This window comes from Malania oleifera, chromosome 3 (assembly GCF_029873635.1).
Source record: "Malania oleifera isolate guangnan ecotype guangnan chromosome 3, ASM2987363v1, whole genome shotgun sequence".
In the NCBI taxonomy this organism is placed as follows: domain Eukaryota; kingdom Viridiplantae; phylum Streptophyta; class Magnoliopsida; order Santalales; family Ximeniaceae; genus Malania; species Malania oleifera.
The window spans coordinates 70157791-70229879 of record NC_080419.1 but is presented as its reverse complement, the minus strand read 5'-3'; positions in this window follow the sequence as shown (position 1 = coordinate 70229879).

The window sequence follows — 72089 nt, the reverse complement described above, 5'->3', positions numbered from 1 at the left end:
TATGATACAAAATTTTATTTGATAAATAATCCATGGAAGAGTTGACAAAACTATTTTAAACCCATTTTTATGGATCAGATTCATGAAAATGGAATCATATTCAATATGCACAATAAAACAATTCAGATATGGAATGTTATATTTATATTTGCACCATAAACGGATCATAAATTAATGCAAAAAAAAAAAATTAATCATATATTTCAGTGTGACATCATATATATATTTTTCCTCATTTATTTTTTACTTTTTATTTTTTTGGTCCATTCTCCCTACGTAGGGAGGCTGGCCGAAGGGTGGACTTCATTAAATTTTATTTATTTATCTTTAAAACTTTTCCTCTTCTCAAACAAATTTTAAAACCTTCAATATAAATAGATGCACTAGAATTAATTTTTATTTTTATTTTTTGTTTTGGACTTTTCACTCTCCCTTCCATGCATGTAATTATTCCTTCTCAATACTTTTATATTATAAAATTAATCTAAATCAATTCTTACTTTATCTTTTGTTTATAGAATTATAGAGTAAAATTAACTTTTAATTATATATATATATATAATGTCGTGATGTTCTCGGATGCGAACTTGGAACAAAAAGGTGTATTTAAAAAAAAAAATGATATTTTCGTGAAAAACATGGTGGAATGGAGTTATCACTAACCTTTTGGTGTGTGATTAGAACATTTGATTACTATTCCGTTAAGGGTAGAATTAATATGCGTTATTAGAGTTGGGTTCGGGAGTTCAGTTGCGTGAGGGGAAGGTATTAGCACCCTCCTATGCGCCCTTTCTACTAATGATACCTAATTAATCGAAAATTATCCCACATATTAAATTTAATAAGCTTTTAAAAATTACTCCCTTCTAAAAATCAAAGAAAACGCACAAAATAAATACAGTATAAGTATTCCCTCTTAATTGGGGCATACCGTACTCTGAAGAGCTCATGCCCTTTGTTTCAATCATCGGGATGAGAAAATCGAGAAAATACTTTACAAAAATATACTCTTAATATTTTAAAATTTAATATGATTTTTCTAAGTATGAAAATATTATGTTGGGAGGTTTAGGACTTCATTCAGGATGAAAAGAGTGCCAAAAATGTTCTTCAACCTCAAAATATTTTTTTTTATTTTTCTCTGATTCGTTCGATTTTTTTTGTAATTTTTCTATATTTTCCTGAATTTTGAATAATTAAATAACAAAAATGGAATTAAGGCATAAGACAATGAAACTTGAGTTTGAAAATATTTCTCTAATTTTATAATTATTCTAAGTGTGAAAATAATTTTTTTTGGTTGCAAAAATGTTTTTTGTGATTTTTTTTTTTATATTTTTCTTGATCTTTATGATTTTTAACATTTTTATGAATTTGAAATCATGCCCAAACTATGGGAACAAGTAGGAAAAAAAGTCAAAAATATTTTTATTTTCCTAAGGAGTTTTCTGTATTTTTATAATTTTGCTGAATTTTCAATGATGTTTTGGTGAATTATTGAGTATTTAAACAATAAAATAAACGAAACAAAGAAGAACCAATGAAAACCGGTTAGGGGGGGGGGGGACCAGTCAAATGTTGACCGGTCTAGGAAAAATCAGTTTAAGGCCAAGTCAGGGCCATATGTCAGCATCTGAGTGGATGAGATGGTCTACATGGCACCATCTTGGCAGTTGAAATGAAGGAGATCCAACGGCTAAGGTGCACGCATGCGTTCCTCTACAGGCGTGGGAAATTGGTGACCCACGTGTCACCTAGCGGGTGGAGGTGCGGAGCTCGAAGAGTCACTTGTCCTTGGGGCAATCTTGGCCGTTGCTGGTGGATGAGATCTAATGATAGAGATTTGATTGACAAGGACTGCTGACATGGAATGATCCAAGACGTTCAACAAAGGCACGGAATGGCCGGCTAGGATTTGGACGAGCATGATCTTGATCGTACGGTGATGAATGACCCCACGTGTCAGCATCCTACGGTTCAGAGATCAAACATACAAACCCCCCCCCCTTTTTTACTTTGTTCATTATTCACATCTCTTTCTCGAGACACCTTCTCTCTCTCTCTCTCCCCCCTTTCTCGCCCTTTTGTTCTTCTTAGTAAACAAAACGAACAGAAGCCCCTAGGGATTCTATTCCTTCTTCGATACACTCTCTAACCCCCTCTCAATCTCTCTTCCTTTTATGTTCTTCTTCACAAACCAGACTTAGAAACCCTAGGGTTCCTGAGATATTCCTCTCTGCAACTCTCCTCACTCGAAGCTCTCACTCAATCTTTCCTATCTCTTCTCTTTCTCTCTCGTTCTCTCCTCTGGCTCTCTCCTCTTCTTCGAAACCCTAACCTACGACTCTGAAACTTAGTCTCTCTTTAAGGATGTCCGAACCTTCTCTCAACCTTTGTTCCCGTACAAGCCACTCGAAAACCCTAGAGTTTCTTATCCTTGGTTCTATGCTCTTCCTCGAACACTCACAAAAGCTCTCCTTTCTTTTTAGGGGTTCTCTGAAGCTTCTGGTCCTCTCATGGTTTGAGCACGTGAGATCAAGAAGAACAAGTTCGAACTTGGACCTGAACTGGTCTAATGAAAGCTAAGTACCTTCGAACCTTCTTGTTTTCCTTTTTTTTTTTTTGTTGTATTGTTATTTTATTTGGTGATTGATGTGCATGTTCTGAATACTAATCGATTCTGAGGATGCCAGTTTTGTGGTTGTCTGTGAAACTAAGCGATGAAGTGTTCGGGGCTTCTGGCTAGGGTTCCTGGGCTCCGTTTTCGAGTAGGAGGTGGAAGGCAACGATGAGTTCACTCATCTTTTACTAGGTGAGTGAGCATCGGGTTGACTCGCATGAGTGAACCCCAGGGGGTGTGTAACGACCTGCTTAATAAACTGGGTTTTTATTTCTTTTATTTTTTTTATATACTATAATAATCTACATTCTTTGATACCATACTGGGGGTAAACCCAAACATTAACCTAAGCAGCGAGAAGCATGAATCAAATAAACATATCCGTTCATAATTATATACAATAACATACAATACCAGAGTACTACCATGTTTCCCAAAATATACACATATATGTGTTCCCCAAAATACCCTCAACTATGCTAGGATATACAAAAATCCTCCATAATACTCACTTCACTGACAGGGCACTATTGAAGCCCCTCTATTTGCGAGCCTAGTCTGCTCGCCTACCTAGATCACCTGAAAAATGATTCAATATTGGGATGAGCCAATGCTTAGTAAGACGAAATATGCTATTACTAGTGTGTGACAAATGAGTTACAATATTTTGAAAATCTATTTCTATATAATCATGTATAACTGAATACGTAAGTACAATACAAGTAATGAAATACACCACCCTATCCATGTTGTTTAACATAACAGTATTGTAGGTTACAATTCAAAATACTTTTATTATACATAAGTATGTTTCTTGTTTCTGTAAATCTATACATACGTAATAGTAACTGAAAACTTTCCCTATGGATAATTATGTGTCATGATTTAACCCCTCATGACAGGGTTGTGCGGCCCGTATGCTAGATTTACCCTGGCTGGCCAACTAGGAATAAATCACTATACTCCATCGATCTAATCTGCCCACCTCAACCCATATCTGATGGGGAGAGTGTCCACGTCAAGGGCCTAGGTGATCAACTTATTACCACGGATTATCTAAATAGGTGGTCGCACTCATAACATAAATATTTGTAGCAACGGTACCGTGCTCTGTAACTGCGTAGTCCAACAGGGTCTGATACTATATAATATATCTTTATATACATTATCTGATTTACCATGATTCTGAAATAACCGTAACAACCATGATACTGCATAAACTGTACTGTAATTCATATGTCATAATCTTGAGAACTATATAATCATATCATTGAAACTGCATAATCATAATACTAGAATTCGTATAATCATGGTACTAAAATTCATAAAATCATGATACTGAAATTCATAAAATCACGATACTGAAATTCATAAAACATATCTCTGTACTATATTCATATTCTCAAGCCACACTATACTTTAATACATAATATTCATAATTTAATAAACTGTATAATATTTTTAAAATTATCTAGCATAGCATATTTCCCTTACCTGGTTACTGAAAAGCCCCTATGGTATACTAGCCTAACACCCATAGGGCCTCCTATATAGCACCCTGAAAACAACGTTTTCCAGAACAAAATATCAGTATTTCTTCGCTTACATCATTTCTAATAACTTTCATAAGACAAAAAATGGGCTAAAAGGCCTTACCCTGAATTTGGGATGAAATCCAACTTCGTTTCACCAACGATCTGCTCCTGCAAACTTGTAGAGAACTTTGCCAGGAGCGTCATGGTGGCTTCGGATCGTCGATTCAGTGACTGGCGGGGCTGAAATCGAAGAGAGAAGTGAGAGAGTCCATAGGAGAGAGAGAGAGAGAGAGAGAGAGAGAGAGAGAGAGAGAGAGAGAGAGAGAGAGAGAGAGAGAGAGAGAGGAGACTGAAATTTGAATAAAAAAATCTAATTTTGCTCTATTTATAGGCCCAGATTCGTCGATGAGACACGTCACCTTGTCAATGAATCTTTCAGTAAATTCGTCGACGAATCCCTGTATTCGTCGACGAAATTCAAAGTAGCCCAATTCCATCTCTCAGTATTTTCTAGTCGATGAAACCCTGTATTCGTCGACGAATTTCCTTATGCACTCGTTGACGAACCCCTGTATTCGTCTACGTGTCCTGAAAATTCCTTAAAATTATTATTATCTCCAAAATTCGATTCCACATTCGTCGATGAAGTCTACTACCTCATTCTGTTCCTGTATCCATTTTCCTCCCTCTTTATCATTAGAATACTATTATTTTTTAGGTCACTACAGGGGGAGCTAACTCAGGTGACCTCGAGTGGGTTGAGTCACATGTGTGGCTTGGCACATGGGGGCTTGGGTTGCATTGTTTAAAATGGGCTTTGTTGGGTCTTTTAATAATGGGCTTTGAGTTAAGTTTAGAAATGGGTTGGCTCGAGTTAATTTTAAAACAAAGTGGGATGGTTTAATTTTGAAGATGGGTTGGGCTTAGTTTAAAAAAGAACTGGGCCAAGGGCATTTTTAAGAGGAAATGGGCTTGGTTTGATTTCAAAAATAGGCTTAAGGATTAAAAAGGACAAACGGGTCTTGGGCTAGTTTTAGTTAAAAATGCAGTTGGGCTTGGGGTTCAAGTTTAAAATAGGTTGGGCTTATGGGGTTTGAAAATAAAATTGGGTTGAGGCTGTGTTTAGAACAAGTAGGCTTTAGGGTTTTCTAGAAGGGATATGGGTTGGTTTAAAAAACTTTTGGGCTTGGTTTTGTTTAAAAAGACATAGGCCTCATTTCTAGTAGTCTTGGGGTTAAATGATTTTGAACCCAAATTTAAGCTCGGGTCAAGGGATTTAGGGCCTGGTTATTTGGTTCATAAGGAATCGAATCCGGGTTCGAGCTCGGGTCTAGTTTCGAGTCTGGAACCTTAAGTGGATCAAATAATTTAATACCCGAATTCGGGTTTGGGTAACAGACCCGATCGTGATGTCAATCCCAAGCTCAAGTTCACATGTGAACCTAAGGCTCATATGGGAGTACTTGCATCCACGTTAGCACAAAGAAGGTAGCCCAATTCACATTGTTGACTTAGAAAAGGGGGGAAGGGAATTACCTTGAGCCTTTCACTCCTCTAGTGTTCTTCTCCCTTCTCTGTGTGTCTGGTTTGGGTGTCTAGTACTCTTAATCAGCTCCCCACTTCTCTGCTTTCTTCTTTCTTAGCTCCTATGCTTTCTACAATTCAGCAGAGTTTCTTCTAATTGTTCTCAACTTGCAGAACCTCTCTTCTCTAATTCTTTTCTTTCCCTCTCAATTTTTGCAAGGTTTTATTACACTATTTTATTATTTCTCTCTTGCAGAGTTTATGATGCTCTAATTGTGTGTCCTCTGTAGTGTGAGCTCCTCCCTATTTATAGGGGGCTAGGGGTGATTTGGTGTCAATTGCATAATAGAATTCCCCTCTCTTGCTCCCTGCACTGGCAGGGAATATTGCTTTTTAACTGCTCTCAATTCCCTACACATCTAAACTTTAGTTTTTTCATTTTATTTTATACTTTTTCAAATTTCAATTAACTGATTCTATTACTCTTTCTGCACAGATGAATTGGAAGATCCAGGTGGTAGCCTCGGATTAGGGGGGCTTGGAATCCTACCTGTAGTTTATTGTATATGTTTTTGTATTTATTATTTTCTGCATGTAATTTGTATGTATTGGTCCGGTTGAGTGTCTAGAGGGGGGGGGGTGAATAAATGTTTTTCACAGACATGCATATATTCTACAAAGATAAAAATCTTGCCAAGAACAAGTGCATAAAATCACAATATAAAAGTGCAGTAAATGGTAATGAATGAGTAGTATAAAAGAGAGATGAGAGAAGAGAAACTTAACATGATGATATTAACGTGGTTCGGCACCCAGCCTACATCCACGCCTTGAGACCAACTCAAGGATTCCCAAAATCCACTATATGATCCTCCTTCAGGCAGAGAAGCCAATACACACAACTGCTCACAAAGGGCTTCAACAAGGTACTCACTTAGAGATACCCTAGAATGGCTCACGAAGGGCCTTTCTTTACAAGTAGTTGATGAGAAGTGAATACAATATTAAATGCTCCCTTTGAGCTGAGTATCTCAACAATATCCTCACACTATGTCCACTTTTCAATGGAGTAAAAACAAGAGCAAAAGCAGCAAGAAGAGGGAAAGTGAGTATTAGAGAAACCCTAGAATGAAAGCACAAATAAATGATCTTGATGAGTAAATGAGCTTTCTTGGTTCTAAGTAAAAGCAATAACCCTTATTTAAACATCAAATAGGCGAGCTAGGTACTGGAGAACCGTTGGACATTTATTAATGCAAGACAAGGGTCAAATTGGCCGTTCTGGTACATTTAATAAGCCTTGCAGCCTGACATTCATCGACGAGTTTCGTACTTCATCGACGAGCTCTTCAGTAAATTCGTCGACGAAGCCCTGTGTTCGTCGATGAGTTGCTAGTTCTGAATTTAGACAGGTCTCAGTTTCTTTTTGTCAACGAGAACCCTGTGTTCGTCGACGAGGTCTTTAATATATTCGTCGACGAAACCCTGTGTTTGTCGACAAGCTCCTGGTTCTGAATTCAGGTGCCTCTCGGTTTCTTTTCGTCAACGAGAACCCTGTGTTCATGGATGAGGTCTATGTTATACTCGTCGACGAATCCCTGTGTTCGTCAATGAGTCCCTTCTTACTTCTTTAGAAAAAATCCTTTTTAAGTTCTAAGAAATGTCCTCGTCTTTGTAAGGGTTTTTTAGATATATTAAGTAGCTTTACTTGTGTGTGTGTGATATGCCCATTTCTTACTCTTTATATAAGTCACTCCATATACAAGGGATTTTACAAAATAATCTCTCTCTCTCTCGCACTCAATCTTTAGAACACTTGCATATGATGTAGAGTCCATGAACACTTTGAGTGGCTGAACTTTTAGTCATGTCACGAGTTGCTTCTGGCTTATTTGAAACTTATTGCTTTGGTGCCATTCTGTGCAGCTGATCATGACTAGAGGAAAAGGTTAGAGTAGCCTTAAAGAACTGCTAACAGGTTTTTGTCATCAAAACATGGTTGGAATGAAAGACCCTTATCCACTTGGTCTAACATTCTCCCCCATTTTGATGATGGAAATCCATTAGTGTTCTTTTTAAGGGATAAATGCTCCCCCTTACTAAATGCATTTAAATAAATTCTCCCACTTAATGTTTGCATTATATGAATGAAGATTTTCTTTAAATTTTTGGCAACATGCCGTCTATAAGTAAGATATTTCCCAAGTAATCTTGCATAAGATCAAGATATAACAGTCCAGTATATCAATCAAAAGCATGTTGGTACAAAGATAGTGCATTTATGTTCAACAATTTCACTACTTGCTAAGTACAATAATCTGGGTGAAATATGAAGTTACTACATTACTTGCAGTGGCTACAAAGTACTACACCAACTAGAGATACATCCAACTACTAAGTACTACACCAACTAGAGATATATCCGAATAACTAGAGATACATCCGAAAAGAAAGCTTATATAAGCCTATATCTCTCCCCCTTTGCCATAATCAAAATTGGGGGAAAGCAAAAATAGAGCACTACTCGCGTGGGCGACCTAGACGGTTGAAGAGGGTAGCAAAGGAAGCGTTAATGGTGTCAAAGTGAGCGCGGTTGGCGTTTTCTTGTCGAGCAAGGGACACATCTAGGGAATCAAAATGATTACAGTGATGTATTTCAGACTGTGTCATGGCATGCTGAAGCCCGTCCAGGCGCTCTAGGATATGGCCATATGAAGTATCCTCATCCTCGCCTTCCTTTTCTTCGGCCACCATGGCGGCCTCAACCTTATTGATCGGAATGTGTCCCTGCTCATGGGCTTTGACCCACGTGTTGGTTGCATCGTATTTTTCAAAGTGCATGCAACGAAGGGTCACCTCGGTGTATATATCTTCCGGTGTAGGACAAATGCAAGGCATGCCGGCGTGAATGAGCTCAAAGTGATCAAAAAAGGTCGTGAGGAGACGACCATAAGGAAGGCAACCCCACTGCCTTTTGAGGCTTTCCTCCATATTCTGAACAATGATGGGAGGGAGGTAAATACCACACCTAACCCAGAGGCAGTACATGCTAAAAATATTTCCTAAGGTGACCCAATCCCATCCACTAGTGCGAGGGCACAGATTGTATGTTATCATATGGTGGCGGACCCGAAACTCAACTTTGAGGTCCTTGGATTTGGGGCGAGCAATAGCGGGAATGCAAGGACTACCAGTAATAAACTTAAGTGTGGCGTGCGAGTCGAACCAGTCAAAACATATAGGCCAAGAAGACTTGGGGAGGCCTCGGAGTGGATAATGGGTGCAACCAAGCACGACGAAGAATGTGTCCTTGGAGAGTCGAATGGCAGTCCCGCGAACAGCGGAGTAGGCGGCAATGCCATGATGCGAGGGAACAAAATTGGCATAGAACTCATGAACTAAGTCCTCATAGACAAGCTCATCAAGGTCGAAGAGAGCATCCCACTCGATGGCTTTGATTTTGGAGAGAAGAGTGGGAAAATGAAGCTGAAGAAATTCGGAGGGCACAATTTTCCCGTAGATAATGTGCCGCTTGAGAATGTTATTTTGATAGCGATAAGCGGCCTCTGGAGAGGCGAAATGGGGGTCCAAGTCTGCGGGGGTAGTCAGAGGTGGACAGTGAGAGGGCGATGAGAGGAGCCTTCACTGACCTCGGTTTGAAGGTTACGGCACTTAGGTCTTGGAGCCATTAAAGGAGTGAAGGGGAAAGAGAGAGCTGGAAGAGATGGTGTGCGCAGTGATGAGTGGAGAGCCGAGGAGAGGGGAGGTTGTGGAGAACGTGTGTAGTGGTGAGAGAAGGGGTTGCTTGGAGAGAGGTAGAAGATCGAGGGGTTGTTTGGGACAAGATGGAGTGAGAGAAGGAAGGGAGAAAGAGATAGAGCGGCAAGAGGAAGAAGAGGAACTGAAAGAGGATGGCTATGGTGTGCAAAAAGAGAGGGTTGTTCGAGCGGGAAGATTAAGTGTCCTGACAGATTTCGTCGACGAGGCCCTGTGTTCATCGACGAAATTAAGGCAAATTCGATGATGAGACCCCTGTGTTCGTCGATGAATACTATAGACTTCTTGGTGACGAATACCCTGTGTTCATCGACGAGAACAGGAAGAAGGAGAAAATTTTAGTTAAGCGTAGGATGAGCTAAATAATGGGGTAAGAACTAACATAAGGATCCTATGATATATCTGAAGGAGTACACATGCCTAGGGCATGTCGAATTTTATGAAATCTCCCTTCATTAAGTGGCTTTGTTAGAATGTTGGCGAGTTGATTTTCAGTAGGAACATAAACCAACTCAACGTCTCCCTTTTGAACATGATATCAAATGAAGTGGTGCCTAATTTCAATATGCTTAGTTCTAGAATGGAGGCACGGATTTTTTGAAATGTTAATGGTACTAGTATTGTCACAATGGATTGGAGTACCCTTAACTAAGATTCGGAAGTCCTCAAGCTATTGCTTCATGTATAAGGCTTGAGCACAGTAGCTGCCAGCTGCAATATACTCAGTCTCGGTAGTTGAGAGAGCTACGGAGGTTTGTTTTTTGCAAAACTAGGACATAAGAGAGTGTCCTAGAAATGACATGTTCCACTAGTGCTTTTTCTATCGGTTTTGCAACCACCATAGTCAGCATCAGAGTAGCATGTGAGGTTGAAGGGAGCATTCTTAGGATAGAAGTTCCTAAGTCATAGGCGACTGCCAAGTATCTAAAGATTCTTTTAACTGCATGAAGATGGGATTCTTTGGGACAAGATTGGAATCTAGCGTATAAACAAACACTGAACATTATATTGGGCCTGCTAGAAGTGAGGTACAACAAACTACTGATCATTCCACGGTAGAGTTTTTGGTCAACATTTTTCCCTTTTTCATCAGCAGCAAGCTTTGTTGTGATGCTCATAGGAGTTACTTTAGACTTACCCATTTCAAGACTGAATTTCTTTAGCATGTCCTTAACGAAATTTGGCTTGATTTATAAAGATTCCATGTTTCATTTTTTTAATTTGTAATCCTAGCTCACCCATCATACTCATCTCAAATGTTTCCTGCATAGTTTGAGCAAAATCTTGACACAAGGTTTCATGGGTGGCATCGAAAATGATATCGTCTACATAAATTTGTATGACAAGCATATCATTCTCCTTATGTTTTAAGAAAAAAGTTGTGTCAAATTTTCCTCTTGTGATTCCATTGTCTAGGAGAAATTTACTTAAATGCTCATACCATGCTCTTGGTGCTTGCTTGAGTCTGTAAATGGCTTTTGAGAGTTTGTATACGCAATCGGGATGAGTGTGGATCTCAAATCCTGGAGGTTGCTTGACATAAAATTCTTCATTTATGTATCCATTTAAAAATTTGCTTTTTACATCCATTTGAAATAACTTAAAGTTTTTGTAGCAAACAAGGGCAAGTAGCATTCTAATAGCTTCTAGTCTTGCCACCGAGGCATAAGTTTCATCATAGTCAATACCCTCTTGTTGGTTATACCCTTGGGCTACCAATCTAGCTTTGTTTCTAACAATGTTCCCATCTTTATCTTTCTTATTCCAAAACACCCATTTTGTGCCAATTATTGTAGTATTTTTGGGTTTAGGAACTAAGTGCCATACTTTGTTTCTTTCAAATTGATCTAGTTCTTCTTGCATGAAATTTATCCAATTTTCATCATTTTCAGCTTCCTCAAAGTTTTTTGGTTCTAAATGAGATACGAAAGCGATATGATTACATCCACTTCTTAGGTGAGATTTGGTGCTAACTCCTTGGGATGGACTACCTATGATAAGATTAGTTGGGTGATTTTTTACAAACTTCCAAGCTTTAGGTAGTTCATGATTCTCTTCTTTTTCTGGTTGAATAGGCTTTTGAGGAGATGATTCTAGATGATCAATGTTTGTATCTTAACAGTTTGTATCTTGATCATTATTTAACTTAAGTTGTTCTAATCTCTTTCAATTCTCAAGGTGGTGACTTGATTATCTTCATCTATCTCAATAGGTGTTTTGGATGCATGAGGGTTTATTTCATCAAACACAACATGGGTTGATTCTTGAATAGTTTGAATTCTTTTGTTAAATACCCTATCTGCTTTGCTATTCATGGCATATCCTATAAAAATTCCCTCATCAGATTTTGAATCAAATTTCGCCAAATGATCCCTATCATTTAATATGAAACATTTACATCCAAAAACCCTAAAGTGTGAAATGTTAGGTTTCCTACCCTTCCATATCTCATATGGGGTTTTTCCTAACTTGGATCTAATGATGACGCAGTTACTAACATAGCAAGTTGTGCTAACGGCTTCTGCCCAGAAGTATTTTGGCAAGTTATGTTTGTTGAGCATTGTCCTAGCCATTTCTTGGAGTGTTCGATTTTTTCTTTCAACTACTCCGTTTTGTTGTGGAATTTTTGGTGCGGAGAAGTTGTGTGAATAGCCGTTTTCGTTGCAAAAGTCTTCTAGTTCTTTGTTCCTAAATTCTCTCCCTCTATCACTCCTTATGTGTACAATTGACATTCCCTTTTCATTTTGGATTTTTCCACAAAAATGAATGAATGCATTACAAGTGTCACTTTTGTTTGCAAGAAAAATTACCCATGAAAACCTTGAGAAGTCATCAACTATAACAAATGCATACAACTTTCGACTAATACTAGCTATGTCATTAGGGCCAAATAAATCAAGATGAATTAACTCTAGGGGTCTTGAGGTAGGTATCATTTTCCTGGTTTTGAAAGAGGTTTTAGCTTGTTTTCCATATTGACATGCATCACAAATTTTGTCTTTTAAATAATTGTCTTTTGGTAGGCCATTTACTAGTTCTTTAGAGGAAAGTTTATGAAGCAAATCCATGCTTGCATGACCTAGCCTCCTATGCCATAACCAACAATTTTCATTAGTAATTGCTAAACATTTAACGTCACAAGTTTTGATGTCATCAAACTCAATTGTATATATGTTGGATTCACGTTTTCCTACGAGGATGGCTTTTCCATTTAAATCATTTACTAAACATTTAGTGGATTGAAAAATAATGTTTAATCCTTTATCACACAATTGACTAACACTTAACAAGTTGTGCTTAAGAGAATCTACAAGAGCAACATTTTCAATAGCCAAGGATGAATTACCTATTTTACCTTTACCGATGATTCTTCCTTTGGCATTGTCTCCAAATGTGACTAGTCCTTCCCTTTTGTAGGTGAGAGAGAGAAATTTTCTTGCATCTCTCGTCATGTGCCTTGAACATCCACTATCGAGAAACCATTTGTTTCTTATGGAGTTGGTCTTCAAGCATACCTGCACACCACATTAAGTGACTTGTTTTGGTACCCACATTTTCTTGGGTCCCATGGGGTTAGTGTTCTTAATCACCCATTTGAAATTCATGTTTTTTACTCTATTTCCCCTTAAGGGACAAGTAAATCGTACATGACCTATTTTTTCACAACATAGGCAACTTTATTAGCATGTGAGGGGTTTGGTTTAGGTGCAGGGTTTTTCTTTGATGTAGAGCTCCTTTTAGCATAAAGATTTGCAAATCCTATTGATTCTGAAGATGATAGGTTGTATCCTAATCCTTCTTTGAAAATTCCAAACCTTTGAGCTCCAAGTAACTTATCAAAATTTTCTTTACCATTTGTAAATTTATAAATAGTATTGTTTTGATCTTCCACCTTCTTTTTCAATGTAGAGTTCTCTTGAAGAATTTTGACTATTTTTATTTTCAAGCTTCCAATTTCCTTTTGAGAAGACTCTTTGCAATTTATGTATTCCTTAGTGAGCTGTTCATTTTCAAGACTAAGAGATGCATTTTCTTCTTTTAAAGTGTCAAATGAGCAAATTTGTTTTTGTTTGTATCTTGAGTGATTTTCTTCTAAGAGTTTGAGTTTCTTTTTAGATGCTTTTAATTCAATAGAGAGTTTTCTACAATTTTCTTCTAGTTCATTATAAGAAGGGAGATATTCATCATCAGAGTTTACCTCACTTGGTTCGTCTGCCATAAGGTAGAAATGAGCAGCTTCTTCCTCGATTTCTTCGTCGGTTGAAGTCCCATCCAGTTCATCCCATTCAGTTGCGTTCATTGCTTTGAACTTCTTTTTGTCTCCCTGTTGATTGTTGCCTTTGTTTTTGAAGAGAGGACAATTGACCATGCGGTGCTTGATCTTTTTGCAATTGTAGCATCTTATGCTCGATTCTTCTTTCTCCTTTTGTTTGCCATTTCGTTTGTTCATCAGAAAATTTCTAAATCTTCTTGTAAGCAGGGCAACTTCATCATCATCATCATCATCATCATCATCATCATCATCATTTTCTTCCTCTTCTATGAGCTCTTTTTGCTTTCTGGATTTTAGAGCAATTCTTGTAGCCTTTTTGGGTACTTCAGCTTCTGCGGCAGCATTTTTCTTCTTGATCTCATGGTAGACCTGATCAATTCATCAAGGGTGACCTTTGAGAGATCCTTTGCTTCTTCAATTGCTATGGGCTTGGCGTGCCAAGATGCCGGTAATGAGCGAAGGACTTTCTGTACATTATCTTTTGTAGAGTACTCTCTACCGAGAGCTTTTAGTGCATTTGTGATGTGCGTGAATCAAGTAAACATGGCAGTAATTGTCTCACCTTCTTCCATTTTAAACATCTCATATTCTTTTACCAACATATAAATTTTTGACCTTTTTACTAGGGTTGTACCTTCGTATGTTACTTGAAGCTTTTCCCACATTTCCTTAGCTGCGTTGCATCCACATATTCGGTTGTACTCCATCATTTACAGCGCAATAGAGGAAGTTCTTGGTCTTGAAGTTCAGTTGTGCTAGCTTTGTGTCCGCCTCAGAAAGTTTTCCAATAGGTATGTCATCACCTTCTTCGTTCTTGAAGGCGTAGTCTCCTTCAGTGATAATGCTCCACATTCGGTAGTCATAGGCCTGGATGAAGATTGACATTCGATCTTTCCATGTTGGGTAGTTAGTTCAACAAAATTTGGGGGGACGTCCACGAATTGACCTTGGGCAAACATATCAGCCATTTTGATCTTTTCTCTTGGGAGTTACTCCGAAGTACAGTGACTGGTGCTCTGATACCACTTGTTGGTTCGGTTGAGCGTCTAGAGGGAGGGGGGGGGGAGGGTGAATAGACGTTTTTTGCAAATATGCAAATTTTCTACAAACAAAAAAATCTTGCCAAGAACAAGTGCATAAAATCACAATATAAAAGTGCAGTAAATGGTAATGAATGAGCAGTATAAAAGAGAGATGAGAGAAAAGAAACTTAACACGAGAATATTAACGTGGTTCGGCACCCAACCTACGTCCACACCTTGAGACCAACTCAAGGATTCCCAAAATCCACTATACGATCCTCCTTCAGGCGAAGAAGCCAGTACACACAATTGCTCACAAAGAGCTTCAACAAGGTACTCACTTAGAGATACCCTACAATGGCTCACGAAGGGCCTTTCTTTACAAGTAGTTGATGAGAAGTGAATACAATATTAAATGCTCCCTTTGAGCTGAGTATCACAACAATATCCTCACACTATGTCCTCTTTTCAATGAAGTAAAAACAAGAGCAAAAGCAGCAAGAAGAGGGCAAGTGAGTATTAGAGAAACCCTAGAATGAAAGCACAAATAATGATCTTGATGAGTAAATGAGCTTTCTTGGTTTGAAGTAAATGCAATAACCCTTATTTAAACATCAAATGGGCGAGCTGGGCGCTGGAGAACCATTGGACATTTATTGATGCAAGACAAGGGTCAAACGAGTCGTTCTGCTGCATTTAATAAGCCCTATAGCCTGACATTCATCGACGAGTTCCGTACTTCGTCGACAAGCTCTTCAGTAAATTCATCGACGAAGCCCTGTGTTCGTCGACGAGTTACTAGTTTTGAATTCAGACAAGTCTTGGTTTCTTTTTGTCGACGAGAACCTTGTGTTCGTCGATGAGGTCTTTAATATATTCGTCGACGAAACCCTGTGTTCGTTGACAAGCTACGGTTCTGAAATTAGTTGCCTCTCAGTTTCTTTTCGTCAACGAGAACCCTATGTTCATCGACAAGGTCTATGTTATACTCATCGACGAAGCCCTATGTTCGTCGATGAGTCCCTTCTTACTTCTTTAGAAAAAATCCGTTTTAAGTTCTAAGAAAGGTCCTTGTCTTTTTAAGGGTTTTTTAGATATCTTAAGTAGCTTTACTTGTGTGTGTGTGTGATATGCCCATTTCTTACTCTTTATATAAGTCACTCCATATACAACGGATTTTACAAAATTATCTCTCTCTCTTTCGCACTCAGCCTTTAGAACACTTGCATATGATGTAGAGTCCATGAACGTTTTGAGTAGCTGAACTTTTGGTCATGTCACGAATTGCTTCTGGCTTATTTGAAACTTCTTGCTTTGGTGCCATTCTGTGCAGCTGATCATGACTAGAGAAAAAGGTTAGTAGCCTTAAAGAACTGCTAATGGGTTGTTGTCATCAAAACATGGTTAGAATGAAAGACCCTTATCCACTTTGTCTAACAGTATGTCCCCTCCTATATATTTCCATGTATTTTATTTCCATGTATGTAATCTTTTCACTCGGACACGTGTTCCTTTTAAAATGCAACCTGATGTACTCTTACATTCTAACTAAAATTCCCCCACGTGTTCCTTTTAAAATGCGACCTCATGCACTTTTAAATTCTAACTAAAATTCCCCCATGTCAAAATTAGATAGTTTTGCCCCTAAGAAAAACCTAGTAATTAAAAAATGACCTTAAGATTAAACACAGTACTTGGTTTTGAAATTAAAGGGTCCACTCAATTTAAAATCTAATTAAAAATTTGAAAGACCCAACTTCACAAATTAAAAAGTTAAAGCTTGATTTTTAAACAAAACAGGACTTAATTTTGAAATTCACCGTAAGAACCAAGTTTTGAAAACACCACTTAATAGGGAAATTAATTTGAAATTGTGGGATCTCACCTAAAATTAAAATAGATTAATTTAGACACTAAAAGAACCTATACTAGGAAAACTAGGTCAACATGATTTTTAAGAAACTTAAACAAAAAATGAAAGAAATAGAAGGACCTAATTTTTGAAACTCAAGTGAACAATTTAAGATTAAACCCTATCCTAGGAATTGACTTTGAAATTAGAAGGGCTCAAATTTAACACAGATTATTTTACAACCTTTGGACTAAGAGAAGAGATGAAGTTTTGCAACTAGAGAAATTTTTATAAAAACAACTATAATAAAGGGACTCAAAATTTTTCCTAAAATAACGGGACTTAACAAGACTATTTTGAAATGACTAGAACTCTAAACGGGGCTCAAACTTTAGGAAGGTCTCAATTGAAAACAAATCGGGGCTTAGTGCTTGGACTTAAGGTTAGTTTCATTATGCTGGGTCGTCTCAAAAGGCCTGGTAAAAATTAGGGTGTGTGTGTGTGTATTAACAATTATAAAATTAGTTTGAATGACTTTTATAATTATGAATTTAATTCAAATTCAAATTATTAAAAATAGCCATGTGTATGCATTATATGCATACTTTTTAAAAAAAATTATATTTATTTTGAAAAAAGTAATTGTAAAAAAAAATAATTAGGAGTTGAAAGGTATTTAAATTTATTTATAATAGTCATGGTGAATTATAAGGGCATTTTTTATGACAATTATGAGTAATTATAAGGGTATTTTAGGTGGAGAATTTTGATCTAGATCATGTCCTACTTTTAAGGGGTTGGTTTTTTTTTTTTTAAACATTAATTTCTTCATTTATTAATTTTTTAAAAATAAAAAAATTTATTTAAGGGTAAATTTGGATTTAGAAAAAAAATATATCAAAATGGGAATACCCTTTTGTAGTATTAGAGAAACTATAAAATTATGTACACTATCTTACACACACACACACACACACACACACACACACACACACATATATATATATATATTTATATATATATATATATGTTGACTTTTTGAATCTGATCTCTGTTTTGATGCTGACAAAAGACAAGTTATTTATGTGTACATTTTGCATGTGAATGAGTTTATATCCGACACACACATAAGACAAAGGGAAATGGAAGCTATAACGGAACTTAAAAGCTCACATCATCTGACAAATTCCAAGAAGACAGTCGAGCAAAGAAGAAGAAGACATTTAATGTTTAAATTGTAATGCATTTTTTGTTTTTGGTCTGTAATAATGCATTCATGCATGATGTGAATGTCACCTCAATAAAGACCTTAGACTGACCTTAGGTCCCCAAATATATCATGAAAAATCCCCAAAGCTAAAATGCCTTACTTATACGAACATGGATAAGTTTATAAGGTCAAAAATTAGGGCATAGCTTAATTTTTTCAAGAGCCTCAGTCGACCGAACCTCATAGCTAGGCCAATTACAAAACCTTGACTGACCAACCAAAAATGAACACACCATCCTCAATCAACCGACCATTAGGGTTTGCTTTTTCAGCATACTCAGGTTACCGGTAAAAATGAACTGATTAAGCCTTAGTCGACTGAACCTACGAAGGTTTGGGAATCACCTTTGGCTCGGCCAGTCGACCTTTATCTTAGTCGACCAAGCCTCATATATTTTTGAAAGACATAGAGGGCTCAACCGACCAACGCTTTGCTTGGTCAACCGAACCTCACTAATTGGCATGAATTTTATTCACGATCAGCCGATCGAACCTTTGGTCAGTTGACCGAACCTCTTGGGTTGCCAATATTTTTAATCCCTAAACACGTTTAATTTTACAATTAAATATTTTCAAAATACTGGTCATGTCCCTAACGGTCATAATTTTTGAGACTCTATATATACCCCATTCCAAAGCTAGGATTAGTATCTTGATTAGCACATATTCTCTCTTAAATTTCTTTTGTGCTAAAACTTTTATTCTCCCACATTTTTACAAACTTATTTTTTATTCTCTTTCTCACATATTATTGATTATACATTTCTTAGAAAGAGAGCATTATGTTCTTTATCTTCATTTGCAAAGTTATTGCAATTTGAGGATTAATTGAATACTTCATCTTGTGGGCATTTTTACATTGATCCTTAAGCTAACAACTCTCTCTCTTTCTTGCATTATTGAATATTGAAGTTTTTTAGAGTTAGCTTGAGTTCTTCCCATTATATTTTTATTCATAAATATCTCTTGGAAAAAAAATCTCCATTTGCTTGTGAATTTTTGCATCCTTATTGCAAGATTTAAAGGCTTGCTTTGTGCTTTTGATACAAATCATTTTTGCAAGCTTAAACCCTAATATCTGTTGTAGTTAATATTTGATAAATATAAATATTCTTGAGATATTTGCTTAGGATTTTAAATATTCTTTGATAATAAACTTAGTGCATATTTTATCTTGCATCAAAGATCTTACTCTCTCATGCATATATATATATATATATATATATATATATATATATATATACACACACATATTTTTAAGAGTTGACATATTGTCTACCAAAATCTTAATTGAGCTTAAACTCCTATCCTTTGTGAGTTTATTTATGCTTATTGGTGTACATCATTAGCTTGTTGTAAAAGCACTCTCTTTGTACACAAAATCTTTATCATTATTATATTCCGGACGTGTGGTCGGAAGAGGATTGCACTGGGCTGTAACGTGCACTAGATTGGGAACGTGAGTACCATAGTAAATGGGGATGACTCGTACTGAGCATGGAAACCCGAGTATCATAATAAATAGGGATAACTCATACCAAGTATGGGGAACCAAGTACCAAGCAAATGGGGATGACTCGTGCCAGGCATGGGAACCCGAGTACCATAATAAATGAGAACAACTCGTACCGAGCATAGAGACTCGAGTACCATAGCAAATGGGGATGACTCATATTAGGCATGGTGTAACGACCCCAAAAATAATATGTGTGTAAGTGTATTAAAAATAAATAAATAATAATATTATTATTATATTAAATTAATTAATTAAATAAATGAAAAAAAGAAGAATAAAATGAATAGTATTATAACGTTAATAAAAAATTATTGGAATAAAGATATATACATATATATATATATATATATATATAAAATTAACATCCAGGAATTTCCAATTTCCAATTCAACATTCCAACCCCCCCCCCCATGGCTCTCTGAGATTCAATTTCTCACACTTTCTCTCTGTCCCAACTCGCTCTTTCTCTGTCTCTCTCTCTCTCTCCTCAAGTTCTTTCTCTCTCTTCAAATTCTTCGACAAATTGTGCGTCGATTGAAGAATAGAAAATATCCTTGGGTTCTAATTTCAGCCATCAACGTTTTAACCATAGTGGATTTGTTGTTGGTACGTCGTAGGTACCACTCCTGGGATAAGGTAAGGGAATAAATTATGTCAACTATTTTTAAATATTAACCAATTAAATTAAAGAATATAATTATATGGATATTATGTTGATTTTAATCTAAGTGTATGTTGGTTTTAAATTTAAATATATGATTATATTATGAGATATATGATTTTGTTGAGTGTTATTAAAGTATGATTTTATTATTTAAATGTGTGGCATGAGATTATTTTAGGTTATTGTATATGTTGGAAGTCCCAACCCGAAGTATATAGTCTAAAGGGGAGGGGGGGGGTGAATAGACTCTTTTCGCAGAATGCGTATTTTTTTACAAAATAAAAACTCTTGGTAAGATACAAGAAATTATATCGCAATATAAATATAAATCATGCACAAGATATAAAATAAAGAGTGTAAGGGAGAGAAAGAACAACACCGGTATTTTTACGTGGTTCGGCACCAAGCCAAGGATTCCACAATCCACTAAAGATACTCCTTCACCGGCGGAGAAGCCTTACAACTCGAGAACAAATCCCTACACTTGGGAACAAATCCCTACCACGCTCACCAAGAGCCTTCGCTTCGGTTCAAAAAGAACCTTACAACAATGGTTCACAAAGAACCTTACAAGAGATTGGAAATACAATTTAATGCTCCTTAAATAAGCCAATATGAAACACAACCAAATATTCACTCTATTCTCTTAAGGAATGAATCTTATAAGATAAGTGAGTAAAAGAGGATTGAGCACCTGTGAAGAATAACTAAAATGCAAAATGCAAAGTGCTTAAGTTTTGGATAAAATGATATTTTTCACAAATGTGATCAACAATGCTCAAAACCATGTTAATACAAGTCTAATAGCTTGTATTTGTAGCCCAAGAGCCAAAGGAGCCATTAAATAGCCGTTGGGGGGAAGAAAAACTATTTTATTTTGTAAACTAGCCATTTTCCGCCCGTTAGAGCGGTTCTGCCCGTTGAATTCGTCAACTAGGCCCTGCACTCGTCGACTAACCATACACTGCGTCTCGTCGACGAATCCCCTATGTTCATCGACGAGGTCCCTGAATTAGAAAAAGTGACAACATGAAATTGTGGAATTTTGTCTTAGCTTTCCTGGGACACCAAGATCGTCCCATTTGGACTTTTCTAGCAAAAGTTATGCCCAAAATACCAAAGGGTGTTCATGACTCAAGGTTGCACTACGATAGTGACGATTGCTTTGTTTTTCCTTGTCAAAAAGCGTTTTAATGACTTAAAACACTCTTGGAAAAAAGTATATGAAATATATTGAGTCTAATGAAGATTAAAAAACTTGTCCAAGTGAGTTTTCCCATAAATATAAGATATCTTGTTTTATGAAAACATATTTGAAAACTTGTTTTGATATCTTATATGCTTAGTATGTCATTTATTGAAAATATGCTTGACTTTTAGGATGTTAGGACGTAGAGCTAGTTTTGTAAAATCGGGACCAAGTTTTGAAAATGTTTATAACTCATATACTACTTAACACTTGTCCCATTTTGAAAACTTAATTAAGTATAGGATTATTTTGACAACCTCTTTGTTTTTACTTTGAAAACTATGAATTGTGAGTTTGTTACTTTTGTGCAGATCCTATATGCCCATGTGTCCCAGTATGCTTATGCAATGACTCAAATCTTACTCAGAAATCATGCAAGACACACACCACAAGAGTTGTAATACACACTCACTCACACAACCCTTATTACAATTAATTTATACATAATAAAAACTCCAGGATGTGCTTTGGTGCTTCTGAGTCAGTGTCCTTCCAATCTTTTCTATTTGACGTCTACTAGGTCCGATCTTTGCTTCTGATTTGGTACCTCTATGTATTTGACACTTTGTACCTATACTAGATAAGATCTGCAAGGATGGAAAATACTAGAAACAATAAATAGGTTAATATCATCAAAACATACAAACCAAAATAGTGTAGCTGACAGGGCTAACAGTATAAATTAAACCTGTTGAGATCACGAGGGTTGTTGATAGTAATGTGGGTAGACCTTTATGAATAGGTACCATGGTATTGTGCAATTGTATATCTGAGAGATATGTTTGGTGATATCAAGGCAAAGGGGGACACAATCTTGATTATAAGACCCTAATCCTCGTGACTTAGTCAAGGGCTTGTTGGTGGGGGACGGCGAGACGTAACACCTCACAATGGGTGCCTGTGTATGCACCAAATTTGGTCACCGAAAGATAGAATTGCTTATACATAAACATGATCCAGAGAATGAGGAGATAGAAATATTGGTTTATGGAACTGTTTAGTTGTTTTTTATGTAAACATAAATGTTACAGTATTAAATGTTATATATATATATATATATGACATACTAAAACTCATTGCCCACACACTGATAATAATTTATTTCATTCTTACTAAGAGGTGTCTCCCCCCATTATGATCAATTATTTTTTAGATACCATGTGGAGTATAACAGTGATCAGAATAACGCAGTGAAGCGTTTGTGGGATAGAAGGTTTTATTTAAAATAGATCTTTATTAAATTATGTATTGATATATTTAGAATTTTAGAGGTGTTAATTGTGATATTGGAAATGATATTGTTATATTGGGTTAACTAGTACTTTGGTAATTATTATGGAGGTCTTTCGCTATTTGAAAATATTATTACAAGTGGTATTAGAGAATTTTTAAGGGAAATTTTTTCAGTTCGTCACACATAGGGACCTGAGTACCATAGCAAATAGGGATAACTCGTACCAGGAATAAGAACCCAAGTACCATAGCAAATGGGGATGACTCGTGTCGGACATAGAGACTCGAGTACCATAGCAAATGAGGATAACTCGTACTGGGCATGGGAACCCGAGTACCATAGGATATGGGGATGACTTATATCGTGCATAGGAAATTGAGTACCATAGTAAATAGGGATAACTCATACGGAGCATAGGAACCCGAGTACCATAGCAAATGAGGATGACTCATACCGGGCATGGGGAGTCGAGTACCATAGTAAATGAGGGTAACTCATATCAGGTATGGGGACTCGAGTACCATAGCAAATGGGGATGACTTGTACCGGACATGGGGACCTGAGTACCATAGCAAATAGGGATAACTTATACCGAGCATGGGAACACGAGTATCATAGCAAATGGGGATGACTCGTATTGGGCATGGGGACCTGAGCACCATTGTAAATAGGGATAACTCGTACTGAGCATGGGAACCTGAGTATTGTAGCAACTGGGGATGACTCATACCAAGCATGGGGACCCGAGTACCATAGCAAATGAGGATAACTCGTACTGGGCATGGGAACCCAAGTACAATAGTAAATAAGGATAACTCATACCGGGCATGGGGACCTGAGTACCATAGTAAATGGGGATAACTCATATTAGGAATGGGGATCCGAGTACCATAGTAAATGAGGATAACTTGTATCGGGCATGGGGACCCGAGTACCATAGCAAATGAGGATAACTCGTACCGGGCATGAGAACTCGAGTACCATAGTAAATAAGGATAACTTGTACCGGGCATGGGGACTTGAGTACCATAGTAAATGGGGATAACTCATACCAGGCATGGGGACCTGAGTACCATAGCAAATGAGGATAACTCGTACTAGGCATGGGAACCCGAGTATCACAGTAAGTGGGGATAACTTGTATCGAGCATGGGGACCCGAGTGCCATAGCAAATAAGGATAACTTATGCCGGCCACGGTGACCCGACTACCATAGAAAATGAGAATAACTCATATCGATCATGGGAGCCCAAGCACCATAGTAAATAGGGATAACTCATACTGGCATGGGGACTCGACTACTGCAGCAAATAGGGAAAACTCGTACCAGGCATGGGGACCCGAGTACCATAGCAAATGAGGATAACTTGTACTGAGCATGGGGACCCCAATACCCTAGCAAATGAGGATAACTCGTACGGGGCATGGGGACCCCTAGTACCATAGTAAATGGAGATAACTCATATCAGGCATGGGAACCCAAGTACCGTAGCAAATGGGGCTGACTCGTACCGGGCATGGGGACCTGAGTACTATAGGAAATGGGAATGACTTTAAAGAAGTTCATCTGAGTGGAAAACATATTTTTGGGTTTTAAAGACTTGTGCCCCAGCCTCAAAGTGGTCATTCTGTACCTGGAGTCAACTGCCCCAATTTCAAAGTATATCATTGTGCCTAGGGTGAGCTGCCCTAGTTTTCAGGTATATCATTGTGTGCTTGGAGTCAGCTGCCCCAGTTTCCAAGTATATCATTGTATTCCTGAGGTTAGCTATCCTAGTTTCCAAGTATATCATTGTGTGCTTAGGGTCAGCTGCCCCAGTTTCAAATATTAGCAAGACACGAATGACTCAGTCAAGGATGCAAAAAGAATTATTCAAAAGCCTTTTCAATAAGACAAGTATGAATAAATGGTGGTCTATCCCTATATGTATGCATGTTGCTACTTGTGATGCTAGAATGCCAGGATATATCCATGTTACATGAGATGATGTGTATGCAGTGTGTATTTTCTTTTATATGCATGAAATGCATGTTGATGCATGAACTTTCTTCTTCTAACATGTCCATAATCGACAATTCCAACTTTGACCTTGTCCACTTTTCAAATTCCAATCCAATATGAGGGTCCCTAAATTGGATCTTTAGAAATTCAACCTATCATTTGCCCCAATTACATTTATTTGTCATTGATCTTGGCCAAGCTTTCAACTTTTACTCTGATGTGTAGGCATCGAAACTGGCTATAATGATGCTCAACATGGAATTTTCCCTAGTTAAATGCATCTGTAACTGCTCCTAGCCATGTTTTCGAATTCTACTCTAATGTGAAGACACCGAGACTAGTTACAATGAAGCTCATCACGGATTTTGTCCTAGTTAAATGCATTTGTAACTGCTTTTAGCCATGTTTTCGAATTCAACTTGAATAAGCTGATATTGGAATTGGGTCCCCAAAAAGTAAATCAGTGAGCCTTGCGGGATACTTCTTTGACTATCCAATCATATTTTGGAGCTTTTAACAGATGAAAGGGGTTTTGAGAATGAATGATCATGCATTTTGGACATCAATTTGCAAAATCAAAAGGTCATATGCACAAAATAGATGTTTTACCATGTTCATGCTATTTTAAAAGGAAAATTTTATACCAGTATTCGAAAGTCATGTGACATTGATGTTAGTCTATTGGGCTGAATAGATGACTCTCTCCCTTTGTCAATTGCCCCAATTTTGTCAAAGGAAACATTTCCCCTTCTGTATTTTGCTGGGAAACCAATGTTGCTTTCTTGTTCTGGTTGTTGCTCATAGTTTAGTGAAGCTCTAACTTTGTTTTGATCTCAAGATGTGCTTTGGGACTCGGGATGAATTGTTGGCTTAGGATTTAGGTTTCAACAAGAACAAGGAAACTAAAGCTCAAAATCCCTTTCCCTGAATGATATCTTTTGCCCTAATTTGTGGTGAAGCATTTGCAAAAAAATTGACCGAATTGTCATTTGGACAAGTTGCCTATGTACCTTTTCAGGATCAGGTTATTACGTAGTTCAAACTCAATCATTGGGTCTGAGAATTCATTTGAGACAACAATGTATTCTAATCAGGTCAAGGCTTTCATTTGGACTGTAATGTTGGCTATAGGATAAAGGTCAATGAAGAAATATGTATAGTAAGGCTCAAATTTTGTTGATGTTATCAAAGGTAATCATTGGTCAAGGATCACATGTGATGTATGTCCCCTATTTTATTACTTTTTTTTTCTCTCTCTTTCGCATCTTCCTTTTACTGCACCTTTCATCATCTTTTTATGGAGGAATCTTTAGCTTTATTTTGGTTTGAACTCCATTTGGGACCAAATCCTTTTAAAATTCCCTTAGTGTGGGGTGTGATCCTTTGACAGGTTAAATCAAGAATTGAATATTTCGAACTCAACAGGGTTAGCAATTATCTTTTTGATCTTCTTTCTGGGTAGCAGAAAAATGGCCTGCCATCATTTTGGATAGTCAATTGTTGTTCTCATATAACTTGTCAGATGCCTGAAATCCTAAACCTAGCTTAATTTTGGAAAATGACTTTTCAGAAGAAAAAGGTTTGAAATTTAGGCTCAAATGGTGTAACAAATGATAAATCTGTGCTTGGTTCTTTTGTGGGAAAACTGGTCGACCAACGATGACCATCTGTCATTTAATCAAAACAAAAGCAATGAGCAACAACAACACCATGTCTAAACAAAATGTTTCTTTGATGCATGAATCCATAGGATAAGGACAATTGTTTCATCTTCTTTAACCTCCATTTCCTGACTTACATTAACATCTAGTTCATGTTCATGAATACTGGTATTGTCATTTTCCTTATTCTGACATGAAACACGAGCAAACAAAATTTTGCAATTGAACTCATAATGCAAATGATATACTAAAATGCATAACTTCATTTCATTGATGGGAATGAAATTCTCTAAAACAGAAATGTCACAGAATTACAAAGAGAAAATGAAAAAAAAAAAAGAAATAAAAAAGACCAAAGCACCATATGAGGTTGATTGGATAGTCAATATTCTATCAATTTTTGTAGTAAAAAGGTAAACCCCTCCATTCAGGCCATTTGTGGAACTTCCTTGATCTATGGTTGATATGCTCTCCTTGCCTGACTTCAGCTCCTTTCGATATGCTAATCATTTCCTCCCCCATGATTGGGTAGAAGATTATTCTAAATTCCTGGCTATTTGTCATTAAAGGAAAACTAACCCACATCCCTCAGTGTTTGTACCTTATATTTGAATGCCCAGCAACGCTCAATGGTAAGTCCAAGGGCATTGGCATGATACGCACACTGGGCATCTTGGTTGTACCAATATAGGAAAGGGGGTAGGACAGGAGTTCCTGGAATGGTTGAAGCCATGTTTTTTTTTTTTGTCAATTGAGAGAATAAGTCTAAATAAGTCATTAGAATAGGGTATATTTTTTTTTTATATTCCTTTGGACACCCCTTTCTTGTGTTCGATTAATCGGCTAGGCGGGCATAGGCCCAAGAGGAACGAACTAAGGCCTTGTGTCTGTATGTGCAATCTGATTAATGGTGGGTCCAAAAGTAAAATTTTTTGTAGGCCACTGGTTTCTGCCTCCTTAATGATAACGCCCCTGAATCATCAGAGCTTCCTCATCTTTCTTCCTACCCGTCCATTTCTTGTTTGATCTCGAATTTGAATCAGCACCTTTGGCTTTGCCAGTCTTGATGGCTGCCTCAATCCTCTCTCTGGTGGACACAACATCCATGAAATCATGGGGGGTTGCTCCTAGAAGGTACACAAACTAGGGTTCTTTTAATGTATTCACAAATAGGGAGATAACCTCCCTATCCTCCACCAGAGGGCTTACTTGAATTGCCATATCCCTCCATTTTTATGCGTACTCCTAGAATGTTTTAGTGGACTTATTCTCCATCGTCTATTAAAGTCATACGATATGGCACCATTTCACTCACATGGTGGTAGGCTGCCATCATCTGACAATATATCTGTAGATGGGTTCGTGGGCATCAGATCCCATCAAACTTCTCGAAGTTCAGGATCTTGAATTTTAGTGGTAGTACTATCTTTGGAACCAAGCAGAGGTCCTCCAGATCAATAGAACCGAACACATTGATCCCTTCAATGGCTCTCAAGCGCCCTTTGAGTACATCACTATGATGCTCGGTTTTAGATTTTCTTTCCCCCATATTTGTAGCCACCATCAGAGGTACTTTAACCGTTGGAAAACCTGGGAATGGTGCAACTGAAATGAATTTGGCCATATTTGGTGGTGGACACTCTGTGGCAACTGGGGGCGGCCCGAACGTTTGCCTATAAACCGGGGTAAACCCTGGAGCATGGACGGGATTTATGTCTAACTTGTCATCTTGTATTTGTGCAGCCTTCCCTTTACTGGTTAGTAACTCCAATATCCTACTCTTTTTATCATTCAATTGTTCTTGTCCCTATTCAATGCCCAGGACCCTGCTTTCTAGTTGCTCTACCATGATCCTTGCTTTTCTTCTAGTGTTGTAAGGGTGGGTAGAGGTGGGATCAATGTTGGAATTCGAATTTTATTTTTTCCTGGTTTTACAGGAAATTGGGATGTGATTACTTGGCCCATCGAAGATGAAATCTCATGCATGGATTATGTGTGAATTTATGCCCAGATGCATGTAATGAAACCTGAATAATCATTTGACCAGAGTTTCGAGAAAAACCCTATGCGTTAATAGTCTCGGAAATGATCCAATTTCCCCTTGGTAGGATACTTTGGGAAGATAAAATTTGACTTTTTTGCAAATGAATTGGGCTTTTTCGAAACATTGGCCAAGTGATATGGATGCCTAAGTGAATGCAGAACATACAACACAACATGAAGCATTTGCACAACAAATGGATTATCATGCGGAGAACGATGTGGCTTCTGTCCCAACCCCAGTGGATACGTCTGTATATGTACGGGGTTCTTCGAGGCTTTACCCTAGGTAAGGGGTTTTGGATAATTATGTGTGGTTAAACTTTAATCCCTATAGACAAAAGGTCCCCAAATTGAACTTCAATCCTCCCCCATAGGGGTCTGGCAAAAAGCTCACATTGAGCGAAGTGGTTCGAAGGTCCCATCAAGCTATGCCATGAAGGGACTGACACTATTACACTCCTATCTAATCCTAGTAGGGAAAGCCTAGGTATAGAGCATGCACAAGTGTGTGAAGTCATCAGTTCAACCTAATCCCTCTACCCCACATTCATTCACGTGTTTATTCACACAATGTTCCCAATTAACCATAGTATTTACAATTGATCTCATGCTTACCAAAGTATTAATCATATGCTTATTCAAATAACCATGGAAACAATCAATGTAATCAAATATTAACACTATGTTCAAAATATGGTGGAGTAATAAAAAAGGCTTATTATATTTGAAATTAGAATAATTGTCAATTAATTATTGGCTCAATTCTCAAAGTACCCAGTGGAGTCACCAAACTGTCACGATGTTCCCAGACGCGAACATGGGACAAAAAGGTGTATTTTTAAAATATGATATTTTCATGGAAAACATGGTGTAATGGACTACCACTAACCTTTTGGTGTGCGATTAAAACAATTGATTACTACCCCGTTAAGGGTAGAATTGGTCTGCATTACCAGAGTCGGGTTCAGGAGTTCGGTTACGCAAGGGGAAGGTATTAGCACCTCCTACACGCCTATTCTACGAACGGTACCTAATTAATCTAAAATTAATCCACAAATTAAATTTAATAAGCCTTTGAAAATTACTCCCTTTTAAAAATCAAAGAAAATGCACAAAATAAATACAGTACAAGTATTCCCTAAGAACCGGGACATATTGTACTCAGAAGAGTTCATGCCCTTTGTTTGAATCATCAGGATGGGAAAATTGAGAAAATACTTTACAAAAAACACTGCCAACATTTTAAAATTTAATATGATTTTTCTAAATATGAAAATATTATGTTGGGAGGTTTGGGACTTCATTCGGGATGAAATGAGTGCCAAAAATGTTCTTCAACCTCAAAAATATTTTTTTAGATTTTTCTCTAATTTTTCAGAATTTTTTGTAATTTTTCCATAGTTTCTCGAATTTTGAGTAATTAAATAACAAAAATGGAATTAAGGATAAAACAATGAAACTTGAGTTTGAAAATATTTTTTCTGATTTTATGATTATCCTAAGTGTGAAAACAATTGTTTTTTGGTTGCAAAAATGTTTTTTTTTTTTTTTGTGAATTTTTTGTATTATTCTTGATCTTTATGATTTTTAACATTTTTCCGAATTTGAAATCATGCTCAAAATATGGGAACAAGTAGGAAAACAAGTCAAAAATATTTTTATTTTCCTAAGGAGTTTTTTTTTTTTTGTAATTTTTATGAATTTTTTTAATGATTTTTATTGAGCTTTTGGTGAATTATTGAGTATTTAAACAATAAAATAAAGAAAATAAAGAAGAACCGATGAAAACTGGTTTGCTGGGGGAGGGGGGGAATCGGTCAAACATTGATCAGTCTGGGAAAAATCGATTTAAGGCCTGGTCAGGGCCATATGTCTGCAATTGAGTGGATGAGTCAATGAAGACCAAGATGGGCTACGTGGCACCATCTTGGCTGCTGACATGAAGGAGATCTGACAACTAAAGTGCACGCACGCGTTTTTATGCAAGTGTGGGGAACAGGTGACCCACATGTCACCTGGCGGGTGGAGGTGTAGAGCTTAAAGAGTCACCTCTCCCCAGGGCAATCTTGGTCATTGCTCGGGGGATGACATTTAATGATGGAGATTCGATTGATGTGGACTGCTAACATGGAATTATCTAAGACATTCAATAAACACAAAGAATGAGCGGCCAGGATTTGACCGAGCATGATCTTGATCGTGCGGTGCACATGTCGGTATCCTACGGTTCAGAGATCAGATATACAAAAACCACTTTTTTTTTACATGGTTCATTTTTCACATCTCTCTCTCAAGACACCCTCTCTCTCTCTCTCTCTCTCTCTCTCCCCTTTCTTGCCCCTCTGTTCTTTGTAGCGAACAAAACAAACTAAAACCCTAGGGTTTCTGTTCCTGCTTCGGTCCACTCTCTAACCTCCTCTAAATCTCTCTTCCTCTTCTGTTCTTCTTCGCAAACTAGACTCAGAAACCCTAGGGTTCCTGAGATATTCCTCTATGCAACTCTCCTCACTCGAAGCTCTCACTCAATCTCTCTTGCGACTCCACTTTCTCTCTTGTTCTATCCTCTGGCTCTCTCCTCTTCTTTGAAACCCTAACCTGCTACTCCGAAACCTAGTCTCTCTCTATAATGCTGTCCGAACCTCCTCTCAACCTTACTTCCCTTACTAGCCACAAGAAAACCCTGGATTTTCTTACCCTTGGTTCTGTGCTCTTCCTCAAACACTCTCAGAAGCTCTCTTTTCTCTTTAGGGGTTCTCTGAAGCTTCTAGTCCTCTCATGGTCTGAGAATATGAGATCAAGAAGAATAGTTCAAACTTGGACTTGAATTTGTTTAATGAAAGCTAAGTACCTTCGAACCTTCATGTTTTTTTTTTTTGGGTATATTTTTATTTTATTAGGTGACTGATGTGCATGATCTAAATACAAATCGATTCTAAGGATGTCAGTTTAATGGTTGTCTATGAAACTAAGCGATGACTTTTGGCTAGGGTTCCTAGGCTCGGGGTTTCTGGTAGGAGGTGGAAGGTGAAGATGTGTCCACTCGTCTTTGACCAGGTGAGTGAGCAATGGGTTGACTCGCGTGAGTCAACCCCAAGGGGGTGAGCTCACTCGGCTGACCCCAAGGGGGCTAGGTCACATATGTGGCTTGGCACGTCGGGGCCTAGGTTGAGTTGTTTAAAATGGGCTTTGGTTGGGTCTTTTAAGAATGGGTTTTGAGTTATGTTTAGAAATGGGCTGGCCCGAGTTAATTTTTAAAACAAAGTGGGCCGGTTTAATTTTGAAGATGTGTTGGGCTTAGTTTAAAAAAGAACTGAGCCAGGGGCATTTTTAAAAGGAAATTGGCTTGGTTTTGATTTCAAAAATGGGCTTGAGACTTAAAAGGAAAAATGGGTCTTGGGCTATTTTTAGTTAAAAATTTAGTTGGGCTTGGGGTTCAAGTTTAAAATAAGCTGGGCTTATAGGTTTTGAAAATAAAATTGGGTTGAGGTTATGTTTAGAACAAGTATGCTTTGGGGTTTTCTAGAAGGGGTTTGGGTTGGTTTAAAAAACCTTTGGGCTTGGTTTTGTTTAAAGAGACATAGGCCTAGTTTCTAATGGGCTTGGGGTTAAATGATTTTGAACCCAAATTTAAGGTCGGGTCAAGGGAGTTAGGGTCTAGTTACTTGGTTCACAAGGAATCGAAACTGGGTTCGAGCTTGAGTCTGGTTTCGAGTCTGGAATCTTAAGTGGATCAAAGAATTTAAAACCTAAATTTGGGTTTGGGTAATAGACCTGGTCGTGATGTCAATCCCAAGCTCAGGATCACATGTGAACCTGAGGCTCAGATGGGAGTACCTGCATCCACGTTAGCACAAGAATTCACATTGCTGACTTAGAAAAGGGGGGAAGGGAATTACCTAGAGCCTCTCACTCCTCTGATCTTATTCTCCTTTCTCTGTGTGTCTAGTCTGGGTGTCTGGTCTAGTGGCTGGTACTCTTAATCAGCTCCCTAGTTCTCTGGTCTCTTCTTTCTTAGTTCTTCTATTCTCTGCAATTCAGCAGAGTTTCTTCTAATGGTTCTCAACTTGCAGAACCTCTCTTCTTTAATTCTTTTCTTTCCTTCTCGATTTCTACAGGGTTTTCTTACACTCTCTTGTTCTTTTCTCTCCTGCAGAATTTCTGATATTCTAATTGTGTATCCTTTACAGTGTGAGCTCCTCTTTATTTATAGGGAGCTCGGGGTGATTTGGCACCAATTGCATAGTAGAATTCCCCTCTCTTGTTCCCTTTGCTAGCAGGGAATATTGCTTTTTAACTGCCTTTAATTCCTTGCACATGTGAACTTTAGTTTTTTCATTTTATTTTATACTTTTTCGAATTCTAGTTAACTCATTTTGTTTCTCTTTGTGTGCAAATGAACTGGAAGATCCAGGTGGTAGCCTCTAATTGGAGCGCTTGGAATCCTACTTGTATTTTATTGTATATGTTTTTGTATTTATTATTTTTTGTATATAATCTGTATATACACCCGGGTTGCTCCCCCTGCAAGCATTCTTTGTACCCTCTTATATATTTCCATGTATTTTATTTCCATGTATGTAATCTTTTCACTCGGGCAAGTGTTCCTTTTAAAATGTGACCTCATGCACTTTTACATTCTAATTGAAATTCCCTTTGTCAAAATTAGACAGTTTTGCCCCTAAAAAAAACCTGGTAATTAAAAAAATGACCTTAAGATTAAACACATTACTTGGTTTTGAAATTAAAGAACCCACTCAATTTAAAATCTAATTAAAAATTTGAAAGACCCAATTTCACCAATTAAAATTTTAAAGCTCCATTTTAAAACAAAACAAGACTTAATTTTGAAATTCATCATAAGAACCAAGTTTTGAAAATACCACTTAATAAGGAAATTAATTTGAAATTGTTGGATCTCACCTAAAATTAAAAGAAATGAATTTTGCAACTAAAAGAACCTATACTAGAAAAACTAGGTCAACATGATTTTTAAGAAACTCAAAAAAAAATAAAAATAAAATAAAAGGACTTGATTTTTAAAACTCAACTAAACAATTTAAGATTAAACCCTATCCGAGGAATTGACTTTGAAATTAGAAGGGCTCAATTTAACACAGATCATTTTACAACCATTGGACTAAGAGAAGAGATGAAGTTTTGCAACTAGAGAAATTTTTATAAAAACAACTATAATAAAGGGACTCAAAACTTTTCCTAAAATAATGGGACTTAACAAGACTATTTTAAAATGACTAGGACTCTAAACGAGGCTCAAACTTTAGGAAGGTCTCGATTGAAAAAAAACTGGGGCTTAGTGCTTGGACTTAAGGTCAGTTTCATTATGTCGGGTCTTCTCAAAAGACTTGGTAAAAATCAAGGTGTCTACAATATATATAAACACACACACATGTGTGTGTGTATTAAGAATTATAAAATCAGTTTGAATTACTTTTAAAATTATGAATTTAATTCTAATTCAAATTATTAAAACTAGCCATGTGTATGCATTATATGCATACTTTTCTATTAAATTTTATATTTATTTTGAAAAAATTAATTGTAAAAAAAAAAAAAGGAGTTGAAAGGTATTTGAATTTATTTAAAAGAGTAGTTATGGTGAATTATAAGGGCATTTTTTATGACAGTTATGAGTAATTATAAGTGTATTTTAGGTGGAGATTTTTTATATGGATCGTTCCCTACTTTTAAGGGGTTGTTTTTTTTTTTTTTTAAAAAAAACATTAATATCTTCATTTATTAATTTTTTAAAAATAAAAAAAATTTATTTAAGGGTAAATTTGGAGTTAGAAAAATAAATATCAAAAGGGGAATACCCTTTTGTAGTATTAGAGAAACTATAAAATTATGTACACCGTCTTACTTATGTATGTTGACTTTTTGAGTCCGTTCTCTGTTTTGATGCTGAAAAAAGACGAATTACTTATGTGGGCATTTAGCATGTGAAGTGGTTTATATTTGACACACACATAAGACAAAGGGAAATGGAAGCTATAATGGAACCTAAAAGCTTACAGCATCTGGCATATTCCAAGAAGGCAGTAAAGCAAAGAAGAAGAAGACATTTAATGTTTAAATTATAATGCTTTTTTTTTTTTTGGTCTGTAATAATGCATTCGTGCATGATGGAAATGTCAGCTCAATGAAGACCTTAGACTGACCTTAGGTCCCCAAATATATAATGAAAAATCCCCTAAGCTAAAATGTCTTACTTATACAAACAAGGATAAACTTATAAGGTCAAAAATTAGGGCATAGCTTAATTTTTTCAAGAGTCTCAGTTGACTAACCTATTAGCATTATAAACGCCTTAGTCGATAGACCTTCATAGCTAGGTTGATTACAAAACCTTGGCCGACCGACCAATAATGAACACACCGTCCTCAATCGATCGACCATTAGTGTTTGCTTTTTAAACGTACTCAGTTGACTGGTTAAAATGAACAATTTAAGCCTTAGTCGACCAAACCTACGAAGGTTTGGGAATTGCCTTCGGCTTAGCCGACCGGCCCTTATCTCACTCGACCAAACCTCATATATTTTTGGAAGACATAGAGGGCTCAATCGAACAACCTTTTGCTCGGTCAACCGAACCTCACTAGTTGGCATGGATTTTATGCATGATCAGCCGACCGACCCTTCGATCAGTCGACTGACCCTCTCGGGTTGCGAATATTTTTGAGCCCTAAACACATTTAATTTTACAAGTAAACATTTTCAAAATACTAGTCGTGTCCCTAACGGTCATAATTTTTGGGACTCTATATATAACTCATTCCAAATCTAGGATTAGTGTCTTGATTAGCACACATTCTCTCTTAAATTTATTTTGTGCTAAAACTTTTATCCTCTCACATTTTTACAAGCTTATTGTTTATTCTATTTCTGACATATGATTGATTATACATTTCTTAGAAGGAGAGCATTGTGTTCTTTATCTTCATTTGAAAAGTTATTGCAATTTGAGGATTGATTGAATACTTCATCTAGTGGGCTTTTTTACATTCATCCTTAAGCTAACAACTCTCTCTCTCTTTCTTGCATTATTGAATATTGATTTTTTTTAGAGTTAGCTTGAGTTCTTACCATTATATTTTTATTCATAAATATCTCTTGGGAAAAATTCTCTATTTGCTTGTGAATCTTTGCATCCTTATTGCAAGATCTAAAGGCTTGCTTTTTTGCTTTTGATAAAAAAAGTGTTTACAAAATTAAACCCTAATATCTGATGTACTTAATATTTGATAAATATAAATATTTTTGAGATATTTTGTTGACTTTTTGAGTTCGATGCCGTTTTGATAATGACAAAATACAATTATCTCATCAGTGCATTGAGCCTTTTAGCATGATCATTATTTTGCACGCACGGATGATACGAATGCTATGGAAGCCATGAGGAACTTGAAGTGCATTAAACCTTGCACATTCCATGAAATTAAAAGAGCAAAAGAATGAAGATACTTCAAATTTTTAGCTGTAATGTGTGTTAAGTCTCACTTGTATTTACACTTTCATAAGATATAATTGGGAGCTTAAAATGATCAATAGACTGACCCTAGGACTCATGCACTTCATGAAAAATCTACATACATTTATCCTAGGATTGGATTTGCATTTTAGAAGACTTATAGGGCTGAAAAACAGAGGAATCATCAACTAGTCCCCTGGCCTCGTCGACGAATGCTTGAAGGCCACTCGACGACGAATGTGTGTCCTCATCGACGAGTAAAAATCGTGACACTACTTTTCTCAGTCAGTGCCTCATTGACGAATCCCCTGGTATCGTCGACAAATGATTGAAGGACACTCAGCAACAAATGTATCCACTTGTCGACGAGTCTGGGCAGACTAAAGCTCCAATGCGCAATGGACAGATTTTTATTAATAAAAATATTTTTTTAATGATCCAACAGTCAAAATTTGCCTATGTGCGACCATGCTTATAAATATCAAACCTAGAAACCCTAAATTGTACTTTTGCACACTCTCAGACCTCTTGCCTACACTATATTAGATTTAGATACTTTTGGGCATTCTCTACCTGATTTTAAAGATCAAAGCGCTTTTACTCACATATTTTGCAAGCATCTTTATTGTTGAGGTTTGGTAAAACAAGTTTTAATTTTTGAGCATTCAATCATCATATGCAAAATATTTCTTCTATCATATTCTTTTATTTAAAATCCTTATTGGGAGCAAGAATACTAGTTTTTCTTATATCCGTTACTTGAAAAATCTTTTTGGGAAAACGTTTTTATTAAAGCTTGAATCTTTGAAAGCATTCACTTTTATATATTATTCAACGATTTCATCTTATTTTATTAGTGTAAAAACTACTTGAAAGCAAACCCTAAAATCTCCAAAATACATAATTTTGAGAAATCTTTTCTGGAGAAATACTGAATAGGGTTTAGATCCTTGGAGCAAACTTATTGTTCACATATTTTTGTAAAGATCATAAATTTGATTTAGATCTTTGGAGCACACTTATTAAATAAATATTTTTATAAAGATCATATATTTGGTTTAGATCTTTTGAGCCCACTTATTATATACATATTTTTATAAAGATCATATATTTGACTTAGATCTTTGAAGCATAGTTATCATACATATTTTTCATGCAAAGATCATTTAGTTGTTATTATAAAAGATTTTATTGAACATATCACATACATTCCATTGAGCTTTAAGTTATATCGTATGAATATGTTTTAGAAATTTTATTGTACATTGAGAATCATCTAAGTGTTCAGGAATTTTATCAATAAATTGTATTGAGGGTTCGGGTTGTGAACCGGGGAGGAGGAAGTTGTGCCTCTGGTAAGTAGCGGAGTAGGAGAAAGTTGTACCTCTTGTAAGCAGCAGAGTAGGAGGAAGCTGTGCCTCTTGTAAGCAGTAGAATGTAATGGAAAGCTCTGTCCTATTTTAAGGAGCAGAATAGTAGAATCCTTGGGAATTTTGCCCAAGGCAAGGACATAGGTTGAGTTTGGCTGAACCTCGTTAAAAATTGGTGTCTATGCTCTCTCTCTCTCTCTCTCTCTCTCTCTCTCTCTCTCTCTCTCTATCTATCTATCTATCTATCTCTATTTATATTTCTGCACTTATATTCATATTATATCTGCTGTGCATGTTTTAAATATTGGTATACATAAATATCTAAAATACGTGAGAATATTTGGATAATACTGATTTAATTGAGATATATACTGATTAAACCAATTAAGTTGTATAATACTAAAATCGGTGTATATCCAAATTTGTGATTGTATCGTTGGGTTTTCAATTAAGGATTGAAATACTAAAATACTTTTAAATACCCATTTCACCCCCCCCCCCTCTTGGGATTACACCTAAATTAACATTTGGTATCAGAGAGAGGTTACATAGACTTAACCACTTTTGTAAAAGATCACAATGGCTTATGTTTGTGTATGCCCATTTGGTGAGGGATGATCTTATTTTAGTCCTCCAATATTTTGCAGTAAAAATTTTTCGATTTGGAAACTAAAAATGAGTGTTTGTATAAAATCAATAGATTGGAAGGCCTAGTAGGCAATGGTTAAATGAATTAGTATGCCAATAACTAAAAATGATATGCATGCAAATTCAAATGCCATGGATATGCTATATCGTGCTATAGATTCTAATATTTTTCATGAAATTATGGCATGTACATGTGCGAGAGATATTTGGGAAGAACTTGATAAAAAGTATGGAGAAACCCAAGAGAAAGAAACCTCCATTTCAGAAATTTCAAGATCAAATGATCAAGAGGTGGCAAATTGTAAACAAACTGAAGGTATATGTATCTCAACCTATTTCAATTAATGATTCATTTATTGATTCATGTGATGATTTTTGTGATAAATCTTATGAAAAATAATGTAATGAATCATGCATTATATTGTGTAATGAATCATGTGTTAAATCTTCTATTGATAATTCTGATAATAATTCATGGAGTGTCTCTTGTGATAATATTGCTATCATGCATGCAATAATTCAAATGATGGATATTATGACAATTCTTGTAATGAATCATGTGTGAAATCATCTGTTGATAATTATGTTAATAATGTGTGCAATGATTCATGTGATGTTTACTGTAATAAATTTTATGTTGAATCATGTGTTGAATTGTATAATGAAAGCATGTCTTCGTATGGAGATCTAGAAAAAAAACTTAGTTAAAATGCATAAGCTTCTAGCTGGGATATCTAAGAAGAAAATGTGTTTGAAAAATGAAAATGAAAGGATAGCTAAACAATTAGAGGAATTAAAAGATTATCATACTATTCTAGAAAAGAAGAAAATCATGAAGATTTTGAATATAACTTGTTTAGATAGAAAAATAGATGAACATCCTGAAACAATTTCTAGGGTTACAAGTAAAAATAGTTCAAATAAACCCTTAGAAGTTAAAATAAATTATATTTCCAAAAAGGGTTCGGATCTATCTCAAAAATGCCAAAGTCGTGCCTCATTAAGCAAGAAGAGAAGAAATAAGCATACTTTCTCACAAACTTGCTTATTTTGTAAAATGAAAGGGCATACCCGACATAAGTGTCCATTTAGAGGTGTTCGAGATAAAGACAAGAAAATGACATGGTTAATCAAGAAATGTTCCAATTGGAATTACGTGATCTTTTTGTTGGAATTGGTGTATTTCCAAGAGGGGGGGGGGGGTGTGAATTGGGTATTTTAAAATTTTCTTCCTAGGTCAACTAACCAGTAGCAGTATGACTCAACGTAGGGTCGTCTTAAGCATTCCCCAATAAAATAGATAAACTACTAAGAAAATATTTAACCTAATAAACCAATCTCAGTATTATCAATCATTCAATGCATATATGTAAAATGATTAAAGCAATAAATAATAACATGTAGGTGCAGAAAATAAATTTCGAAAAAATAAAAAGCTACACAAGATATGTTATCGGGGTTCGGCCAATACTGCCTACATCCCCGCCTTAAGCCGCAACTCAAGGATTCCACTAGTTTCTCACTTCACGGGTGGAGCGACAGTGTTTAAAACAGCTTACTAGGATGGTGTGCCTAGTTCTCCTAACCAAGTCTGAACCAGTTCTATTGTAACGCCTCGAACCCTTAAACCTGGGTCCGGCGCGTTTTACCTGATAAAATTCCTGATAATCCATAATTCATAATATACGTAGCGGAAAACATAACCATAATCTCTATATAACATAATACCAGAGTTTACTAATTCTAACCACCAACTATAATAAATTAATCATCCACCAGTATTCAAATATATCCATGTCTCCAAAACATTATCCACAAATACCAGTATGTTTCACAACCATCCATATCTTATAAAACTTAAAACATAAATCATAAAACATAAAATATACAAATCAAAATTAACATAAAAATATACTATTTTCTCTTTCTATTTACCAACAATGCTATAAAATCTCGAGCTCTCTAAGCTTGATCTCGAGGAAATCCTGAAAAAGATAATTTCATATTCGGGTGAGACACATCTCAGTAAGGGAAGAAACAATATATTAAACTCAGCGTGTGGCCATCATGAGATTATATATATCATTTTATAATATTTACAAATCATTAACATAATACTAAAAGTCATTTTTTGATCCTAAACAAACACATGCAAATGTTTAACCCACGAGATTACCTAAGAATAGGGGTGATTACCCGCCCAAACAAGTAGCACCCCTCTGCTTTGATATATTTAGCAACCTGAAGGTCACGGTTTAAGCATACCAGGGCACTCACCTTATTCAGTAAGCCCTTAAGTGTTAAATTAATCCCGTACTCACGCATTCAACAATAGTTTACTGGCAAATGCCCTAAGGATAGGGAATTCTACCCACCCATACAAGTAGATTCCCTCTGCCTTAGTGCATTATGTAGCTACTGCCACATCTGAAGCTATTAGTGCACTCACCTTACTCAGCAAGCCCTCATGCAAAGAGTATGCCTCACTCAATCGTAACATGTTCTACGTACATACATACATACTTCTAATATCATAATACATCATTCTTTCTATCATTATTCAATCACACACATTTGTTCATATTCATGGCTTAACATTGCATTGCATTTCACTTTAAGTGACTCTTTCCTATTTTACATTGTTCACATTTCATATTTCATTTCATTGCATTGTCATTCCTTGTCATTTCATTTCACAATATTTTCATTTCATTCCTTTGTACTACAGCCGCTCTTTAGCCATCATTTGTTAGTCCACATAGAAATGCACTAGAATCTAAAATAACTCTTTTTAGCTGTCATCAATTAGTCCATATAGAAATGAGTTAGATCTGCTAACCCGACTTTCAGCTGTCGTTCCTTTATATGGTTGCATTTAACATACACAGACAACATTGTCTATATCATATTTTATTCTCATTGCTTTACTTACTTAGTCTGCATCTCATACATTTAATATATAATTTGCATAGATTCTCATGCCACACAATTTAGCAATAAAATTCATACACTGCCTGTAAAATAAGCCAACTAACATTTAATATTTATATACTGAAAATACCTTTCATTTCTTACGTAATTATCCTGAAAATATTTCTCACTTTCATCAGTTCATTTTCACATATACATATCTAATAAACAACCCTAAACTCGAAAAAAATATAATTTAAACAATTGACATTTTACCCATATTGAAACATATACACGTACATATAACACAATTTATTTTTCCATTAAATTCATAAAAATTCTGATTTAATATATATTTTTCCCCTTACCTGGTTTCTTGAACTACGCCAACAGGGACTCCGAAAAATACCTGCGGTGCTCACCTGGACCCTGAATCAAAAATTCCTAACTTCAATAAATTATTCCTGAGTAAAATTTTAATTTAAATATTTCCTAGGGTTATAATTCCTAAATAAATACATATACCCTTAAATTTAGCAAAATTGCTAAATTTCTCAAATCCCACTCTCGCTTTGGAGTAGGGCCTAGAAAACCCTAATTGAAAAATTACCTACGCCAAAATGACAACAACGACAATTAGGACCCGATGGTGGTGCCTGATCGTCGATTTAACAGCAAATTTAACCAAAAATTAAGAAATTGGAAAAAAAAAATACCTTTCCCCAGGAGCAGTGCATAAGTCGTTCCTATGAAAAATCTGCTCCAGTAGAAATGTTGGTGGTGGAGTTAGGAACCCAATGACACCTTCCGTTTCCCGATCGGTTGAATATTCATCGAAAAATGAGGGGAGCGAGAGAGGCGGAGATGGAGGAGTGGACGGCGCAGGAAACAGAGACGCAGAGAGGCTGAAGAAGAAGGTGATGCTTCAGGTAACTTTTTAACTTTCTTTATTTTATTTTTTATTTTTTATTTTTTATTTTTTACTTAAATTAACGTAATACGATTATATATAAATATATATATATATATATATATATATATCTTTATTCCAATTTTTTTTAACTATTCTTTTATTTATTTATTTAATTTAATAATATTTAATTAATTCATTAATTATTTAATAATTACTCTTTTTTTTCATACTATTTCTTTTTATTTGTTTATTTAATACATCAATTTAATATTGTTTAACCAATTAATTAATTAGTTATTACACGTATACTCTCCTAACCAGGTCTGAGCAAGTTTAGGACTATTCATAATGCTTGTCTCCCTGTTTCAACCACACGTCAGGAATACAACAATATTCAAATACAATATTTTTCGTACAACCAAAGTGTTTCTAAAAACCAGATGTGTACAACAATAAGCACAATGCCCTCACGTATGATATGAAATGAAGCTCGATGTGAGTATGGACATTTCTCAAAATGATTTTGTTATCTTTGAAAATAATGTATATGATAAGCACTTCAAAGAGTCAATCCTAATATAATTTTTCTCCCCAAAAAAAAATCTCAAATAATAATAGGAGAACTTAGGATATTAGCTTCCAAATATTTTTTGCCCAACAATAAACTAATATGATCTTTGATAAAATTAAAGTATGAAATATATGCTTTTCGAAGATCTTAAAAACCCCCAAATAATATCTCCCAGATATATTGTTGAAAAAATAAAGTGCTAGAGATTTACGATTTTAAGCTCAAAAATATTTTTGCAATAAAGATAAGTGAGCTTTTGGAATCTTGCAATAGATGTGCAAGAATCTCAAGCTAAGACAAGTTTTCTCCAAGAAAATTTATCAATAAAACTAATGGAGAGAAAACTTAAAATCAACTTTCAAGGAATTTTGAAATGAAATATATGAGAGAGTAGATGTTGTTAATGTGAAAAAATCAATGCCCAGAGTGAATGCCCTCTTAATAAAAATTGAATGGAATGTGTATAAGAAAGTATAAAAAATTTAAGACTAAAAAGTATTTGGGAGGATTTTCTAATTTAAGTTTTCTTGTTAAAATCTGAGTAATGAGGGGGCATATATAGAATTTTCACAAAATATGACCGTTGGGGATATCAAGGGTATTTTAAAAATTGTTTAATTATGTTTTGTGAAAATTAATCTAATTTAATTTCGTTAAAAATTTCACCAACTCGAGAGGTTCGGTCGACCATTTTCAAGGTTCGGTCCACCATATTGCTAAGTTCGGTCGATCGTGGCAATTTTGAACTATAGTAATGGTCGACTGTCTCAAGGTGATTTTGAACCCTTCCTAGGTTAAGTTGACCATGACTAAGGTTTGGTTGACCACTTATATGGTTTGGTCGACCATGGCCAATTTGAACTAGACAAATGGTCGACCAGGTTGTTGGGGTGTTAGACTTTTTATGCTTCAGTCGACTAGGGGCAATACGTTCAAAAGCAGAACGGTCGATCGAGCGCAGTCAACATGTTGACTTCTGATCGGTTCGGTTGACTGTGTGGCTTAGCCAACTTTTTTACTTTTTAACCACAAAGTGTTCGGTCGACCAAGCTGGTTATTACCAGAAGGGTTTGGTTGATCGAGCCTATTCAAAAACATAATTTTGACCCTAAGTTTTATCCCTATTTGTAAAAATGTGACATTGTAGAAGCACTCTCTTTGTACACAAAATCTTTATCATTGTTGTATTCCCGACATGTGGTCGGAAGAGGATTGCACTAGCCTGTAACGTGCATTTGATTGGTTCAGACCCGGTTAGGAGAACTAGGTGTGCTGTCCTATAAGGTATGGTTAGGTTGGGGTCAGCATTGTAATGTGACCTAGGGTATTCCTTGCCTCGTAAGGAGAGGAGGTTGTAATCAGCGATGCTCCACTTGTTAAGCGAGCACTTATTGGAATCCTCTTACTTGTTAACTTGAGGCGGGGTGTAGGCAATTTTGGCCAAACCCCGATAACATATCTTGTGTCAGCTCTCTCTCTCTCTCTCTCTCTCTCTCTCTCTCTCTCTCTCTCTCTCTCTCTCTCTCTCTCTCTTTCTTTCTTTCACATATCTATTTAAGTTTACACACCTTAATTTTTGTCCATGTATGTCTGTATGTTTATTGTCTTAATTATATTACATACATGTTTTTTTTATATTATTGGATTTTGGAATTGCATAGAAATACCCTAAGTTATGTAGTAGTCTAAGATTTGGATTCAACCTAAGAAAATTTTTTAAAATACTCAATTCACCCCGTCTTGGGATCACACCAATTGGATTAATATATATATATAAATTATAAAATTAATTGAAGTATTTTTAAAATATACAATATTGTACATGCGTTACAGTGCAATTGTTTTTCGCCTATTTTTTCACCAAAAGTTTCCAATAACAAATATAATATAGTATAAATGTGCATATATATATATATATATATATATATATTTATATATATGCGCCCGGGTGCGCACGCGCGCGCACACACACACACATATATATAAACACATAAACGCATGTAAATTTAATAAGTGTTCAACTTTCGACATCTAATAACTTAATTTTCAATTTAAAATCTTATTTTATTAATTGTTATCTCTTCTTTTTCTTTCTAATTATTGAATGAATACAAAAGCTTGTTTAGTTTAATTCAATAATATTAAAACATAAATTTTTATTTTTTAATATTTTATTGGGGCTAATACAAAATATTTTGGTTTAACTCAATAGTATTAAAATATAAAATTTGTTGTTTCCAAGAAGTAAAGTATTTGTTAACTAATGTCAAGTGAGCTAATAATTTAAAAGTATTTTATTAGGGCTAATACAAAATATTTATTAAAAAGTATTTGTATTTTATTAAATAAATAGTATTTGATTTATTAATGCAATAAGTTGATGTATAAATAAATAAATAGAATTTAGACACATTATGTGAGGTGTTAAAATTATCTACTTAATTTATTAAATAGATTGATATCAAATTATGTATTTGATTTCTCAAATTTTAGAGATTGATATTGTTGTTAAATAATTTTTTTATTATTTTCCATATACAAACTTTCGTTATGTGTTTACTTATTCATATTCTTATTATCATATTATAAATTAATCTTGAAGCTTAGGCCAGCCCAACATTGAACATTGCGCTAGGTCTTTTCTTTTTTTCACCCAACATTTTACTTCTCTCTCTCTCTCTCTCTCTCTCTCTCTCTCTCTCTCTCTCTCTGACACGTAGACACACAAAAATATTAGACCCCATTAAAATTTTTTATCTCTCCCACTTTTTTTAATCTTTGTTTATATTTACATGCACTACAATTATAGAATTAATTCAAATTTAAATTATTAAAACACACACACACACACACATATATTTTTAAAATTATAAAAATTAATTCACATTCAAATTATTAAAACTAGCCATGGGCATGCATTATATATATATATAATAAAAATTGTATATTTATTTTTAAAAATAATTATAAAAAAATTAGGAGTTGAAAGGTATTTAAATTTATTTACAAGAGTAGTTATGATGAATTATAAGGGTATTTTAGGATAGTTGTAGGTAGCTACATGAATATTTTAGTTAGAGATTTGAAATTTGAATTGATATGTATTATTGATTTATTTTATTTATTTGCAAATATTTATCGAATGTGTAGAATTAAATTTAACCCAAATTTTACATTTGCATTCAATATTAGTATGATCTTATATGTGTATTTGTATGTTTTCGTAAATTAATTTACTTCGCTTAAATCATGCCCATTTTGCGATAAATTATACATATCTCTTATAACAACTATCTACGCACGTTCGTAATATCTTTCAAATTCTACATACTGTATACATTTTTGACCATTATGCTAAACAAATGATACAAAATAATGTATTAAATTCTTTTTTTTTATTGAAACTAATTATTAAATTAGATATATACCCTACCGCAAATTGCAACCTGATTTTTCTAGTTATTACTATTATTATTAAACATGCTAATATAATCCTTGAATTATCATAATTTATATCTTATAACTATTAACTCAACATTTTTTTAGAATTGAGGGTTCAAATTATTTGAATAATTTATTATAATAGATTCTATATATTGTTAAACTACTTATTTAACTTATCGAATCTTATATATTGATATTATTATTAAAATAACATATATTGACCATATATGAATAAACTAGTTAAATTATAGGTATTAAAATTATATTTACTTTTTTGGTAAAAAAATTATCCACCAATGTAATTAGTGTTTAATTACATATACATGGGATAATAATACTTATTATTGATTTATTACATTTATTGACAAATATTTAATCAAATTTGCAAATTAAATTTTTCCCAAATTTTACATTTGAAATTCTCATTCGATATTAGTATGATCTATGTTAGGTTTGGTGTATTCCCAAGAAGGGGGGTGAATTGGAATTTTAAACTTTTTCTTCTAGGTTAATATATTTAACAACAGTATATGCACAACCTAGGGCCTGTCTATGCAATTTCCAAATGCGTAGATAATTATAATATGAAAATTAAGTCATATGCATCATTCACTCATAACATATACGTGTGGTAAATATAGAGTGCAGAAATATAAACAAACACATGATATGTTATCGGGGTTCGGCCAACTGTGCCTACGTCCCCGCCTCTAGCTCGCAAGTAGGAGGATTCCACTAACAGCTCACTTAAGGGCGGAGCAACACCGTTTACAACCAGGTCAAATTATCACAGGGCTGACCTCAACCTTAACCAGGTCAATTAGTGGGGTTGACCTCAACCTACACACCTTAACAGGACGACGCACCTAGCTTTCCTAACCGGGTCTAAGCCAATCCGGGACTATTCCAGGGCTAGTCTCCTTCTTCAGGTCCGTGCCTGGAAATACAACTAAAGTGTATTACAATGAAATGGTACAGTGATTGTGCTTTCAAGTAAAGCAGATATGTACCCAAATTCGCGCAATGATATACACCACAAATATGAAATAATATGTAAGCTCAATGTGGTCTAAGATGTCAACTCTCAAGTAGATTTACTATCGTTCTAATGAGTGTGGGAGAGTGCAAACCTTAATGATCTTTGTATCACAAGATATTCAATCTAAGTGCTCAAACAAAGATATTATCCAAACTTCATATGTTTCAATCAACAAGTTTTCTCAATACATATATGTATATGAAGCTCTAGCAATGTATAAATTTGGTTTGCAAAAAGGGATATTCAATCTTTGTACTCAGCAAGAGATATATGGGTTAAGGAATATTGCAACAAAGATTTTATCACACTAGCAAATATTTCATCAAATATTTTCAAGATAAAACACGGTAGATATTTGAAAATGTTTTTGCAACCAAAGTACAAACATAATCTTCTTAAGATGTTGCAATGAAGGTGTAAATCTTAAAAGATCTATCAAAGTCTTCTTAGGATAGACTTATTAACAAAGTCTCCTAAGAACACTTAGGTTTGGCTCTCAATGAAAATAAATCAATCAACTACAAATGGGAGAGCAAACCTATTGAATATAAACACTCAATCGACTTACAGAGGATTTAGGAGATTAAAAACAGGTAAGCTTGAGTGAATGGGAATTGAATATGAGTATTATAGGGTTTTGATTTTTCAAAGATTTTTCCCTAATCAAGGTGGCTAATCTCACTTAATCTTTGCAAATGAACTCATATATATAGGCAAGGGAGAAAATATGATCGTTGGGGACCTATAGGGTATTATTAGAAAAGTCTAATGACGTTTAAGGCATTTTAACCCTGTTTAGAAAAATATTAACCACGGTAAAAATGGGACCAACCCGAGAGGTCCGGTCAACTAGAAGTGGTTCGGTCGACCAGGACTCAAGTAGCTCGGACGATCGGGGGCATTTTGAACTGAGTGGTCGGTCGACCGAGCAAGGGTGATTTTCAAAAAACACCGAGGTTCGGTCGACCGGGCCCTTTTTGAACTACAGGGCTCGATCAACCAGACCGTTGGGAATTCTCCCAAGACCCTTCGGTCGACCAGGTAGTTGGAGTTCAAATCTGGTCGGTCGATCGGGAGGACAAACTGTTGACTCCCAGGTGGTTCGGTCGACTGAGGTCAAATGCCCTACAAGGTCTCGGTCGACCGGGCCTGGGTCAAACTGTTGACCCGGACCGGTTTCGGTCGACCGGGCCAAATTGAACTGAGTTGGCTGATCAACCGAAAGTGCACCAAGTGTGCATTTCGGTCTCTTCTTACAACATATAAACCCTATTCAAGTGCTTATTACATACAAGTGTAAAGGTGAGTGTCCTAAGATCACTTGGGGTCGAATTTGAGATCACCGAAAAAGTCCGGTGTCGGTCGACCGAAGGTTCACCCTAAGGTCTTTCTATGGTTCGGTTTGAGCTTGCAAATTAAATCATGTTTGTGATGTGTGTGCTTATTACAAACCGAAGAACCCTAATTACTATTATAGACAATTTTACTGAAAATTGTTACAATTAAGGGTTATGAAATTGTCTTCAAGCATTTCTTACTTTTGTGCACATCTTGATCTTATCATTCTTGATTCCTGCACAAAAACTCAAACACTCATTAGATACAATGAGTATTTGTCATAATCAAAACCGGGCATGACCAATAAAGTCAACAATCTATATCTATATTTTATTTTCCAAAATTAGTTTCACGGAAAAACAGACATTTCATATTTTTTTAACTCGATTGTAAGAGTTAGTATAAATTAAATAATTCAAAAATAGTATAACCTCTTAGGAAAAACAAAAATATTCAATAGCGAAACTACATAAGTATGGACTACAAAAGTTGACATTATTATTTTTATATCTCAAGTACTTAATGAATTTGATTGTTATATAGGGATGTTACAAAGTCAACTTTTTTATGAAGTTTATTTAGCTATTTAGTACCAAAGATAAAATATGATACAGTCAAATAATTTTCATTTATTAGGTTTACTTAACAATACCTCTCTATGCTTTTTATTAAAACTATTCCATTAAAGCTCCTTATAATTTTATAATTTTTTTTTCTTAAATTGATAATATTTGAGCTAATATTTTGGGTAAAAGACACTCACCTCCCCTAAAGTTTGACAAAAAAAATTGAAATCTTTCTTAAGAAACTCCCCATAAATAAAATATTTAGTTTCTAAAAATTTCATAAGTTTATAATTTATTTTTTGTAATCGATAATAGTAATTGAATTAATACATTATTAAATCCTAATTGGTATTAATTACACAATTGAAAAACATTATGAATTTAATGAAAAAAAATCAACAATGAACTTAGTTATGTATAAATTACAAAAATTTAATATTATCCCTTTTATATCTCAAACGTCATATCAGGATATTATAAAGTGATAATTTTAACAAAATTCAGTTGACAACTCACCATTAAAGTGAAATATCCATACACTACAATAAAAAAAATTTCATAAATTAATCTTAATTTAAAAATTCTCATCTACCTTTCTCTAGCAAAATCGTTCCCCAAAACCTTTTCATAATTTTGTAATTTATTTCCTAAATCGGTTATGTAATAATTGAATTAATATCTATTAATAACTGTTGACATGTCCTAGAAGGGACCTAAGCATGGGGGATGGTGATCCCAAAAAATAATAAATGTATAGTGATAATGGAGGATGGAGGAGGTGTCAGTCAGTCCATGAGATAAAATGTGGGAGACAATTTGGTGAGGGTAGTGTTAGCTTTGGTGTATTCCTAAGAGGAGGGGGGTGAATTCGGTATTTAAAATTTTGTTCTACCTAGGTTTATCCAAATCAGTAGTATTACGCAACCTAGGGTATTTCTATTTAATTATAAACTCAATCAACACATGTACTACATACAATGAATCAAGCATACAACATACATGTGCTAAAAATAAAAGTGCGGAAAATAAATTTGCAGAAATATAAAGAACACGCACGATATGTTATCGGGGTTCGGCCAACTGTGTCTACATCCCTGCCTTGGCATTCCCAACACAAGGATTCCACTACTGCTCACTTAACAGGTGGAGCGGCACCGGTTACAACCAGGTCAATTCAAGGAGCTGACCTTAACCAACACGTCTTACCAGGATGTCGCACCTACCTTTCTTAACCTGATCTAAGCTAGTACAAGACTATTCAACAGGGCTAGTCTCCCTCTTCAGACCCATGCTTAGAATACAATCAATATGAATTTTCGTACACCGAAATATGCTTCTCAACTAAGCAGGCATGTACTACAATACGCACAATATAATCAATGTACCTCTAGAATGTATGAACTATAAGTTTGGTGCTAAAATGTGTGCTAAACATTCAAATAAGTGTAAATAATCAATCTAGATCAAGAGTGTATATCAAAGAAAAATTTGAAACACAATATATGAATATCACAAAATCATATCAAGGTTTCAAATATGCTTAGCAAGATGATTCAAACAAACTCAACAAGATGTTCTAAATGTACTAAACACAAGGAGTGTTTGAATGCAAGTTTTGAAAAATGATTTTGCACACAAAATATAGGCTTAGATGTCTTGCAATGACAATGCAAGAACCACAACCTTCTAAGTCTTTCCACATAAGATTTATCAAATAAAATCGGTAGAAGAACTTTAAGCTTTACTCTCAATAATAAAATCAAACAATAAGCACAACAAATGAGAGTATAAACAAATGAAGATTAAGCACAAGCACTCTAAACATACTCACAACACTTGAAAGATCAAGGAAAATGAAGTTCTGGAGTGTTTGGGAGTAGTATAGGCTAAAAGGGGATTTTTGATTTTGAGAGAATGTTAGCCCTAATCAATTTGCTAATCCTTGCTAATTATGACAAATGAACAAGTATTTATAAGCAAGGAAGGATTTTTGACCGTTGGGGACCCAATGGGAGTAATTAAAAAAGTTTAAAATAGGTTTACAAAAATTAACCCCATTTACCCTTTTAAAATAATCAGTAAAAATATTTTAACTCGAGAGGTTAGGGTGCCGGAACAGACTCAATCACTAAACCATTATTTAATGGTTCAGGTGCCCGAATTGAGGACCGGTTGGCTGAACCAAAGTCAGTAGCATTTTGTTCATAGGTTCGGGTGCTTGGTTCCAAGTTCAGTTAATCGAACTAGCCATTTCGGTCGCCCGAGCCCTTAATAAGCGTGAAGGTTTGGGTGCCTAGGTAGTTGAAAAGCATTCTAACACACGTTCGGGTGCCCGAGGGAGATACGCTCAAAATGATTCGGGTGTCCGAACAAAAGTCAACAAGTTGACTTGTCTAGGGTTTGGTTTCCCGAAGCGTTTTCAATGCAATGGGTTCGGTCGCCCGAACACTCTCAACATTTTCAATTTAGTCAAGATTTTTACCTTATTTAATTCCCTTGATTATGTAAGTGATATGAGGACTTTCTTATATGCAAGTGCTGGGACCTAGGGTCTTTTCTAAGGCCTTTTTAAGTACACCAAAAAACTTAGCATCAATCGACCAAATCTCTAAGGTCTCTATGGTCTTTGAGCTGTAGTTCCTACATGCATGCCATGCATTAATTATTACACACCGATATAAATTATTAAAAACCCAAATAATATAAATTACAATAAGAAATAATCTTCAGGGTCTTCAAGCTTCAAGTTTTCACGTGCCATCTAATATGAACTTGCCAATAAGAACCCGCACACAAACTTGAAAGCCATTAACTACAAAGAGTATTTGTCATTATCAAAACTGGGAATGACCCATAGGGTCAACAGACAATATCATTTTAAAATGAATATGTTTCTGTATAAACTAGGATATTTGATATATGAATTTCTATCATTGACTTTTGAGTTCTGGTTCCATAGTAGTTTTATGGATCTCACAATACCTTATTAGCTTATTAGCTAATTGGTAAGTGATTTCTTATTGAAATTAAGAGAGAGAAAAAAAATATATAGTTGGGTCTAATCTTTGGCTACATTCAAGTCATCGAATGACTATTAATGGGAAGAAGATGAAATAAGAAATTTAGGAGTAAAGATAATAAAAATTTGATATCTATTCTTTATTATTACATTTAACATGAATATGAAAAAAGACCAAAATAGATAGATATTCATATAGCGAAATTAAAATAATTATTTCTTATCTATTGCTTGTCATGAATTCATACAAAATTTTATATTGTTATTTAGTTTATAGTAATGACATATAATTTTTCATATAAATTATTAAAATTTTTCTTTTGGAACTATTTTATTGTTAGATATTCATTATACAAAATGAAAATAACCTTAGGAACTCATATGATGGGCATACTTCTTGAGCAATATCATACATATTGCATCGTGCATATGACACTACCTTTCTTAGCTTCCATTTGAGAATAATAAAGATGGTAACTAATTGATCAAAACAGAATTGAATGAAGCCCCCATGGCATGGCGCAGTGAAAAGACATCAGCAAGTAAGAAGGAGCATCGAGGGTTCAATTCCAAGTAGATACACTCACAAAGCCAGCGGTACCTGTGGATGGTGAGAGTTTACTCTATGAGCCAACGAGGATCGTGGATGGTGAGAGTTTGCTCTGTGAGCCAATAAGGACCATGGATGGTGAGAGTTTGCTCTGTGAGCCAATAAGGACCATGGATGGTGAGAGTTTTCTGTGAGCTAGCGGGGACAGTGGATTGTAATGGAGATGTGTCCCAAGAGTTGGGTTGGCCGAACATCCAACTGATGTATGGAAGTCATGTCTGTATCTGGACTTTACCCTGATTAGCGAGACTTGAGGGCAGAGGATGCTGATTAGTAGGTTTGGTGCCGCACTAGGGGGTCCAAAGGGCTCGTTGGTGGTTGGAGTTCCTATGTAAATAAAAAAATAATAATAATTGAATGAAGGGATCCCCCAAGCCTATAAATAGTGGGCTTCTAATGGTGAGAGGGATATACAAACGTAGATAGAAATTGAAATTTAAAGATAAGTAAAAAAAGGAAATTTTTTACTGATAATTTTGAGAAAAGAATTGCGTGGGAAAGACTAAGTGGCTGAGATTGAAGAAATTGAGGAGGATTTAGGACTGAAGAGCTCGAATTGCAGTAGAGACTTGGAATTTAAGGGCTCAAGCAATGAAGAAGGTAGGATAGAATAAGAGGTTGGTTCCTTAATTTTGTATTATTCAATTCAATTTCAGGTATGATTTTGAGCTTAAATTTGAACAATTCTTTTTGAACAAAGGTCTATTTTAAATCAAGTCAATTTGGAAAAACACGACAAAATAGTCCAAACAAAATTCTGTTGTTTGACTCGAAGTTAGAATACCTAAACCCAAATGTTCAGACCAAGATACCCACACTCGAATACCCATATCTGGATCCAAAAACCTAGACCCGAGTCAACTTGAAATGAATTCTATTCAACTTATCTAAGGACCTGAGATCCGGATATGGGTCCATTGGCCAAAACCCAAAACTCAAAATCCAATTAGCCTATGATCCAATTTTAAATCCATACCCAAATGGGCCAGGTCCAACCTAAACTTAGTTAATCCAAGCCCATTAACCCCAAATCAAGCCCAATTCATCTTAACCTGAGTCTAATATAACCCATGCTCCAACCTAACCTAGGTTAATCCCAGGTCAACCAACCCCATTTGGCTTCTAGGAAAATGCAAGAAAGCAACCAAAAAATTCACAAGAAAAAAAGGAATAAGTATACTTATATCTATAGGTTTGTTGTTTGGATTTGGGGGTAGAGAGCTTAAAACTCTCTAGTCCTATTTTTGAATTGAGACATGCAAAGAAAAATCATAGAAAATAGTTAGAAAGATTAAAATAGAAAGAAAGAAAGAGAACAGAAGGAGAGAGATGTGTGAGAGAGATCTGAGAGAGAGAGAGAGAGAGAGAGAGAGAGAGAGAGAGAGAGAGAGAGAGAGAGAGAACAAATAAGAGAAAAGGAGAGAAGATAGAAAGAATCAAAGAACAAAGAAAGAAAGAAAGAGACCAGAGAGAGAGGTTTGCTAGTTAAAATGAAGAGAGAGAGAGAGAGAGAGAGAGAGAGAGAGAGAGAGAGAAAGAGGTCTGTGAGAGAAGATGAAAAGAGCAAAGGCAAAGAGTTCTGATAGAGAGAAAACGAGGAAGAGAAAGGGAGAAAAAAGAGAAAGAGAAAGAGAAAGGAAGAATCAGAGAGAATGGGAAAAAAGAGAGAGTGAGAGAGGAAAAAAGTTTTTATATTAAGGTTTTTCCTTAAAAAATAAAAAAATAATATAAAATAGTGGGACACGCATCACCATACAGATGGTAACATGTGGTGCATCTAAGACTGCACATTCAAGGAGCCGCGTGGCACAATCCTAGCCGTCCAATCTGTGTTTTTTTCTAGACGATCGGATCGCTATCATGTCAACAATTTGTGTCAAAATTCCAAGATGAGCCATGTTCTGCCACATGGCGGGTGATGCCATGCTGACGTCACACTGCTGTAGAAAATTTAAAATAAATAAATAAACAAATAAATAATAAGTGATGCCACGTGTCGCCATCGCTCCTAACCAGGGCAAACTTGGTTCAGACCGGTTGAACTAACTTGAATTTTCCAAGCTGTTGGTTTATCTATTTAATTTTAAAATTAATTTTTTAATTGATCTTTAATGTTTAAAAATTAGAAAAATAAAAAAAATTAGAAAAAAAATCAAAAAAATAAAAAAAAAATATATGAGTTATTTTTACTTGAATAATAAAAAAAGGGAAAATAAAAATATAAGAAATGAAGGAAAAAAAATTTAAATATCCAAGAATATTGCATTAAAAAGTTGAAATTTTTTTAGAAAATTCTAAAAAAATTTGAAATAATCTAGGAATGTTTTAAAGACTTTTTTTTTAATCAAATTTGATGAATTTATTATCTAATGTATTTTATTTTTGTGTGTTTTTGTCTCATTAATTAAACAAAGGGTAAAGAGGTATTTCAGACTTCACCTATATTAGTTATGAGGGGGGTTTATCTAAAAAGATTCCTATGGAGTGCATTAGTTTGAGAAGGATCTAGCCTATCTATGAGATTTCGGGTCCTTCACCCTAGCATCTTCTCACCTACTTGCCATATCCAACCGAGACCACCCAAGATCAACTTATTCACAAACTTGACGTGAATACATCTGAGGCATTAACCTGTTGAAGAAGCTTCATACGTGGAAAACATGTGTCGTGTCCTTAACTTTCTATGGTATTTCTGTGAAGCAGGCATTAGCATTTCATTTCATGTGCATTTCTATTTCTTATTCTTTCTTTTGCTCATTCTTCATTTTCTATCTTTTCTTGATCAATTAGAACAATTATTACACTTCTTTTGTTATCTTCATACCATCAATGGGAATTAAGCTCGAATAATGGTTTATGAACTAAGTCTATTCTAAGGGTGGCTCAGCCTTCACATCTTGAGTAGGCTACAACACCTAGGTTTCTATCTCCCCACTAGATGTCACCTCTAGGCTAGAAAATCAAAGAAAGAGACTAGTGTTCAAAGAATCATCCAAAAGAATAGAGAACTAAGTTCCATGAACTCTGATTTGATGTTAACACTCAAAAAGACAATAAATAGCTCAATGATATCTTATAATGTGTCATAGTCGCCACGGGTGTTCTCTCAGTACTCACAGGAAACCCTAAGTGCAATGAATCATGTGAATGTGTTTATTCAGCCTCGTGAAATACCATGTAGATGCAAGAAATTATAAAGTCATATTAACACGAGTGTACTACCAATCAATTCTTCATGGAGTTACAAGGTCATATAAAGAGAAACTACGCATAAATGACTCAAGTGTGTAGTTCTTAGGTTATAAGCAAGTATCTGAAGGGTATAAGTCAGTGCTAAGTATGACATAATGCAGTGTAATTCCTCAATGCTCTTTCTTTCTTTCTTTCTTTTTTTGAATTTTTTTAAACCCAGTAAGTATACGTGCACGGTGTCATATGCAAGTGCTTACCCCCCCCCCCCCCCAAAAAAAACTAAAGTGGAACATTGTCCTCAATGTGAAAGTATAGGGGAAATAGAAAAACTGTGTACGGGAGAAATATGACTTACCTGGGCGGTGAAGTAATGGAAAGGGAAAACTGAACTACAAGAAAATGTACTTGAAAACTAACTAAAAATAAAATAAGGTAAGATAAAATGAAAAGAAGGAAAAGAAAAACATCACAGTTGTCTGGCGGAGACTCTAAAGGAATTTTGTTTGGTGAGTGCAGGTCTATAAATTGAATTAGCGGGTCTCCATATTTGAGCCGCCACAATGAGTCAGTCTTCATACCTACACGAAAATTAGTTTCAAATGAATTAATACTCATCAAAATACTAGACAATACATATGTAGATCGACTTTCTTATTTTAACAAGGAAGGGTCTTTATTCAGCATATTTTCCAGGAAATTTACTTCTTTATGAACTAGTGTTTAAGGGAGAGTTATTGGAACAATTACCTTTAGTTCTTCAGAAGCATTAGAAAAAAAAAGTTTTACCTGGTTCTTTGAAAATAAGACTCTCACTAGTCCACTCACCCTCTTTATTGGGTGTACCAATCATCTTACCACTGCAAGGAGCTGCTTCAGCATTGGGCTCCTTAACCTTTAATTCAGTCGAGAGTGACGGTTCCACGGTTGCTAAGATCTGAGGGTGAGGTACCACAGGTTGGTACTCCTTATTAGTATCAGCCTCCTCATTAGCTAACTGCTTCACTTCTAGGTCCGTTTCCTTTGGTTTTTCGTTGACTTCTTCTGTTTTAGCCGTAACTTTTGGTGCTGGGACAAGTGGTTGTCTGGCAATGAGCATCTTAGGTTTGGGAACTTCTTTCCTCATTATGTATTTGTTGTTGCTAATACTGGTATTCTTGAGGACTAGGCTGAGGTTCCACGAGCAATTCCTCTTTCTCTAAGATTTCCAATTGCGTGCTGACCGCATTAATGTTGTCCCATAATTCATTTAAGCCCTGAGTATGCTAAGCATATAGATTGATCTAAATTTGCATGAATTGCTGGAGCATATTCACCATTTGTGTCATGCTATCCTCAAGAAGCCCTGACGGCGCACAACTCTGAGGGATTTGTTGTGGCTGATATTGAGGTGGAAGATTGTCTAGGTAGTATGTTGGTACATATGTATCTCCACCACGAATCGTGATGATAGGATGCACTATCATGGATGCCTGATTGTATCGTGTATTCCACTGTGGGACATTTTCATCTAGGTAATCAAAAAATGATAGGTCCTGATTTGGATCCTCGCTAAAGGGTTCTCCATTGCACACGGTCTGGACAAGTGCTTGCAATCAGGGGTAAGAGCAGTATAAAAACAATTAGCTAACCTCCATGAGTCAAACCCATGATGTGGACAAGTACTTAGCAAATCCTTGAGTCGCTCTCAGTAAGCCCGAAATGTCTCGTCACCCTGCTGCACAAACTGAATAATTTGTTCCTACAAAAATTGAGTTTTCTGTAAATGACAAAACGTATACAGAAATTCGTGCTCCATATCAGCCTAATTAGTGATAGAGTGAGGTCTCAAGAATGAAACCACATTTGTACCCCATCCTGCAAAGAAGCAAGAAATAAACGCTGTTTAGTAGATTCATCAGTTCTAGTATGAGAGAAAAATATATTGCAGGTTAACTCAAACTCTGACAGGTGTTGATTAGGGCATTCAGATTTCGTCCCATAGAACTGGGGTAGCAATGACGTCCTCCTGCGCTGCATCATGAAATCAAGCTCTTCATTAGGAAAAACAGTGGAAGAGGGTGCAGTAGTGTATTCAAGTTGCAAAAAGTCCATCATCGTGCGTGGTGCAGGTGCAACCATATTTATTTGTTTATTTTTTTTTCAAAACTCAATTTTTTTCCTTTTTTTGTTTTTTTTTTCTTTTGATTTTTCATAAGACTAATTAAAATGACAAGAAAAACGCTAATTTGAGACTAAGACCGACATTCCCTAACAACAGCACCAAAAAACTTGACTCACTCGAAAAGTGAGCAACTCGGAAGTTATCCCTAGTATAGGAGTTACGTCGTGTAATATTCAGCTTAAGGGTTCGATCGTCTTCTCAAGGAATGTGTTTTAATCTCAAGTTTTACGTTCTCCCAATCGAAAAAAAAAAAGTTACTGAACTCAGTTCAAATTCAGGATTTTCAAGATTGGTTGAGATTTCCTTCGACAAATTAAATGAACACACGAATTAAAACCCTAATCCTAGCATGCACTGAATTAAATAACCATATCGGAAACCCTACGTCTAATCAAGGAAACCTCAAAACACACATTAACTAAAGATGGTAACTTTAAACACGTAATTAAAACACGCACGAATGAAAACTCAATCAAACACATACGCAGACAATAAAAATCGAACCTTTAACAAAATTACGAATGAAAATATTTAAATTAAAAGAACAACTATTCTAACTTCTTAAAAAAAAACACTTTTTTTTCTTTTTTTTATTTTATTCCCTTTTTTTTCTTTTTATTTTATTTTAGAACCAAACCGGACTTAGTCTAATTAATTAAATTAAATCAACCGCTAATTGAAAGAAATCAATTAAATAAATAACCTCAATAAAAATTAAAGATCTCAAACAATATTCAGCAATTAAAAATTCTAGATAAACTAAAAAAAAAACTAAACTTTTATTATAATCCAACTAACTAATAAATAAAATAAATAAATAAAAGAAGCAAGAGAGAGAGAGAGAGAGAGAGAGAGAGAGAGAGAGAGAGAGAGAGAAGGAGAGTCATATTACAGTGTTAGGAGAAGATGGAGACAGAGGGTGGAGTTGGTGTTGCTATTGCTGGTCGTGGAAGCTTTAGCTATTGTTGTGGTCTTCGTTGGATGCTTGGCTGTGGGGTGGAGGAGCTGTAGCTGGTGTGGTCGGCTACCGCAAGAGCTGTGGAGGACTTCTAATGGTGGAGTTTTCAAAAGTGGTGTTGATGGAATTGGTCTCGGCTACTACAGAGGGGAGGCCGGGTGGTTTGTTGGAGGTATGGCAGCAAGGGAATAAGGGAGAGGCAAAGGAAAAGGGAGAGAATGAGGGAGAGTAGAGAAGAGAGGGAGACCGAGAGAGTAGGGAGAGTTTCAGGGAGAGACTGGGGGAGAGACCCGAGAGATAGAGAGAAGGAGAGAGTGAGGGAAGAAGGGAGGGAAAGATAGGGATAGATCGCAGGGAAGTTGAAAGGGAGAAAGAGAGTAAGGAGAAGGGTGGTGCGGGGGCACACCCAGAAAAGAGGGATAAGAAGAGGTTAAATAGAGGGGGGGGGGGGGAGAGCTCTACGACCCAGCCGGCTGACCCGACTGAAGGATCCGACCTGACCTACATGGCTGGGTCACATCAATCAGCTTTTATATTTTTTTTTCTTTTTTTTTTCTTTTTTTTTCTCTCCGCGAACACAACCCATTTTGACTCTCTTGGAGTCTGTTTCTCTTAAAACTCAAAACATGGAAGTTGTAGATAATCTTCTCGTATTTTTCCAAAAGTTTAAATTGTCTCGATCGGGGCTTGGATAGGAAAGTTATGCATGAATTACGAACTAGTGCCGGTTTTGGCTCTCGATAATTTTCCTGCGATAAAAAAAATGCCAAAAATTCATAAATTACTCAATAAAACTCAGAAATTATAAATAGGACATTTTGTTAAAATATTGGAAGTAATTAGGCATTTAATTAAAAATATAAGCCCTAACGACCAGATTAAGATGCCTAATTAGGCAGTTTTAGCGCATAATCATGCCATTAGACATAGATTTGCCATCTCGTCATTACTAGATTCAGATTCCAAGCTACTGGTATTGTGTGTGTCCCAACCCACTTTTAGAGTCTTCTTCTTCTTTTTCTTAGACACTTTCTTCAGCTGGGGACAATCCGACTTAATGTGTCCAAATTCTCGGCAATTATAGCACATGGGAGGATCATCTTTTTGCTTCCTTCTACTTGACTCTCCCTTTTCCGCTTTTGAGCCCTTGAATTTTATGGTGTATTTCTTGTTCTTTATCATGAACTCTCCAAATATCTTGGTGATGAGTGCCATGTTGTCATCCGATTCCGAATCACTTCCCTCACTAGAGCAGTAAGATGATGCCTTAAGTGTTGTGGCTTTCTTTGCTTTACTTTGCTCATTTTTCCTTTCATTTATTGCAAGCTCATAAGTGATAAGTGATCCAATTAGTTCGTCAACTGACATCTCCTTGAGATTTCTCCCTTCTGCTATTGCCATAGATTTTACTTCCCAAACTGGAGGTAGTCCCCTCAGTATTTTCTTGATCAACTCATAAGTAGAGTAAGATTTTCTAAGTGCATTTAAAGAATTTTTGATGTGTGTGAATCTAGTGTACATGGATTGAATAGATTCATTAGCCGTCATTTTAAATGCTTCATATTCATTGGTGAGCATGTCTATCCTACTATCTTTTACTTCCTTAGTACCTTCATATGTAACTTCTAATTTTTCCCAAATCTCTTTAGCAGAGTTACATGCCATTACCCTATTAAATTCATTTACATCTAGTGCACAGAAAAGCAAGTTCATTGCAGTGGCATTTATTTGCACAGATTTCCAGTCCTCTTCAGTATAGTTATATTCAGTCTGAGTACATTAACCTTATCAACTACTTTCATGGGAACATGATTTCCTTTAGTAACTATTTTTCATACCTTCCAATATACATTTAACAAGTATATGCTCATCCTACGTTTCCAATAGGTGTAATTTACCCCACAGAAAATTGGTGGTCTCGTGGACGAGGGTCCCTCACCAAAGGGAGTTACATCGATGTGTGTTATGTGATCTTTTTACAAATGAACAATTAAGTCTATGTAAACCCGCTCTGATACCAAATGTTAATTTAGGTGTAATCCCAAGAGGGGGGTAAATTAGGTATTTTAAAAATCTTTCAGATTATTTACCACTTAATCCCTATTTTATATTTAACAAACAATTGCATGGACTTAAGACTGATTTAAATTAGTATATCAATGAATTCTTTTCACCCAATTAAATGTTAAGAGCGTGTGAGGTTATTCAACATACACATGCAGGGTAGATATTAAAATGCATTGTAGAAAATAAAAATATAAGGGAAAAGATAAGGCAAACATGATTTTACAAGGTTCAGCCAACCCGGCCTACGTCCTTGCCTTGAGCAACCCACTCAAGGATTCCACTATATCCTTGCTCCTTTAACCGGGATGGAGTTTCCCTTACATCCACTGCTTACAAGAGGCACAACTTCCTCCTCACTCGGTTCACAACCCGAACCGTGATTACAATATATAATTTAAAATCTGCAAAAACAACTCAAGATTTGCTTCTAACAAAGCTAGTGAGTACAATTGAAACCTAACACATATCCATATGATGAAACTTGAAGCTCAGTATGTATGTAACGATACAATCGTTGTATGAATAATATACTTCAAAACACAATTTCCCTTTTTATCAAATATCCCAAAATAATGATATAAGTAGAAGCTCTGGAGAAATTAGGGTTATAGTTTAGCTTACTTGATACACGAATATCAAATGTGATCTTATCAAAAAAATTTGTCTTGATTAATATAAAGATCATGATCAATAAGCTTCATTCCAAACATTCAAAACACGATATGATCTTTATATATGATGTGTTCCAAAGATCAAAACCCAATATAATATTCTTTAGAAAATATATATATATTTATGAACACTAAGGATATTTAATCAAATGGTTTTGTAATATCGAAAATATTGAGTCTTTAACTAAATACACACTTGATTTAAAACCGTTTAACCAATGGCCAAAAAGCTTTTCTCAAATAATGATCTTGTCAAAACAATCTAAAGATCAATAATATGCAATAATATATTTTGAGATGAAAAATACTTTGAAAAATAATTTTAACAAACAAATTGATTTATCAAACCTCAGTACCAAGTTGATTGCACAACAATCACAAGAAAGTCTTTTGAAGATCAGCGTAGCTTTAGTTCAAACGACTAAATTTCCTTAGAGTTTCAAAAAATTAACCTGGATACAGGGTCAGACGACTGAAGTTGGGGTTCAGTCTTCTAATGTGCTTCTGTTACGTTATGTGTTTCACCAATAATTCTTTAGACGATTGAACTTAATCTTCGGTCTTCTAAAGAAATTCTTCAGACAACTGAGCTTAACTTCGGTCTTTTGAAGTTGAATCTTCAGACGACTGAACGTGGAGTTCAGTCTTCTAAACTGGCTAATTTCTTGATTTTCCTTTTTAGTTTCAAAAATATGTTTTGCTCTCTTTCTTGGCTCTTTTATAAAATATTTTCCAGGGTTTCAAAACAATCTTTAAGTCCATAAATATCCCCTAAAGATGTTCATGAGATGCATGAGTCCTAAGGTCAGTTTAGGGTATATTTTGAGCCTCAAATTAAATCATATGAAATATGTAAATTCATTCACTTCTAAGTACCCATTTCCATGACGTTCTTGAACTTTCTGCTTGAACCTTCATTCTTCTACTCTTTGAGTTCCATGGATCATGCCAAGTTGTGTATGCTTTAATCTTCACGGCTTCCATGACTTTCTAGCCTTCCGTGCATGCTAAAATATTGTTCATGTTCACAATCTCAATGCATATATCAAATACCAAGTGATTTGTCATTATCAAAACAAGATTGGACTCATAGAGTCAACAAATATCTTAACATAGAGGACCCGCAAGTTGATGTTGCGCCACTCTGAGTGGTTCTCGAATGCACAAATATTACGCTACAAAATAAATTCGAACAAGAGCAGGTAATTTGGCAGATGATTCTGTGTCGTGCATGTCCTTTTCTAATACTTGCGACCATCATAATATGATCCATGGAACCTGTAGCGGATAATGTGGTGGACTTAGGTGAAATCAATAGCCAGCCAAGGGGTGTCATCTATCTTATCATGTGACCAAGCTCTATTAATCACCTCAGCCAACAGCTCAAAGGTGATCCCTTGCACCTCAGTGAACTAGACTCTCATGATGGGATTGTGCTGCATGTTTTTGTAGAATTCCCGCACCAAATCTTGATGATAAGAAGTGTTGGGCAGGGTTATGTAGTGGTCAAATTTCCTCTTGTTGAGGATTTTAATGAAGTACCTCTTCTACGGGTGGACTTAAGTCTCATCAAACCAGAACGTGTACATCAGCCTAAAGTCGTAGTCATTGAGGGTCATCCTCTGAGTCCTCTTCCCTCTGCCTGTCCTCTCCTACTCTCTTTGGGCTGCCTGACCCCTCTTCTTTGGCTAAACAGGTGGGATCCTATTAAACCAATAAGTAAACTCATCCTCGGGCTGATCGTCAACTCTCTTCCGCTTGACGGTGGCACAGGATGACTGGGGCTACTTAGAAGCAACCCGGGATGCGGTGCAATGTGTCATGGTTGAAGAATCTCGGAATGAGACAATATGGATGCGATGAAGGTGGAAGAAGAAGAGACTTAGCCTTATGCAAGAGCCCTCATTGCTTAGATGGAGAAAACAAGCACAGGGATGGAAGAAGGAAGGTCAAGAGGGTCGTCGAAGATTGCTGGAGGTGATGAAGGAGTGGCCGACCAGGTTGGAAAAAGTGCAACGAGGTGGTGGTGTGAAGAGACAAGGGAGAAGTGAGTTGGGGATTTTTGGGAATAAAGGGATTAAAAATGATTTTCCTAAGTTCCACTAGGTCGCACCCTAGGTTAGCCTGGTCACGCCCTGGTCACACCCCCAACTTAAGATGGAAAGTAGACTTTCGACCAAGTCACGCTAGTGTGGAGTGCTGGTCGCCCCTTGGTCGAACCCGTCTAGAAAAGTTTGGAATTTTTGAAGTTTCAGGGGCCAAAATGGAGACCTAGTCGCACTTGGTGGGTTTGCTGGTCGAGCCATGGTTGACCTATTCTATAAAGAATGCTACATTTTCCTAATTAAAGACTATGAGGGGTGGATCTGGTCACACCCAAGGAAGCCTTAGTCACACATTTGACTGAGACACTGGTAGGCTCACCAAGGCTTGGGTCTTCTTCAACTACCAAAGATAAAATTTATAAACCTAACTATCCCAAGTTCAGTAGAACAATAAGTCGGGTGTCGATCCACATGGACTGATGTGTAGTTATCAACCAATTCTAGCCTAACTTACTACACTTTGTGTAAAAGATAAAAAGGAGAGCTTTTGAAAAGGTTTTTCTGACAACTACTTAAAGAATGTAAATTTACGTTAACACTACTTCTACAAAGCATATCTTAGATTATGAATCAAGCTTAGACTGTCATGCACGCTAACTATGTCCAATTAGCTATCCATCCCAGGCTAATGGCTAAGTGAACCATTCGATGGCATAGAGTAGCAAAGGTGCACCAATCGTCCAGAGCACAATCGGGAACCAGGGTATACTCTATCACAATGATTATGAGATACCCCTGTACATGAACCGTAGCCTAGTTTGTGTAAGTGAATGAATCCCTAGCTAGGCTATCCTTTACCCTAGGGTTTCAACACAATCAAAGATGTAAACTTGCATGGAAATTAAAGTGTAGGTATTGAAAGTGCATGAATTTAAATGAAAACAGTAAAGAAAGTATGTGAAGAAAGCATATAAAATTGGCTTCAGTTGCAACTTGAAAGTCTGTCACTAACAATTAGGAATACAATCAAAAGATCATCTACTGTAAGCGGCAACACAAAGAACATGAAGGCTGTCACAGGCCTTTAGCGATTCTATGCACAAAGCAGTATAGGAGTTGAAAGGAAAAGCAGTAAATCCTACTCTAAGTGGCTCTCAATGGCTTTTTAGGTGTGTCACTAACCTAAAAGTGGCCAAAGAGGAACCCTAAGAACATAGATGAAGCTATCTTTTATACCCAAAAGGGTTTACAAGGTTTAAAATTCAAAATAGGAAACTTTAGCAAAAAATCTCGCATAGACAAATGTCACTGTCAACTAGGTTACACCCTATCTTCCCTTAGTCCGCCATAGTCGAAGCTCGTGGGAAATCAGGGATTCAAACTTTAGGCATTCTTAACCTAGTCGCACCCTTGGGTCTTCCTAGTCGAGTTGCTAGTAGAGGCTTACAGGATCTCTTCTTCTGTTCAGCTCAGGACCTCACCTTGGTTGCTCTTCAAGGTCTCTTGGTCGAACACTTGGTCAAGACACTCAGTATCTCTAGCTCAGTCAATCTTTAGGTTCTTGACCTGGTCACCCCCAAGGGTCACTTGGTTGAGCACTTGGTCAAACCTTGCAAGAATTCACTTTCAGTTTTAAACCTTAGAGTCTATAACTTATGACCTGGTCGCCCCTTATGTTGCTAGTTGCACCATATGGTCGAACCATGTCTTCTTTCCTTTGATTAGTTGAGGCTTTAGGGGTTCAGTTAAGCATCTAATTTGAGTTTTATGCTTCCCAAATACTCCTTTGGCTTCTCGTATTGCTTAACTCCTCGATTTTAACCTGTTTTTCCTGAAACATGAACAAACCTTGCACAACTTCGAACTATGATAGCAAAGGGTAAATGCATGATAAATGAAAACAAAACAAAGGTGAATGGAGGCCTAAAATTGTACATTGTAGGAACACATCACAACCCCCAACTTACACTTTGCTAGTCCTCGAGCAAAGCACAAACTAAGAAAACTAGAAAATCCTATCTACCTCCTCTTTCGTGGAAAACACGGTGGCATTTACTACATGCAACAAGGCTTTAAACCCCTAAGTGATTCTAGTGGATGAGTTGTAGTCTTGTGAGGGTTTCCAGGGCAATACCCACAAACACCAATCTTAGTGAATCATTAGATAAGATCAACATGCGACACAATTATGCCATTTCATATACAGGAATATAATCTAATTACAAGCAGGCTCTTCCATTCATAACTCTATTATTCAAATAACTCCGAAGAAAATTACTCATACAAGTCTCAACAACATATAGCCATCAAGAAAAGCATAACTCATAGAGTATCAACTAGAAATTGTAATTCAGAGTTAATATCATCATATAAATTCAAGTATAGACAGGCGACATCACAAAGCTTGTGTAAAGTGAATGATCCATCACACGATCCATCACACTCAGGTTACCCTTGGAAACCTAAAAAATGGTCATCTTGACTCAGCCTCACTAGCATACTCTTAAAAACACTTAAGAATATGGGTTCACTCCCATATGTGAGGAAGACATGCATGATAAAACATCTCACATACTTTGAAGAACTAATGCTAAAAATGGACTGAACTAGTCTCACAAGAATGGGATCCAGCCTATTCATGAGGTGTAGGGTCCTTCACCCTAACGCCTTCATAAACTAGGCGTGATTACATCAAATGCATCAGTCACTTGAAGAAGCTTCGTACATATAGAAACATGTGTGTTGTGTCCCTAGTTTGACCTTTTTACTTTTGGAGTAGAATAGTAGGCTCACCAAGGCTTGGGTCCTTAACTACCGAAAATAATATTTATAAAACCTAACTAATCCCAAGTTCTGTAGAAAGTCGGGGAAGTCGCGTGTTGATCCTTAGGGACTTAAAGCACACCTATCAAACCACTTCCAAATCAGTTTATTAAAACTTTGTATAAAAAAAAAGTGAAAAGGTGAGATTTTTGTGGAGTAAAGGTGGGCTTTTTCTAACAGTCCTAATGAAAGCACGCAAAATCTAAGTTAAACCTACTTCTACAAAGCAGTGCCCAATTATTAATCAAACTTAGGATGTCGTGTGTGTAATCTAATTTTTTTCAGTTTACCATATTAATCTAACCAAGTATCGGCTAAATGGTCCAAGGAGTCATTCGATGGCATAGGGTAGCAAGGGTGCACCAATCGTTCGAAGCACGATCGGGAATCAAAGTATACTCTATCATAACGATCACAAGAACCTCTACGAGAGACCATAGCCTACTACGTCTATCTAACTCAAGATGTAGAAGTGCTATCCTATCTACTAAGTGTTCATCACAATCAAAGTTATAAAAGAAAGCATGTAAATCAAAGAAGTAAAGGAAAGTAGTAAAGAGAAAGCATGTAAAGATGGCTTCTTTATTGCAGAACAAATCGTATATCACTAACGATCACTCATACACAAAGAAAACCAAAGTAGGAATGTAACAAAGGGTTGCATAAAAAATAAATGAGGATAAACAAAGGTAAATGATGGCCTAAAATAGTGCATTTTAGGGACTCATCATAGGATTTCAATGTATTTTCCATTTCTTCTTCTTTTTTTTTCTTCTGCTCATTCTTTTTCTTTATACATTTTTCTTTCATGTTCAGTTAGGACAATCATCACAACTTTTCTATCTTCATGCTACCGATAAGAAATTAAGCTTGAAAAGGAGTTTATGACTTATATCTATCTCTAAGGGTGGCTCAATTTTCATGTCTTGAGTAGATTACAAAACCTAGGTTTATATCTTCCCACTAGACATCACCTCTAGACTAGCAACTGCAAATGTAGAGACTGGCATGTAAATAATATCTAGAAAAAGGAAAGTTGAGTTCCGTGAACTCGAAGTTCATGTAAATGACTCTCACAAAAACGAAAGGCTCAACAAAACCTCACAAGGTGTCATAGTCGCCACAGTTGTTCTCTCAGTGCACTTAAGGAACCCTAAGTGTACGAATTACGTGAAAGTGTGTCCTAACCTTTTGAACAACTGTATGAATACAAGAACTTATACCACAATATTAAAGTGAATGAACCATTGGTTAATCCACATAGAGTTTTAAAACAATTACATGGGCTATATCAAGTGAAACTACGCACAAGTTGCTCACTACTTTGTTAGTGAGCATAACAAAATCATTTAAATGATAAGCCTAAGCATGTAACATATAGGTGATATAGAAGTATGGACAGGGCATAAAAAATGTTAGCATGGCATCAAAACATAAAATGTCACTGAAAATTTTATTAAAAAAAAAAAAGTGTCATTTTTGTGCTCACAATGTGTCGTGTAGTGGTTTCCTAGCCCCCTACCCCCAACTTAAAACTTTAGTGTCCCTACTGAAGTATGAAAAGAAAGAACTTGGAAAGCATAGGAAGGAAACACTGCACAGTGCTATGAGATCAACTAGTATACCTGTGTAAGTAACAACCATATAAAATACGGAAATAGAAAGAGGCAATGTTAATTTAGGTGTAATCCTAGGAGGGGGGTGAATTGGGTATTTTCAAAATCTTTTAGATTATTTACCACTTAAACCCTATTTCTTAATTTAATAAATCAATTGCAAGGATTTAAAACTGATTTAAATTGTTATATCAATGAATCCTTTTCACCTAATTAATTGTTAAGTGCGTGTGGGGTTATTCAGCATACACATGCAAGATAAATATTGAAATGCGTTGCGGAAAATAAAAAGAGTAAATGGAAGAGAGAAGGCAAACACGATTTTACAAGATTTAGCCAACCTGGCCTACGTCCTCGCCTTGAGCAATCACTCAAGGATTCCACTATATCCCTGCTCCATTAATAGGGTTGGAGCTTCCCTTACATCCGCTGCTTACAAAAGGCACAACTCCCTCCTCTCCTGGTTCACAACCCGAACAGTAATTACAATATATAATGTCAAATCTGCAAAACAACTCAAGATTCGCTTCTAACAAAGCTAGTGAGTACAAATGAAACCTAACATATATCCATATGATGAAACTTGAAACTCAGTATGTATGTAACGATACAATCATTATATGAATGGTATGCTTCAATCAATTTCCCTTTTATCAAATCTCCCAAGTAATGATATAAATAAAAGTTTTGGAGAAAATTAGGGTTCTAGTTCAACTTACTTGATGCACGAATATCAAATGTGAACTTATCAAAAGCTTTGTCTTGTATGTTATAACGATTAAAATCAATAAGTTTTCTTCCAACATATTCAACCACAATGTGATCTTTGTAATATGCAAATATATATATATATATATATATATATATATGATTTCCAAAGATCAAAAACCTAATATAATATTTTTCAGAAAATTTCCCTCAATAATATATATAGTTATGAACACTAAGGATATTTAATAAAGTGGCTTTGTGATATAAAAAATATTGAGTCTTTAACTGAATACACACTTGATTTAAAATCGTTTAACCAATGGTTAAAAAACTTTTCTCAAATAGTGATCTTGTCAAAACAATCTATACGTATATGAATACACTCAAGATCAATAATATGCAATAATATATTTTAAGATGAAAAACACTTTGAAAAAGAATATTAACAAACAAATTGATTTATCAAACCTCAGTACCAAGTTGATTGCACAACAATCACAAAAAAGTCTTTTGAAGATCAACGTAGCTTTAGCTCAGATTTGAAGTATAAGATTTGAAATCCCAATCAAGAACTCGATAGTGTATTCTCCCAAGTTGTGCTAATCATACAATATGCTCAATCTCTTCTTTCTCTCGTTTTTCACACTGGGCACTAGGGTTTAGATGTTAATTGTATAGGTAGCCTTGCCCTCATAATGAATCTTAATTGTTGGATCAAAAAATAACTCGCGTGTTCTCTCATTAAAAAAATCAAAATTTTAACTTTCCTGTAGGTTTAGATAACTGAGGGTTAGAGCCCAAATGACTAAAGTTCCTTAGATCTTCAAAAAATTAACTTGGACATAGGGTCAGACGACTAAAGTTCAGGTTCAATCTTCTGAAGTGTCGGGTTCAGACGACTGAAGTTTGAGTTTAATCTTCAGATGTGCTTCTGCCAGGTTCTATGTTTCACCATTAATTCTTCAGCTGACTGAACTTAATCTTCGTTCTTCTGAAGAAATTCTTCAAACGACTGAGCTTAACTTTGGTCTTTTGAAGTTGAATCTTCAGATGAATGAATGTGGAGTTAGGTCTTCTGAACTGACCAATTTCTGGATTTTCCTTTTTAGTTTCAAAAATATGTTTTGCTCTCTTTCTTGGCTCTTTTATAAAATATTTTTTGGGGTTTCAAAACAATCTCTAAGTCCATAAATATTCCCTAAAGATGTTCATGAGAAGCATTAGTCCTAAGGTCAGTCTAGGGTATATTTTGAGCCTCAAATTAAATCATATAAAATATGTAAATACATTTAGCTCTAGTGCCCATTCCCATGACGTTCTTTAACTTGCTGCTTGCATCTTCATTCTTCTACTCTTTGAGTTCCATGGATCGCGCCAAGTTGTGTATGCTTTAATCTCCATGGCTTCCATGACTTGCTAGCCTTCCATGCGTGCTAAAATATTGTTTCCATTTACAATCTTAATGCACAGATCAAATACCAAGTGATTTATCATTATCAAAATAGGATTGGACTCATAGAGTCAACAACTAGAATGGTACACTAAACTATAAAAGACCAATGAAGGCAAAAGCACCATATATTTTCATTAATTTCATAGGTAGTACAAATAAGATTAATTCATCATATGCACAAGTACAACAGTTAAAAGCATGGTGATACACAAGGAGAGATAATACATTCAACAGAAGAGCACATCAATGGATCCCAAGCATCTACCCTATCCTAGTCCTCCTCGATGGACCCGCTGATGTCATTATCTGAATCGCCACCCCCTAAATCATCGAACGCATCAGATGGAGTGCCCTGCTCAAACTAACGAGCCACGCTAGATTGCGAGCTCAAAGCAGACTCCTCCTCCTTAGAAATGCTGCCAAACACGACTGGTGAATCAAGTGACGCTGGAGCAAGAGGTGGCATGCGAGCAAACGAAGCCTATGGTACCATGCAGGTGCCGCTGGTGGAACATATTGAGTGGGGGCTAATGATTATGGAGCGATGGCATATGGTGGAAGAGGAGGGGGCACAGATGAGGTAGATAGCACGAGAATGTCGATAGGAAGAATCTCGTCGTCCACCAGGAGGCATATGAAAGGAATGACATCAGATGGTGGCCTCACTTAAAGTTCTGTCAGAGATCATGGAACATCTATAGAGAGAATAAGGGCAATCATCATGGATGGAACTGGTGGGGCAGGTGCTGGAGTGTCTGATGGCTTAGTGACCTGCTCCGTAGTAGTGGGCACCTCAAAAGAAGATATAGGGGGCTGAGCTTCGCCTGTGGTAGCAGTACTGGAATAGGGGATCTCCTCAAAAGGGGCCTTCGGATCACTCTCACCGGAGGACTCGACCTCGATCATAATCACCAGACTTGCCAGTGCAGTGGCCTGAGGAGGAGGAGATGGATGTGTAGGAGAGCGCATGACTAGCGAAGGAGGTTGAGTTGGCAATGACTACACAGAAGATGAGGAGACCTCCTGTGTGGCTACAGGAGATGGTTGCGCTAAAGGTAATAAAGGGTGAGGGGTCGTGGTCAGCGTGAAGGATCCTGGAAAGTGGAAAGTCGCAAGCGCACTCGAGAAACATACTTGAAGCGCCTCAACTAATGCCCTGAATCCTTGGGAAATCAACTCCTTGGTCGTCGTCAGCTCATGGCATACCTCAGCGTGGAATGTCTAAAATTTATCACGTAGGTAGCCTAAGTCATCCCCTGCCTGAGGCACAGTGGGAAACATTGGTGGAGGAGGGGTCGTCACTAGAGGAACGACCTCTGGGGGTGTTGCTACTGACGTAGAGGGCTTAATTGTTGTCCTCCTCTTCTTCTACGGAGCTCATTATGGTGGCGGCACTAGTGGTCATGCAGATGCCTCCTTAGGGTTATGAAGGAAATCTGGCACCAAGAGTTTGGACCCCAGTGCACCCTTGAATAGTGCCCACTTGTTAACTTTCAAACGGGTCGTGGCTACCATTTGCAGGCTTTATTGCCATGTCCTTTTGATGGTAACCTTGCCAATAGGTATGTGTACATCTGGGTCACCCAAGTTAAACTTCAAACACATCAACATCACCATGATAAGCTAGGTGTATGGAATAAGGGATCTCCTCAGCTCCCTGGTAGTCTGACAGTGCCCAAACTTCAGCATCAACATCCTCCACTTTGGGTGCTTCACGTTCCTCTCATACAATGTGATCATCTCATCCATGATCATTTGAGGGATATCCACCTTTATATTGTTGTGCACGGCGTATAAAACCTATAGGTGGATGCTGTGCCGCTCTGAATGGTGGTTGGATGGGCAGATGTTGTGTTGGAGGATCAAATCCAAAAGAAGCAGGTAGTCTGGTACCCTACTCCGAGCTGTGCACGTTCCTCGCACCATATTACCCCCATCACAATACTGGTTGTGGAACATTTTTTGGATGATATAGTGGACATCTGAGGAGTCTAGTATATACCATGGTATGTTGTCAGCCTTAGGATGGGAAACTGCCCTACCAATCAAGGTGGGGATGAGCTCAAACCCCACGCCCTGAATGACAATAGACCAGAATCTTATCTATGAATCGTGGTGCATGTGCCAATAGAATTCCTGAATCAATTCAGGATGATATGAGGCGGTTGATAGGGTCATGTAATGATCAAATTTCCTCCTTTCACGGATCTTAATACAGCACTTCTTTCGTTCA